Here is a 72,089-nt window from a genome sequence, read left to right as displayed (position 1 = left end):
AGTGTTTTATTGCAGTAGACAGTAAAGGAAAAGTGGACCAAATCACAGACCATATCAAACCAAATCATGTCTTACAATTAAAATGTTCTTACTGTAGATTTGGGGTAAACAGCTTGAGTACCACTGTTGTAATAGACCTTGAAACAAAGGCATCTCTTACAGTACCCTACATGGACATACCGAACTAACTAACTAACTAATATATACAATGATACAATGAAAGGATTATCCACACTCTCTTGAGTAGTTCTTTTTAATAGGTTTGGACAGCAGCAGCGGTCTACCTAGAAACGTATAATCGCATAACGTATAATCCGGATAATCCTTTCATTGTATATCATCAAGAATCTGCACCCAGTTAAATTGTATGAGACCACTACACCTCAAGACTCCCCTTGAGTTGAGCGTGCCTTCTCCTGACGGACTTGATCTTGCCTTAAGATGACTCATGATGACATTACATTTATAGTAATTGTAATGTCAGCTACAGTAGCCTAGGTACTTACTTACTTAGGCCCATCGCTCCCAGTGGAGCATAGGCCATCTACGACTCTTCTCCATCCAACACGGCTTTGGGCTGTCCTTTCTGCCTCCCCCAGCTGGTTCCTTGTCTCTTGAGCTCCGCCTCAGTGTCCCGCCTCCAGGTGTTCTTAGGCCGCCCTCTCTTCCGCTTCCCCTGGGGATTCCAAGTCAGGGCCTGGCGTGTAGTGCTGGTTGTCGGTTTCCTCAAGGTGTGGCCTATCCACCCCCACTTTCGTCTCAGGATCTGATTCTCTACTGGTTCCTGTCTTCCTCTCAGCCATAGTTCCTCATTCTTAATTTTGTTTGGCCTCCTGATCCCAAAGATGTGTTTCAGACAGCTGTTTATAAAAGTCTGTATCTTCTGCAATGTTCTTTTCGCCATTCTCCACGTCTCTGAACCGTAGAGAAGGACGGATTTTACATTTGAGTTGAAGAGCCGCACTTTGGTTGTCATTTGGAGGACCAGATGTTCTTCAGAATGATGAAGGCTGCTCTGGCTTTGCCTACTCTGGCTGTGACGTCGCTGTCTGTGCCGCCCTGCCTATCTAAGATGCTGCCTAGGTAAGTGAATGAGTGGACTTCCTGTATGGATTCCTCACCTACTGTGACTGTGTTGTTGGTAGAGGTGTTGATCATTCGTTATTCTCAACCCGGTCTCAAGGGATGTATTTGCCAGCTTAGTTGTCTTGTCCTGCATCTGGTTGTAGTTGTGTGACAGGAGAGCCAGGTCATCAGCAAAGTCGAGGTCATCCAGTTGTGTCCATAGGGTCCACTGTATGACGTTCTTCGTTCCTTTTGTGGTGGTCTTCATAATCCAGTCTATGACTAGGAGGAAGAGGAAGGGTGATAGAAGGCATCCCTGACGCACACCAGTAGTCTTGACCTCAAAACTCTCTGACAGTTGGCCTGCATGTAAAACTTTGCATGACGTTCCTCGATAGGTGTTTTGAATCAGGGTGATGATTTTCTCTGGGATACCGTAATGCCTCAACAGTTTCCACAGAGTCTCTCTATCCACGCTGTCAAAGGCTTTTTCATAGTCTATGAAGTTTATATATAATGGGGAGTTCCATTCGATGGATTGCTCGATGATGATGCGCAGGGTGGCGATCTGGTCCGTACAAGATCTGTTGCTCCGGAAGCCTGCCTGCTGGTCTCGAAGCATGGGATCAACTGCTGCACTCATTCTGTCCAGTATAATTCTGTTGAGAACTTTTCCCGGTACTGATAGAAGCATTATTCCTCTGTAGTTGTTGCAGTTGGTGAGATCTCCCTTTTTTGGTAGTTTGATAATGATTCCATCTTTCCATTCTTCTGGAATCTTTTCTTCCTCCCAGATCTTGGTGAAGAGGCTATGAAGCATGTCCACCGCAGTCTTCAAGTCGGCCTTGATGGCTTCTGCTGGTATTTCATCTGGCCCTGCAGATTTTCCGTCCTTTGTTGAGATGATAGCTTTTCTGATCTCCGCTTTGCTGGGTTTATCACAGTTTATTGGAAGTGTTCTCTCCGCTGGTGTAATGTCCGCTGGCTCTGTCGGGGCTGGTTGGTTCAGTAGTTCTTTGAAATGTTCGGCCCATCTTCTCCGCTGCTCCTCGGTTGTTGTAAGTGGGTTTCCCTGTTTGTCTTTTACCGGTTTGTCTGTCTGTTGGAACTTGCCTGCTAACTTCCTAGTGATCATATAGAGGTCTTTCAAGTTGCCTTGCCCTGCCGCTGTTTCTGCTTGTTTGGCTAGGTTGTCTATGTGATCTATTTTATCCTTCTTAATGCTATTCTTCACCTCTTTATTGGCTTGGGTGTATTCTTCCTGTGCCCTTGCTTTTGCTGATCTTGTTTTGCTTGTGTTCAGTTTCTCTTCCTCTCCTTTCTTTCTTTCAGTTTCTGGAGTGTTTCCATTGAGACCCATTCCTTGTGTTTTGTCTTCTTTTTTCCCAATATTTCTTTGCAGGTGTCCAGCCACAACGTTTTTGAGTGCTGCCATTGAGTCTCTATGTCCGCATCTGTGTCTTCATCCTGTTCCTGTAGTTGCTGTTATCTGTTGGAAAGGCTGATCTGGAATCTGCTCTGTATTTCTTTGTTCCTAAGAAGTCCGACGTCATATCTGGTCCTTGCGCTGGTGGTTGTGGCGTACTTCTTCAGACGTAGTTTTATGACAGTCAGCACGAGGTGATGGTCTGATGCCACGTCTGCCCCTCTCTTGACTCGCACATCTTGCCATGACCTCCTGAACTTTCTGTTGATGCAGATATGGTCTATTTGATTTTCCGTAACTTGATCTGGCGATCTCCATGTGGCCTTGTGGATACGTTTGTGGGGGAAGATGCTGCCTCCTATTACCAGTTGGTTGTGCAGTTGTTCATAGAAATCGTCTTTCTTCTCGTCTTCGGTGTCGTTTGTCGGCGCGTAGCACTGAATGATGGATAGTTTGATGTTGTCCTTCTTAGTGGTGAACTTGGCGGTGATGATTCTTGAGTTCACTGGTTCCCAACCAATGAGAGAGCGCTGTGCCTCCGGAGCCAGCATCAGGGCCACCCCTTCCGTGTGTGGGGCACCTTCTTCTGTATGACCGGAGTAGAGCACCATCTCTCCAGATGTCAGTCTCAGTTGCCCTGCTTGTAGCCACCTTGTCTCACACAAGCCCAGGAGAGAGATGTTGTAGTTCCTCATCTCCTGTGCTACCTGGACTGTCTTCCCCGCTTCGTACATCGTCCTGATGTTCCATGTGGCAATTCTGGTGGTTTTCCTGGGGGTTAGGAGGGGGGTCGGCCTTACAGCTTCCTTTCGGCTTTCACTGCACGACGTCATGAGCCTCCTGTGTGGGAGCCCTTCCTTTCCCAGGTCGAGTTGGTTTTGAATTTTCGTAGATGCTTTTGTAACTTATTTTTTTTCCAGGTAGGGTTGTTGGCCCTACGCAAACCCATTTAACCTCTGGGTGAGGTTGGTCCAATTTGTCTCACCTCTACCCTTTGACCTGTCCAGCATGGGTGACCCTGCCAGGTGCCCATGCACCCGCTGGCATAGCTCTCTGGGTCACTGAGGCACTCAAGCCACCACCCCACGACAAGGGATGGACCGTGTAGTGGACCGTGTAGTGGACCGTGTAGTGGATCATGATGATAAATCATCATGATAAAATCAATCATGTAATACTAGACTAAGGTGAGCTCAAACAACAGTTGAGCTCACAACTTGTTTTGTTAAGTATCAATTAGTTAGTAGAGTTATGTTTAGTTGACCTCTTTTAAGGGCCATATAACTTGTTTATTTAGATGCTGTTGGTTATTTGAACCTTTGGGAAGATAAATCAAATTTTTAGTTTTGAAAACCTGTGTTGCCTTGTGCTTGACTGCTTTGTCCGCAACAACAAACCCTGAGCCAATTAATAACAGTGTTACTCATCCCTTATTCCACAGCCCAGAAAATGTCACAATTGAGTGTACTTAAGATAGTCAGAAAATATCAATTCCTGAAGAAAATTCTTACCTGGCTTTCGGTGAGAACACTGTTGACAGTGGCATATAAATTCAGTTCAGCAATGATCAGATTTAGCCTACTTTCAAGTTTTCTTACCATGGGTTAACTATGGAGGAGTTGGACACGCCTTTTCAGAATGAAATCATACATCCAAAGATGGTAGCACTCACCAACTTACGTTTTGGCTTTTAAGTTTTATTGATCATATATGTCACAGGGAACTTGGCATTCGAGGGAAATTGAAAGGGGAGCGATTGTTTTTAGGTGCGGGGCTGCGAGGCGGGGCTTTGATGCGAGGACGACGACGACAACATGAATATACATACATACTGGCCTCAGTGGCACACTTCGATAATCATTGGACTCCCCATTCACTACCACTGGGAGTCTGGGTTTGACTCCCACCTGGGACATTACTTTTTCAAACAACCGCGGACTACTTTTTTTCGCCGATAAAGTATAGTTTTGGACCATGACGGAGGCGCGCCGACTCAGCAGACCTTGAGGCCGAGGCGTCGCGCCCGAGCGCCTCCAGGCGCGAGTGCCCGCGACGACGACGATGGTCTGCTAGTCGACCAAGCGCCGTCCGAGTTATGTACCGATAGGCACAGAATCGTAAATGATGTTGTGGGGACTGCGTTTGCCCCTCTATGGTTTGCCCCAACTGCCACTCACTGCACTAACATAGCCCGCCAGCCCCGCCTGCTCGCCCCCTTGTGCTTCAACTGCATGGAATAAGGCTGTTCGCGGGTGTGTGTGTGTGTGTGTGTGTGTGTGTGTGTGTGCGCATGCGTGTGTGCGCATGCGTGTGTGCGTGTGCATGCGTGCGTGTGTGGTGTGGGGCTCATGTCTGGCTTGCATTGCCCTCTAGCGTTGGGTCTACAGAATTGCCTGGGGGGCGGTGAAAACAAGCGCTCCCCTTTCAATTTTCCTGGAATGCCAATTTCCCTGTAATATATATACACATGTGTACATGGCAGTGAGCCATGCACGCGTGAATTCATCATTACAGTGAAAATGAGAATTGTACCCTTTTTATGGAACAATATGATGTGACCGTGACTGATTATGCAAGTCTAAAAGAAGGCAATGTGCATGTACAGAGAGGGAGACTGAAAAACTAACAAATCCAAATCCATATATTATTTGTTTGTAGAAATGTGGTTTCTGGTTCTGTTCTTTTTGCAGGTTATGTTGACGATAAGAGGGAAAACACTCACCACCACCGCAGACTCAGGTTCAACTGGCAGCAACAGTGACTCTGGCTTGACTGCGTGGTCCTCATGGGTGGGATGGGAAGCCTGCAGGGGATCGTGTCAGTGTTGCTGCACAACAACAACACCATACTTGGTTGACCAGGATCACTCAGGGGCCTCAATTAAAATAGCAGATCTGCGGGGTAACTGCCATTCACACTGAGCACTATAACTATAAAGATAACTATTTTATAGTTGGTGTGAACTCTGCCATCCACTTGACAATTTTTCAAACTATACTTTTATAGTTATAGTGCTCAGTGTGAACGGCCCTTTAACCGTATATTCTGTTGCTTTGCATACTTCCTGATCTTTGGGATAAATACCAGCATGATGAGGGTGACTGTGTGTGTGTCTGTATGTCTGTCTGTCTGTCTGTCTGTCTGTCTGTCTGTCTGTCTCTCAATCGGCTTTGCTGACACTTGCCCATACAGTATGGGCAATAGAGCACCGAAGTCTGACGTCACTGCCAGTAGAGGGTGCTTTTCCGCAGGATCGTGGCTTTACTTTTTGTGTTGATATTGGGGAATCTTAGATCGCCTCATATAAGAACTGTGTTCCAAAAATCAGACTTCAGTGCTCTATACGCTCGCATCTCTGTGACGACATTGTACGTGATGTCAGTGTGTCGTGGTCTGATACAATGTATGTGACTCGACTTTCACTTTTGTTCTCAAGTGATTGGAAATTGCTTCTGCAAACATTCTCTTGTCTGAAGTGCAGTTATCTGTCATGTGTTCACTGATCCAGTCACCACTCAATGTGGACACAACAACTGCAAAGCCTGTATCACACGTTACTGGCATACTAATGATGCGTCCACAATATGGACTCCTAGTAAAATCTTCCAGTGTCCACTATGTAAGAAAGGCTTCTATAGCAGACCAGAGGTCTTTGTCAATACTTTGATATCTAAGCTGGTTGATCAGTTCAGGATGTCACAGCAGCAACCTGCTGAACCGGATGAAGTCTCCTGTGACGTCTGTATTGAGACCAAGCACAAAGCCCTGAAGTCCTGCCTGGTGTGTCTGATCTCCTACTGTGAGACTCACCATTGGAGCCTCATCAGAGATTTGCAGTGTTAAAGCGACACAAACTAATTGATCCTGTAAAGAACCTGGAAGACATTTTTTGTCTCTCGTGTAAGAAACACGAGAGACCTCTGGAGCTGTTCAGTAAAACTGACCTGACCACATGTTTGTCAGTTCTGCACGAGTCAGAACACAAGTTACATCAAATTGTATCTCTGGAAGGAAAGAAGGCTGAGCTGTGAAAGACAGAGGCTGAAGTTCAGCAGATGATCCGGGAGAGACAACTGAAGATTCAGGAGGTCAAACACTCACTGGAGCTCAGCAAGTTAGACACAGACCAAAAGATAGCAGACACAGATAGCAGTATGCAGCTCCTTGCTGATTATTGAAAATCTGAAAACAGAGGAACAGGATAAATTCTTCATTAAAGAGCTGGAAAAGGAAATCACTGAGTTAAAGAAGAGAAGCTCTGGACCCTGATATAGCACATCCCTCTCATCCTGTCTGAGGATGGAAAACAAGTGAATTATGGAGGCATAAAGAATAATCTTACTATTTCACTATGAGGTTCAAGTTAAAGAGAAGACTGCATGGGATTTAGGAGTGGCCAGAGAGTCCATCAACAGGATATGTTACCGTAACGCACTTTATATTTGAACCAACTCTCACAGTGCAACAAAAACAAAGAACATTACATTACAGTCATTTAGCAGACGCTTTTATCCAAAGCGACTTACAATAAGTGCATTCAATATGAACAACAAAACTATATAGTAGAGGACCTGGCTAAGATATGTATGCACTTAATTTAGGAGAGAATATCTCAACTGTTCTTGGCTAATATGACCCCAGGGAACAACTTAGGAACTGTGACTAATTCTCTATCCGGGACGAAATACCCGAAAATGACCACGCCCTTTTTAAAATGACCATAACCGGTGCACTACGTCCAACATGGCTCTATCTGCTAAACCGTTGGAGCTACAGATTTACTGACGTGCTCAAAATGTTCAGAATACTTATGTTTAGGGAAACATAGTAAAGTGTAATATTTCTAATTTGATATTTTCTGACAGAACAGCTACGCAAAAGAAACTGCCAACATATTACAGTCCAGGGCTATAGGAATACTTTTGTGTGAATCAGTCTAGAAGAAGCACCTAAATTGATGTAACCCAGGACATGCTCTAATGATTTAGCAAGGGTACCTGAGCCAGCAATGCTCTGGGTCATCATTGTGGCCAAATCCAATATGGCCAGCACCTGAAAAAGGTTTTGGCTAAAGCTTTTGAACCAGATGAGCTATAATTGAGCAAACTTGATGTCTAAATCAAGTTTTTTGACAATTAGAAACATGTTGGAATGCTTATCTTTATGACTGGGTGTGACTGGACCTCTATTTTGCCTATTTCAAATAAATATTAGTTTTGCAATTTTGTTTCACTTACCTTAAAGGGATTGTAGGCGATTCAGAGATAAACAAAGAAAAAAAATCCAGCAGTTCGTTTCCCCGACCACCAGGGGGTGTCGCACGGAGGACTTCCATAGAGTTAAGGAGACTTCTAAACCGTCCATGCCGAATATAGGTTACTTTATTCGGATACAATTCGCGGAACTGCCCGCCCCTGCCGGTTCTCTGATTTTTTTTTTAAAAATAGGCTCTTTCATGACAAATTGACCACATATATGACTATCCAAACGCTGTCTGAAAAGTAAATTATGTGCATCAAAAACAAAGTTTGAGAGCATTTTAAAACCGAAAGTAAAAAGTCCACACGGACACGGACGCGCACGGATGCGCACATGCGTGCGTTAATTTACGGACCGGATACCCGGATGTGTAACCTAAATAGTAGGGAAAATACGGATTTCAGAAAGAGGAGTGTTTTTCAATGCAGGAAAACACCCCAGCATCATTATATAGTGGCTGATAGAGGGGAAAAAGTGCAAAATATATATATAGAGGTATTTTTCAAATATAGGCTTAATGTTGCCAAATATACCTTTAATCTTTGTCATTTTTGGCAAACTTGGTGTCTACTTTATGCTTTTTGAGCATTAGAAATACATTGGAATGCTCATATTTATGATTGAATCCATCTAGAGCACTCTGACTTGCTTATTACAAATATGGCCACTATACCATGTAGGAATGAGTTAAGATCAAACTGGAGAAAACAAATCGTTGCTAGGAATGTGTCTTGGTGTTACTACAACAACAGAACAGCTCTGCAATAACTGATACATACTGCACACACACACACACGCACGCACGCACATACGTACACGTACATTTTATGCTGAGCATTGTTGAACATACTGTATTAGCTGTAGCTGTAGGCCTAGTAGAACTAATTCCTCTGATGATAGGCTATCATCATAGGAATTAGTTCTACTGTTAAATCATTCTTGTTTCAATAAAATTACATTGTAAGATACATTGGTTGTTTCATAACATAGTGGCCATATTTGTGATAATCAAATTAGTGTCCTCTAGATAGATTATATCATAAATATAAGCATTAAAACATGTTTATAATTGTCAAAAAACATGATTTAGACACCAAGTTTGCATTCATAGCTCAAAATATGGTTCAAATGTTATAGCCAAAAACGTTGTCAGGTGGCGGCCATATTGGATTTGGCCACTATGATGACCCTGAAGGTCGCTGGCTCGGGCGCCCTTGCTAAATCATTAGAGCATGCCCTGGGTTACATCTGGGACAAATGTGGTGCTCTTAGAGGGACAATTGATTTGCGCAAAAATATCCCTATGGCCCTGAACTGTAATACGTTTCTTTTAGCTGTTCTGTCAAATATCAAATTACACATTTTACACTTTACTAATGTTACCCTAAACATAAGTATTCTGAACATTTGGAGCACCTCAGTAAATCTGTAGCTCCAACGGTTTAGCAGATAGAGCCATGTTGGAAGTATTGCACCGGTTATGGTCATTTAAAAAAAAGGTAATTTTCGGGTATTTCGTCCCGGATAAAGAATTTGTCACAGTTCCTAAGTTGTTCCCTGGGGTCATATTAGCCAAGAACAGTTGAGATATTCTCTCCTAAATTAAGTGCATACATATCTTAGCCAGGTCCTAGACTAATAATAATAAAACGGTGAAAGGAATAAAATTCAGATCAAAGGTCAGCTAAACCCAGTTAAAAAGAATTTTAAAAAGTTAAACAAGCACACTACAAAAACAAACTACATGTACACGTGACATAGTTACGGTAGGCACGGTAGGCAGGAGATGTAAACGCTCAGCCCCACGTCTCCACGTTCAACCTCACGCATCTCCCTTCATTCTCATTCGCTGCCAACCTAACAAATACACCCTCAATCTAATGGTTCATTTAGGCGGTATGTTTAAGCAGAAAACGGTTCACTCTTAATGCTCAGCATTAGTCACAGCTTTGTTCCTGCAGCTGTCTGTCATCAAACGCCCTCCTCCTCCCCAGCCTCCTCCTGTGGCGTGCCATCTAAGATTTCTGTGGGTTGTATGATGTGATATCTGTGTATCTTAATGTATGCCTTTAAAGGGATACATATTTAAATGTTTGTTTCTATGGATTCTATGTAATTGATTGTAGGTATTCCTTAGCGTAACCTCAGTAAAACTATGCCTAAACCTAACCTTATTCCTAAACGTAACCTCAATAATACTATGCCTAAAGCTTACCTTATTCCTAAACTTAACCTCAGTAAAACTATGCCTAAACCTAACCTTATAGAGGGTATGTGTGTGACATCATAATCAAACCCGGAAGTTATGCAGGAATGCCTACTGAGTGTCAAAACAATACTTTCTGGCCTTGACAGCCATGCATCCAAACAGAAAAGTCATATCTGTTTGCATTAAACAACATTAAACAATGTTAAACTCACTTTGCATGTTGCTTTGCCACTCGCTTTGCCACTCGATGTGCCATTCACTTTAAGCATGCGCATACCCTCTATTCCTAATGTTGCGAACGTTCAGGGCATACTTGCCAGCAGTAGCCATATTATGGAGATTCCCATAAATGGAGACGATTGACCTACGAAGTCTGACAGCATGGAATCTCTCCTAGACGGCTATAAACGGAGATTCCTAACATACCAAGCTCTGACATCAGAAAACCCCTCCTGGAAACTCCATATATGGAGATAACCGAAACATCCAGGACTGACATCATAGTCCCAGATTTGGGCATAACTGAGGGCGGATTCAGACTATGGTCCCGGGTGCGCACCCCGGACCACATGGCAGATGTTGTGGTAGTGTGAACGTAGCGAACCGTTCCCCGTAACGCATCACCGTACCGTACCCGAAACCACCTGGGGAGGTAGTCTCGGGTCCGATTGCTGCGGAGCAGTGCGGACTCGGGAACGGAACGCGGCAGTGTGAATCCATCCGTACCAAGAGAAGGAAGTGGACTGCTAATCATATCATTTATATATTTTTATAATGACGCATTATTTTAGCTGGGTTATACCTTCTCATAGTTCTACTTGAATGTTGACAAGAAATAACTAGAAAAAGTGCTCCTCGGAGCACAGGTCTCCGCCAGGTCAGGTAGGTTATTGTGGGGCAGCAATGTTCGGAATTAGCCAATCAGGATGGAATATGAAAAATTGGACGGAACCATCTTGATCACTTGACTATATGTTTACCGATTTGCATGATGTTTGAATTTGTAGGAGTAATATAAAAAAGAAAAGTGTTGCAAAATTGGCCTCCTGGTGGCGCTATAATAGGGCAATGTTAAAAGGGTGACATTTGTTCTTCAATGTAGTGCGAATGTGCATGCAAAGTGTCACCACAATCGGACACTGCATTCATGATTTGTGGCATTTTGTTCAAAACGGGCCACTCCTGCAAACTTTAGATGTCAATGTTAACCAATCAGGATGGAATATGAAAATTTTAAAAGATCCATCGTGATCACATGACTAAAGAGATCAAGTGTACCGATGTGCGTGAAATTTGGATACATTCTGAAGGCTTAATATCAAAAAATGTGTTTTACATAAGTCTGCCTCCTGGTGGTGCTATGAAAGGCAAATGTGAAAAATGCTGGTCAGTTGTTTTTCCTTGGTCTCTAGGGAGTGTGCGTGCAAAGTTTCATGCAGATCGGTGCAGTTATAGTTAAAAACACAAATCGTCCATTTATAGCGCGACCATGAGGTTGATTTGAACATTTTCAAGTGGCATTTCTTCCTCGGCCTAGTGGGAATGTGCGTGTGAAATCTCACGGAAATCGCAAGCTGCGTTCATGATTTGAGGCATTTTGTTGAAAACGGAGCAATCCTGCAAACTTTGGAAGCCAACCTTAGCCAATCAGGATGAAATATGGAAAATTGGACAGATCCGTGTTGATCACATGACTATAGAGATACTGTGTACTGATTTGCGTGATGTTTGGATAAAATCTGTAGGAGTACTGTCAAGAAATGTGTTTTGCAAAAAGCGGCCTCCTGGTGGCGCTATAAAAGGCTAATTTGAAAAATTTGGGGCAGAGGTTCTGCTCTGGCATAGAGGGACTGTGTGTGCACAGTTTCACTGCGATCAAGCCAACGGTGCCGGAGATTAGCTGTACACAGAATGACGGACACACGGACACACGGACGGACGGACGGACACACGGACGGACAGGGGGCAAAACATACTCTCTCGACATGCCTTTCGGCCTGGCGGAGACAATAATCCCGCTAGTGTTTGAGTTGCGCGAGCCGTGAAAAATATTAAACAAAAAACACATGTGTAGCGAACGTATATATAAGGATAAATATACCAAGGATTAGTCTGTGACGTCACTGATAAAATACCAAGGATGTATCAGTGACATGACTATCATATTGATAATAACAGACGCGAGAGACGACGTTACATTTTGAGGTTTCAAAGACCAATGCACACACTGCTTTGGTTGTGTATTGTTGTTCTGTTATGTATTGTTGTTCTGTTATTATAATAACTCAAGATAACGTCAGGAACACAGTCAAACTTTATTATTCACTTTAAACTCTGACAAGGGAAGAAGAATAGTCTTCTTCTGTGAATAACATTCTGTATCTCCCAAAGCCCCATAGTCAACAGCGCCCCCATGAGGCACATATTTACCATTACTGTTAAATTAAATGGTCTCGGGTGCGCAAGAATCTTGGCCAATGTGAATACTGGCCATCTGCGAGAGGCCAACCGTACTCGGGAACGCTTCGAATCAATCGGACCCAGTCTGAATCCGCCCTGACATAGCCCGCTCCATATATGGATATGCCTGACACTACCTGACATCACCGTAGTGACATCAGGGTACACAGCCAACAGTATAAAGGGCCCTGGATGCCCTGGTTAATGGAGTGTCCTAAGCGACGCTCGAAGATCATCTTAACTCTCTCCAGAGTGCCAGGACGATTAGCTGGCAATTACAAACCAGTTAATCACGGATCACCTATATCAGGGCGATCAGCTGGCCTTACAAACCAGTTGATCACGGAGGGATCACGTATAAAAGGACGACTAGCTGGCCTTACAACCCAGTTAGGCCTTGAGTCCGGTTTTAAACAACCAGTCGATTATGTGTTTTACAAACTTGACCTCAGTAAAAGTATGGCTAAACCTAACCTTATTCCTAAACGTAACCTCAGTAAAACTATGCTTAAACTTAACCTTATTCCTAAACTTCTTCTCCCCCCGACACGGTCGAGGCAGAAGGCCGTCCACCCTAGAGCCTAGGGTCTGCCTGACGTTTCTTACAGTTAAGGGGGAGTTTTTCGTTGCCACTGTCGCAAAATTGCTTGCTCAGACTGGGACTGTCGGGTCTCTGCTGAATTGAATTGAATTAAACGTAACCTCAGTTTTACTGAGGTTTTAGGCCTAGTTTTACTAGGCCTAAAACTATTATTCCTAAACTTAACCTTAACCTTAACGAATACAAGAATCACTGGGGGTGAGCAGTCTGCGAAAACAATTGGGGGCAAGGGTGTTTTGGGGCGAGCGTTAATTGCGTTAAAGTGCTCCTAGTTTCTAGACCAGGGTTTCTCAAAGCAGAAGCCAGTAAACCTCACTATCTCCACACACGGTAAATCATTGACCATGAGTGGAGATACTGAGGTACTGTAAATTAAAGCACAAGTTTAAATGTCATCATATATTTCGAAGGGGTGTAATCTGTCATGGAACACATTGGCAATGCAAAACAGCCGGTTTAATCAACTCCCTTACATCCTCCAATTTATCCAAATAGTGTGCCATGAAATCACTGTTTTACAGAGGACTTTACACCTACGATGGACTATGTGTAAAACACACCAAACATACACACACGCACACGCACACGCACACACACCTTATTCTAGCTCTCTGCGAGTTTGTGTATCGGGACAGGAAAAGCTTTGCCACAATGCCACTTTTCAGCCACACTGGACGTTTGAATGAGCGGAGCAAAGCATAATGTGGAAGCAGACATCATTGTGAGAGAGACGTGAATGTTGAAAGAACCTCCCCCCTTCTGAACTTCCTGTGAACTTGGGGAAACTCCTCTCTGCTTGCACACACACACCCCACCCACAGCAATACATGCTGGATTCACTGAGAGGAGGTATGCTTTCTTTTCTCTGTCAGAGTTAACGTTTTTATGTTGTTTTGTAAGTAGTTTTACACAACAATATGCAATCATAAATGCTACTAGTAAACGTGTGAATATGCAGAGGTATCTTATGGTCAATTACAAAGTTGTTAAATGCACTTTTGCAACTCCTATAGTAGTCAAGTTTCCCACTATACAGGAGGGTTCCTAGTGTAGCTGATCTGAGTTCTGTTGTATATTTTTGTATGACTGTATGCACCGGTATGTTCATTTTGTTTCTGTTACGTGTTTACATCTTGCATTGATTGCGTTTGGTATGTTGGAACTGCTGTGTGGTTAATTGTATTGTCTTTGTACTACATGTTACATCGGGTTTCATATAATACTGAAATGCACTTTTGCTGTTGATAATATGAGTTTTAGCTCTTGCTCATTCGATTTTCCTATTTGTCTAAGATCTAAGAAAGTATGCTGATATATTGCACTTCTACCTTAGCGCTAGGTATACTCTTAGTTGCTTGTTTTAGAAGAGAATGCACACTTAATACTTATGGTGATTAGTCATTTCCTTGCCTACCTATGTTTGATGCACTTAGGCCTATTGTAAGTCGTTTTGGATATAACCGTCTGCTAAATTACCGTAATGTAATGTGATGTAAGTTAATAAGAATGCAATGTGCTGCATTCACTGAGAGGAGGAGGGTTCCTTGTGTGTAGCTCACTCGCAGAGTTGTGTTTATATTTCCGTATGAGTCACATGACTGTACAGTGTCACCATTCCACTGCCAGTAAAAAGAAAATAAGAGCAACCAGCAACTACTTGTTTGTGGTCCGAGTCCCTTCTTCCCAGCAATAGGAGAACACTACGCAGCGGTTAACAGGTGTTAACGGATGTATGGCCAACCAGTTAGACTGACAGAGCCTGGCACATGTTACACTTTGCATGTGTACAGTATAGATAAGGTACGATTGGGTATAGAGAGCATTTGTCATAGACTAGGTTCCATGAGGATGAGGTGAGCGGGCAGCAGGCAAGGCCTGGTGCACTTTGAAGTAGCTTTTTGTCAAGGTCCTTTTGCAGGGAAATGGGCTGACTGACGCTGAGGCTGTCATGATGACTGACAGATGACTGGCTGCTGGCTAAGATGTGGGAGACGCTAGACGCTAGACGCTAGACGCTAGACGCTCTGAGGAAGATGGCGCCAGTGTGTTTGGCTGCTCGTCTACTGCTCTCGTTTTGGTTTGTGTTCCTGCTGTGTCTAAGCCTTGGCACTGTTCAGATTAAGTCTCTGCTGGTGTACGATCGCCAATCCCTCCTGGACATCCGAAAAAATGCCATGTTTAGTGGTTCATTTTGCCACAATGGACAAAAAACCGTGCCGCCGCTCCTAACAGGAATCCCGATTCATCTGTTCCGAGTCGCGCCCCCGCCGCCTAGGAGGAAACGGCTCCGCCGCCGTGGCAAACGGAGCGGCAAGTTGGTGAAACTGAAAGCCCTGGCATGCTTTTCGTCCTTTTCTTACGTGAAACCTGGATTATCGTCTCCATCCGCCCTGCCGCAACGACTCTGGGACCCCAGCGCGACCTGCCTCGCTCCGGTTGCCAGCCTGGAGGTGCTATTCCAGCCTGGCCGCCCCTGTGCTCCTCGGCCCGGGAGACGCGGGGTGAATCCCCGCAATCTGCGGTCGCTGACCCGCGCTCCTATTTCCTCCGGATCAAAGGCTCCAGCTCCTGTCAGGATTGGCCTGGTGAATGCCAGATCGCTGACAAACAAAACGTTTATCCTGAGGGATTTCTTCAGCTCCAGCGCCCTGGATCTCCTCTGTGTGACAGAGACGTGGATGGCGGCGGGTGAGTGCAGCGCTCTCGTTGAACTGTTGCCGGCCGGCTGTTCCTACTTCAACACCCCGCGCCCTTCGGGTCGGCAGGGGGGGGGAACAGCGGTCATCTATAAGGATGATATCAAATGCAAGCAATGCCCTGTTTCTTTCTCCAGTTTTGAAGTGACAGTGTTTGAGGTGGGTCGTATTGAGCCTGTTTTGTGCGCACTCATTTATCGACCCCCTAAATATAACAAGGATTTTGTGACTGATTTCTCCAATTTCCTGGCTGGAATATTGCCCAACTATGATCGAGTGTTGATTCTCGGGGATCTGAATATACATGTCTGCTGCCCTGACAAACCGATGGTGAAGGACTTCCTAAACCTTATTGAATCGTTTAACATGGTGCAGAATGTGTCTGGTCCCACCCATGAACGTGGACATACGTTAGATCTCGTTATCTCGTATGGGCTGCCTATACTTAACCTAGAGATCTGTGATACTGTTTTCTCTGATCATAGCTCTGTTCTGTTTGATGTTGTTCTCTCTTGTACTGAGATTAGTTCTAGGGCTCCTGCTAGACTCTGTCGGACTCTTAACCCCCGCACTGCTAGTCGCTTTTCAGCTGCCTTTGAACAGCTGTGTGTCCCGTCTGTCTCGGCTGTTCCCATAGAGGAACTATGCTCCTGGTTTAACTCCTCGTGTGGGACCATAATGGACTCTGTGGCCCCATTGAAATCCAAGTTGCCCAGGGCAAAGCCCGAGCCCTGGTTTAATGACAGAACCCGTGCAGCTAGACAGGAGTGCCGAAAAGCAGAACGTAAATGGAAGAAGGACAAGCTGCAGGTTTCTTCTCAGATTTTAAAGGAATCCTGGCTCTCCTATCAGAACACTGTCAAAGAGGCAAAAAGAGATCACCTAGCGAATATCATTGAGTCTAACCGTCTTAATCCACGTGTACTATATCAAACTATTGACTCTGTTCTTAATATCGCTCAGCCCGTCTGTTTTGAATCACCTGACATTTGTAATGACTTCCTGCACTTTTTCATTGACAAGGTGGTAAATACAAGGGCCCTCATCTCTGCTCCTGCCTCTGACCCCTCTGTTTGTGTCCCATGTCCCGCCGTGCTCAGCTCTTTCGAACCTGTAACATTGTCCTTTTTGGAGGATGTAGTCAGCCACATGAAGGCCTCAGGTTCACCTCACGACGTCATCCCGGCCCGCCTCTTTAAAGAGGTTTTCCCCAGCATAGCACACATGGTACTAGACATCATAAATGGCAGTCTCTCTTCTGGTCTTGTTCCCACATGTTTTAAACATGCTGTAGTGCAACCACTGCTTAAGAAGCCAGGCCTCGACCCCACTGTGTTGGCTCATTTCCGGCCCATATCTAAATTGCCGTTTATCTCTAAGATATTAGAGAAGGTTGTTTATGCCCAGCTCCAGTCTTTTCTAGAGGAGCATAATATCCCTGAGGTCTTCCAGTCTGGCTTTAAAACCCGGCATAGTACCGAGTCCGCCCTAGTAAGGGTATTTAATGACATCCTCCTAGCAAATGATGCGGGCGACTATGTCATTCTCGTCCTGTTGGACCTGACGGCTGCTTTCGACACAGTGGACCACAACGTCCTGCTGTGGCGTCTGCAGCACCTAGTGGGTATCTGTGGCACTGCGCTAGGGTGGTTCAGGTCCTACCTGACAGGCAGAACCATGTCTGTCAGCGCCGCTGGCTCAGAATCCTCCCCGGCTCCGTTGTCCTATGGTGTTCCACAGGGCTCAATTTTAGCTCCGGTGCTCTTCTCTTTATATCTCCTGCCGCTAGGGTCTATCCTCAGGAAACATGGCATTCTATTCCATTTTTATGCTGATGACAGCCAGATCTACGTCCCCCTGAAGAAGAAAGACGCTGCTCCTAAAGCTCTTCTCTCTTGCCTGGACGACATTAAAGCCTGGATGGCCCTAAGCTTTCTTAGCTTTAACGAAAAGAAAACTGAGGTGGTGGTGTTTGCCCCAAATGGTTCTTGTAACCCCCCTCCATTTGATCTAGGCCCCCTGGCTCAGTTTGTGAAGCCAACAGTCTCCAACCTGGGTTTTAAAATGGACAATGAGTTTAAGTTAGATCGCCAAATTAGTTCAGTGGTGAAGTCTAGCTTTTTTCACTTGAGACAGCTGGCCAAAGTAAAACCCTTTTTAACCACACAGCACTTTGAAACAGTAATCCATGCATTTATTACTTCTCGGCTGGATTACTGTAACGCCCTCTATATTGGAGCCAGTCAATCTTCCCTTGCACGCCTCCAGTTAATACAGAATGCTGCTGCCCGTCTTCTAACTGGCACGCGCAAGAGAGAGCATATAACTCCCATCCTCGCCTCTCTCCACTGGCTGCCCGTGCACTTTAGAATCCAGTTCAAGGTTCTGCTTCTGACCTTTAAATCATTAAGTGGTCTCGCCCCCCCATACCTCTCTGAGCTCCTCCACCCCTACTCTCCTGCCCGCTCCCTCAGGTCAGCTGACCAGATGCTGCTGGAGGTTCCGAGGGCGAAGCGGAAGCTTAGAGGGGACAGAGCTTTTTCGGTCGCGGCCCCCAAGCTCTGGAACGACCTTCCCCTGCAGATTAGGCAAGCCCCTTCTCTGGCCATTTTTAAATCCTCTCTTAAAACGCACTTTTATTCTTTGGCTTTTAACATAGCATGAGACCTCTGACCCTGTGCTGCCCCCCCCCCCTCAGTTTTTCTTGTTTTGTGTGTTGTCATTGTATACTGTGTTTTTAGCTACTGTTTTACTTATTACCTATGCACTGTACAGCACTTTGTGGCAGCTGTGGTTGTTTGAAATGTGCTTTATAAATAAAGTTGAGTGAGTGAGTGAGTGAGTCATGGATAAAAGTTCCAAGTCAGTCGCCATGACTGATTTAAGTCATTTGGATTCCATGGAAGACAGCATGTCTTCTATGGAAGCATGTTGTGCAGCGAAAATAGCCGATCTACAAGCTCTCAATGCGTCGCATCTATCTATCAATTTTCGGTTGTTATTTTATGATTAGAGCGTTTGAAGTGGTCAAACTAGCAATATGTTCAGATCCATCTTAATAGTCTCGGATATTTCATATAAACGCAAAGGTAAAATGTGATCAATCTGTGATTTCTTCACATGGTTGGCAGTATGTAGAACAGCAAGAACAATATTACTGAAAACATCATAATTTTACGTTATTGTGTTAATTGTTTAGGAAACAGCGCTAGTGTGTGTGTGTGTGTGTGTGTGTGTGTGTGTGTGTGTGTGTGTGTGTGTGTGTGTGTGTGTGTGTGTAGTGTAGTGTAAGTTTCATCCATGAGCTGTTCACACAGTGTAGTCAGGATGTGTACCTAACTTGTCTGAAATGGAGGCAGAGAGAACATAAATGGGTCATCTTTTTAACAAGGTGGGCAGCTTCATACTTTCACTTTCACTATGTGCGAGTTCATGGTTTCTGGGAAATGGCCTGATCTGCTGTAAAGCAGACGTGTTTGGGAGTTGACTTTATTGTTATGTTGGTAACACACCATCAAACAGCTTCAAATACGTGTGTGTGTGTGTGTGTGTGTGTGTGTGTGTGTGTGTGTGTGTGTGTGTGTGTACTCATAGGGTAATTTAGGGTCAATGCTGTTCTAATTTATTGAAGTGGGGATAGGGACACTAAGAATATCAGCCATTTCCTCCATACAGTTTATATTTGTAATGTGTTTTATGTTTGTGTGTCTTCCTTACCCCTCTCTCCTATGTTCTCTGTCTTTCTCTCAGGAGGTTAAGGTACGCCATCTAGTGGACACCTTGTGGAATCTCTCAACAGTAAAATACTGTGAAGGACACATCATTAAGGTTTGTTTATTGACAACAGAATAATCACCCAAACTAACTGAATTGTGCTCTGTAGATATTCACTGTACAGTATAGAAAGACTGCTACCTTTTGTATGAATTCAGAGAGTTCAGTTGTTAAAGGGATTTTCACTTGATTTCACAATGATTATTTTGGGCGGTCTCCAGTTCAAATATGATTATTTTGGGTGGTCTCCAGTACAAATAGGATTTTTTTGGGGAGTCGCGGCCTGAAAAGGTTGAGAACCACTGAACTAATGTAACATTCTACCTACAGTTACTGTGTTTATTCTACATGGCGTTGCTTTCACTTTCACTGAACCATGTTATATATATCATTGCTGTCGGGTGGAACCCTCATTATGTCCAAAACCGTTACGTTTCAGGATTCAAATTCAAAAATAGCAACCATAGCAGACCTACAAGCTCAAAACGCGTCGCATAGTGATGCGTTTTGAGCGTGTAGATCGGCTACTTTTGTGTGACACTGTAGTATTATGAATTAGGGCCTTCATTCGCAGAAAAACTAAAAAAAAAAAAATCATGGAAAGTTAATATACGGAGATAAGAGGTTTCTGCCCGACAGCAACGATACTGTATGTAAAGAAAGAAAGAATAAGTAATTAATCCAAATCGGGTTAACACTGGCATATAGAAATGTACATTAACGTGTTGTCCCTGATGTACATTACTTCAACTCAAGTTTGTGTTAAATCTCTTCCAGTGGTGTAAAGTAACTAAGTAGATTTACTCAAGTATTGTACTTAGCCTAAGTACAATTTTGAGGTATTTTACAATCTTCAGTATTTACAAATGTCAATACTTTTACTTCCACCCCACTACATCTCAGAGGAAAATATTGTAGGCCTACTTTTACTCCATGGGCGGCAGTGGCTCAGGGGTAGAGTGGCCGGGTAGAGTAAACTGGTAACCGCAAGGTTCCCAGTTCGATCCCGGGCTGGGGGGCTACCCCAGATGTAATGTCGAAGTGTCCTTGAGCAAGACACTGAACCCCTAATTGCTCCCGATGAGCAGGTTGGTCCCGTGAATGTCTGGGTGAATGTAATGCACAATCTATGTAAAGCGCTTTGGATAAAAGCGCTATATAAATGCACTGTTTACTTAAGTTACTAGAATACTTTGTAGATTATTATTACAAAACATTTTATACACATTTTGAACATTTGAAAATAGCCGATCTACAAGCTCACAATGCTTCGCAATGCAACGCATTGTGAGCTTGTTCTACTATTTTCAAAAGATCTTTATACATTTTGAACTTGTGAAATGGAACATTCTGCCTGCATAATGAGTAGCCTACTTTCTACTTTTGGTACATTATATATAGTATATTTTGATGCCAATTTGCCAAGTGCATTTTTTATTCTGGACTTTTACCTGTTATAGAGTATCTCTACATTGCAGTATTGATACTTTTACCTAAAAGTAAAAAATGTGAGTACTTAAAAAACACTGATCTCTTCACATCTGAAACATTAAAAGAACTGAAGATGAGACGTTAACATCCTAGTGTTTGTGTACTGTTCAGGAATCAACCATGGATGCGGATGGTCTTAAGTTCAGTCTCAGTGAAACACTGAAGGAGATGCTGGACTCCGACTTCCAGAAGTTCAAGAGGCATTTGCAACAGCCTATCCTCGCAGGTGAAGAGCCGCTAACAGCAGCCAAGTTGGAGAACGCAGACTTAATGGACACCACCGATCTGATTGTGAATACGTATCCCCCCGCCACAGTGGAGCAGATCGTGGTGAAAGTTCTGTGCAAGATGAAGAAGCATTCCCTTGCTCTTTTTTTCAAAAATGGAGGTAAATATACACATACACACACATACGTGTGCATGCATGCACACACATACTGTACGCATTCATACACGCACAGTTGCACACACACGCACACGCGCACACACACACACACACACACAGGCACGCACACGCACACACACGGAAGCCGTTTCCGTATCCGCTATAGTCCATATGGAGATCTCTGTATCTGTCAGTCCTTGTCCCTTTTATGCCCATATATGGAGATCAGGTTGATAAAGACCTATTCACCCTGTCAGGGTTTATTTCTCAGTACTGACCCCATTGATTATCCCTTAATCTGCAACTTCAACGGAGTGAGTCACCCAAGCTGAGGGTGAGCTGACACTATATGAACACATGTCTGTAAGCTGTCAATTAGCTGTTCACACTATGTTTAGCAGTATGTAGTCACACATTGAACTACATGTCAAAACGTATCATTGCTGTCAGGATTCAAATTAAAAAATAACAAAAGAAATCTGATCTACGAGATTGTCTATTTTTGCTAAAAAAAAAAAAAAGCGAAGATATGGAGATAAGATGTTTCTGCTCGACAGCAATGATATATTATATTATGACACGATAGTCCTCCAGTAAAACTTCATTGGCCTAATCTAGCAATGTTCTCTTACGTTTTCTCCTAACTGTCTGTTAAGAGAAAATATAAGCAAAGCCAACCTTGGATGCACCAAACTGCTCTTAACATCAAAATGTGTTCTTACCCAGGTGTGCTGAATTATGAATCCCACTTGATCTTAAATTAGATAACGCCATAGGCAACGCCTCCTAAACACTATATAAGGGCAGTTTCTGAAGGTCCGCCTCTGCGGATCCAGTCCAGGTTTTCTTCCTAATTCAAATAATAGAATCAACATGAAATGAATACTTATTTTTTTTAAATGCCATGCTGGATTTTGTGATGTTATATTGTAACGGACAGCCACATTTTATCCTGTATTTGTGTTGTCAGGGTTTATTTATATACATTGTATTGTATTATCTGTTATTTTGTATTACTGGCATTATTTTGGGTAAATTTTTTGTTTTTGTGCTTCTGGAAGGTGAAGAGTTAGTGCTGTGGTGACTGTGCTGATGGCCAAATTCACTGACAGCTGTGACAAATTGACAGAGACTGTGGAATTGATCCTATCCGTGATTCGCTGGTTCCACTAATGCTCCGGCCACTGATTGGTCAAATGACATCATCAACTTGCAACAGGCATTGTCCCTCTTGAGTAAAAGATGAACTGTTTCTAAAAGAAATAAAATATTTAAGGTGTTTTTAATTTAAAATGTTTGTTATAGAGGTCAATTAGAATGTATTAAGGCAGTGTTTATCAACCCTGGCAAACGTCCCAATTTTGGGCCGGGGCTTACTTCTGAGGTGTGCCGCGCCGTTTGAAGAAGGTGTGAACCCAGTCCCTCGAGAACAATAGCGGCGATCGTCCGTCAATCGATACGGCCATCATCCGTTTCACACACAGCCACGCCCGAGTCCATTCAGTGTAGCGATCACCCATAGGAATGCAAATATGTTGTCCTACCTGGTACTGTATAAAAAGGGCACAGGGTAGGCCTACATGCTTTGGCACTCAGTATTATTACTAAGTGGGTCGGAACGGCCCGGGTCGATACGGCGGACCTGAACGTCGTACCTGCTAAGAGGGGCTGTCCCAAAAGCCCATGTTATAACCTGCCATGATGAATGTCCAACAATAAAACACTATGTGTTAGTTTTCTTATAAATTGCTTCTAAATCACTCCAGTGTGTTTGTGTCAACGTAATCTGTGTAGTTTGTGGTGTTTAATTACTCCTCCACCACGGAGAGAATCTTTTGTAACTTCAAGCAATACGGTATATATATATATATATAATTATATATATATATATATATATATATATATATATATGTGTATATGTGTATATGTGTATATATGTATAGGTATAGGTATAGGTATAGGTATAGGTGTAGGTGTATGTATATATATATATATATATATATATATATATATATATATATATATATACATATACATATGTATGTATATATATATATACCGTATATCTAGGTGTGCCCTGGGATCTTTTGGCTATGCCAGGTGTGCCTTGGCACAAAAAAGGTTGATAAACACTGTATTAAGGCATATAAGGCTTATAAGCCCCAGGGATCCTTTTAACACGCTGAGGAAGGCTTGATGCCGAAATGTTAATTAAAAAGTACCAGAAGGTTTGTTTTTTTAACTGGCAGTCTTGACTGAGGGGGCGTCACCTCAACTCCTACAATCCAAGTGCGTATCAGGGAGAGGGGTCACCAGTTCAAATATGATTATTTCGGAGGGTTACCGCCTGAAAAGGTTGAGTACCACTATATCACATTTCGACCTACCGGCCTTCCTCAACGTGCTGGGGCTATAAGACTTTAATAAATAAGATCCTAAAAGGACTAAATGAGTGAGTGAGTGCTGGTATTCCTTTCTATGAAACTATGTCCGCCTGAACCGTGCACCCGGTATACATGTACTTCAAACGTCGTCTGATGAGTGCTTGCTTCTTTCTCTTTCAAACCACTATATTAGCCTACTAATTAATGGGCCGGCGGAAGAAGAAGAACACTAAGAAAAACAATAGGATGCCTACGCACTACGGGCCCTATTCCAGGTTGAAGTTGCTAAAGCCTCTAATATCGGATTTTGGACTAGGCAAGGGGTGTTCCCCCTAAAAGTTGCTATTCTGGGACACCTGCTTTACACGCAAAACACCTGCACTACCCGACCCGTTACATTATGCATAGGTGTGGTTTGGCATTAAAATGATAAAAACAATCACTGTGGCCTGTTCCTCGAAAGGTGAATTAAATAAGCCTGGCCTTAAGCCAAATCCAGGCTTGACAAAGTCGGGTCCGAAAAGCCTCGTTTATTCCGTTCCTCGAACGCCAAGCCAGGCTGAAAAGGAGCGACTTTGTCGAGCTAGGCTATGTCAAGCCAGGCTGTGTCCAGCCAGGATAATGAAGCCAGGCTCAATGGGCGGCGATTCGCCGGCGACGTATTTCTATAAAAGACCATGAACTTGAGCGCAGATTCCTTGAACTTGACCAATCATGGCAGCAGGGAACAAAACTCGAGCAGCGTTTTTCTCTGTGGCCGAACAGCAGCAGCTCATGCAAGCATATGAGGAAGTGAAACATGTTATCAACAGAAAAGGAAACGCGACCGCAATAAATAGATCCAGGGAGAAAGCGTGGCAAAGTATTGCAAGCACACACAGAGTGTGTGTGTGTGTGTGTGTGTGTGTGTGTGTGTGTGTGTGTGTGTGTGTGTGTGTGTGTGTGTGTGTGTGTGTGTGTGTGTTTGCGACGGACGGGACGGGACGGGATGGGACGGGACGGGACGGGACGGGACGGGACGGGACGGGACAGGAGGGGGGGGGGGGGGGTGGTTGACCGCGACGGGATGAGCGGGGGACGGGACGAGACACGCAATAACCCCACATTTGCCCACATTTGCAAGACCACTTTGGTAGAAATTTGGGTTGTGTAGTTACCTTGGTGGACAAGAAATAAAATAAAAATTCTCCATTGACTAGAAATTGATAATTTAAAATATGCTCCTTATTGACTTACAAAGAGGCTCCTTTAAACCCGTAACTAATAATGTATATATATATTTAAATATAAATATAAATATATATATATATATATGTATGTGTTAGACATTTTTTATAATATTAAAACAATAGAGCACCGAAGTCCTGACGTGACTCGTTCATCCCCAGGTTTGCGGAAGTAATTTCTCTATGGAGAATAACATTGGGTCATCTTAGAATCGTCTCATATAAGAATTGTGGTCCAAAAATAAACACCGCGTGTCGGCGTTATTGTCAGGGAGGGGGTTCTGTATCGTTTATGATAGTCAGTCACTTATATTTGATACAGTCTGTTTCTGGCGAAAATGTAACTAATTCGGCGGAAGTAACATTAGCGTTTTCTCACCGTCAGTTGATGCTTCATATCCATAAGAGTCAACACGCCGGGGTCATTTGTTTATTTTTGGAACACAGTTCTTATTTGACGCGATATTAAATACGTCTATGGGATTCAGAACGGGGGTGGAAAACTGCGAACCAGGTAGACAAACAAAGGATGTGTAAATGACGTCAGACTTCGGCGGTCTATAATGGTAATATAATAACAAACATCTAACAACAATATGAACTATAGTGTTAACAGAGTGACAATGACATATCACATGAGTTATTGTGAAACAATTATGATTCATGGTCACACACTATTTCAGTAATATAATTACTTTGATTATATCTTATTGTATTGATTTCATTTTATTTTAATTTAGGGTCATTCAAATGAGTCCATATACAAACACATGTGTTGAATTAACTGTGGAAAAACTTGAAGAACAAAGACACTGGATTAAGTAAGCTTGGCTGTTAGCCTGCTCCTGACCAGGCTAACTTCACAGCTAAATTGCCATGGTAACTAAGGTGGGCTTGCTTCAATTCTCTTTTGTGGAATCGGATAAGGCTAAACTTAGCCAGGGTGAACTGGCTAAACTAATCTTCAAGATAATTCAGCTTTTGTGGAACCGATTCAGCTCTAATCCTGGCTAAATTAAGCCAGGATAGGTGGTAAAGCCAGGCTTTAGCTCTAATTCACCTTTTGAGGAACAGGCCCCTGGTTGCTTATTTCTCGCAAATTCGGCATCAACTCTGCAGCCGCACTGTGGGAATTTATCATGGAAACATACACCCGACGTTGGGTTTCTAAGCTCTGGACTTTGATTGCCTTTCAATAAAACCACATTTGATAGACATAAGTATCACCTACATGTTACTGATTAGAGAGAATTTTATATATCAGTTAATTATTTCCTGCGTAATCGATGAATAAAACTGACGTGTGTAAATTGGAGCATTGCATTGCGCGATGCACAAATTGTCTTCTTTAAAAAATCTTATTTAAATACAATTGACACAAGGAATTGACACCCTCCCTTCTGCTGATTATAGGAAAATTAGAATCACAGAGATTTGTTGACAATAATAGCCTAGTAGAGAGAGGTGTGCACTGTGCGCCCTGACCGTCTCCAGGAATCCATTGCCGACTGTGCGCTCTACAAACCAAGTTGGCATTGCGGGTGGTTTCAGAGTCCGCTGTGCGCTTGGTGCACGAGGTGTGTGGGCAGAATAGGAATGTTGGGGATATAGCAACAACACGCCCACGACCATACCTCCAGCCGCAAATAATGGAATCGGCATAATGGAGAACGGGTATAGCAAGCGCAGAATAACGTTTAGGGACAGTGCCAGCTCCGTTATCTGTATTTCGCGGGTAATGGGTAGAAAAACGGTTACGGCTTTAGATTGGTCTGGAATAGGGCAGCAGGTGCTTGGCCCCAAGACTAACAAAAACAATAGGGTCCTACACACTAAGTGCTTGGCCCCCATAAAAATACCTGTGACTCGTGTAGGGATGTATTAGGTATCCTCTCACAAAGAAAGAAACGTTTTGTGCACAGAGTTTACTGACTTCTGGCAGAACTCAGTAAACCTCAGTATCTCCACACATGGTAAATCATTTACCATGAGTGGAGATACTGAGGTACGGTTTAATCCGCCCCTCCAAATCCTCCAATTTATCCAAATAGTGTGCCAGGAAATCATTGTTTTACAGAGGACTTTACACCTACGATGGACTAGGTGTAAAACACCCCCCCCCCCCACACACACACACACACACACACACACACATTTTTCCATCAGACCCTACTCTAGCGAGTGTGTGTATAATGCACGGGACAGGAAAAGCTTTGCCAGCGATGCCACTTTTCAGGCACAATAGACGTTTGAATGAGCGGAGCAAAGCATAATGTGGAAGCAGCCATCATTGTGAGAGAGATGTGAATGTTGACAGAACCTCCCCCCTTCTGAACTTCCTGTGAACTTGGTAAACTCCTCTCTGCTTGCACACACACACACACACACACACACACACACACACACACACACACACACCCCCCACCCACAGCAATACATGCTGGATTCACTGAGAGGAGGTACGCTTTATTTTCTCTGTCAGAGTTAATGTTTTTATGTTGTTTTGTAAGCAGTGTTACACAACAGTATGCAATCATAAATGCTACTAGTAAACGTGTGAATATGCAGAGGTATCTTATGGTCAATTATAAAGTTGTTAAATGCACTTTTGCAACTCTTACAGTGGACACGTTTCCCAATATACAGGAGGGTTCCTAGTGTGTAGCTGATCTGAGTCCTATTGTATATTTTTGTATGACTGTATGCACCGGAATGTTCATTTTGTTTCTGTTACGTGTTTACATCTTGCATTGATTGCGTTTGGTATGTCGGAACTGCTGTGTGGTTAATTGTATTGTCTTTGTACTGCATGTTGCATCGGGTTTCTAAAATACTGAAATGCACTTTTGCTGTTGATAATATGAGTTAATAAGAGTGCATCAACGCAGTTGGCCTGCAACGTGCTGCATTCACTGAGAGGAGGAGGGTTCCTTGTGTGTAGCTCACTGGCAGAGTTGTGTTTATATTCCCGTATGAGTCATATGACTCTACTGTGCCAGTAAAAAAAAAAAAAAGAGCAACCAGCAACTACATTGTTTGTGGTCCGAGTCCCTTCTTCCCAGCAATAGGAGAACAATACGCTGGGGTTATCAGGCGTTAACGGATGTACTGTACGGCGAGCCAGTTAGACTGACAGAGCCTGGCACATGTTACACTTTGCATGTGTACAGTATAGATAAGGTACGATTGGGTATAGAGAACATTTATCATAATTTGCACAACTGGCACACCCAAAAGCCAAGACAAGACTCAAGCTCCAAGGGGTTTTATTTACACGACAAGGGGGAGAAGGGGGGATAGACTAGGTTCCGTGAGGATGAGGTGAGCGGGCAGCAGGCAAGGCCTGGTGCACTTTGAAGTAGCTTTTTGTCGGAGTCCTTTTGCGGGGAAATGGGCTGACTGGCGCTGAGGTTGTAGATAGCCTATTTTCGGTTATTTTAAGATTAGAGCGTTTGAAGTGGTCAAACTAGCAATATGTTCAGAAGCATCATCCATACAATCTTAAAGGTAGGGTAAGTGATTTACTTTGGTTAAAATAAGTGTTAAATAGCTCTATATTCTGATAGTACTCATTGCTATAGAGTGATTGTTCAGTAAAAGGAGTCTCCATGTCTCTCCAGCTTCTTATTAAACAGATTATCATTATTTTACATTATTGTGTTAATTGTTTAGAAAACAGCACTAGTGTGTCTGTCATTTCTGCAAACATGTTAACAGTTCTAGGCTAGCGTTTTACCAAGAAACGTTAGGGTGACAAAGGGGACAGGAAATAAGGTTAAGAAACACTGCACCTCAGCACTTCCATCCAGGACAGGTTGCACCCCTAACATAAAGAAAGCCAATTACTTTTTCATTATGTCAGTGATGTGAAACTGCATACGAGGAGTTAGGTAAAGAAAAGTTAGGTAGAGGAAAGAGCATTGTATAATATTCACAACAGTTCAGTCCGTGAGCCAGGACCCCAAATATGGGGTCATCACTACCATCTGGGGGGAATAATTCTCATAGTGATTTTTGGGTAGGTATACACCCCTAGAGCTAGGAAAAATGTGATAGCCTTGCATCGGTGGTAGCTATCTGTGTGTTATCACTCCTTTTATAACCACAAGCCAAAACACAGTTTTCAAAATCCGAATGAAGCATTCTACTTCAAACTGATGGTTCTCTCTTATTATTGACCCTCTCTCTCTGAAAAATGGTTGGGATAAAGCTCAGACTATATATTGTTCAGAAAGGTTGTTAAAATTAGCATATCTAGAATATTTTTCTATTACAGGCAGTGACAACATAGTGACTATATGTGACATAAGATGTACTTCGGTTTTAATGAAAGATGGAACACAAAGGGTTCCTTTGTAAATTACCTAAAGATTTAAAACCATGTTTACATACATAGATTCTAAGGAAATGTATTATGAAATTCAATAAACAGAATATAGTGCAAGTGTGTAAGAAAATATCCAAAATGGCCACTAAACACACGCCTGGCAATTTTTTACTTGTAATCCGCTTGTCTTAGAATACCTCTGTGTAATACCTCTTTTTTTTAGGGTTTTCATGTGTAGAATCCATTCCTGTTTTTTTTTTATATCAGGTCAATCATGTCAAAGGTCAGGTCAAGGTTAAATTTGACCTCTGGGAGAACAACAAATGGAAACAACTTGATGGACTTTCATTCAATTTGTTTTGTGAAAAGTGTCATTAACATGTCACAAGAACTGGTATTCATAATAACCTGAATGTAAAATGATATAATCTAACGGCAAATATGTATCTTTTGCAACTACATCTGTATTCTCCAACCCACATCCTGTTCTACCTCATCCTTACAAGTATCCTCCTTATTGACATCACTCCTCATCTGTAGCATGAACATATCATCAGTAACCATCTTCACCAGAGCAGTTACAGTACATCAGTGATGTACTTCTCACTCTCTGTGCCCTACATTGATATTGCACCATGTCACATAGCTCTGACGGTGCTGGGTCACCCTTAGCAATGACAGGAACAGGAATATCCTGGATCTCCCATCCAAATGTTGTGACATCAAACGACTTGTCAGGTGGAGCTTGGTGGTCTGCCACTTTCCACAACATCACTTGTAAATGAGCCCACATGTGGTGCAACAGGTTGGTCGGTGCTGGAGGAAGGGCCATTGACTTGTGGCACCCACCTCACCCAGCACATCAGGGTAGCCTGGGAAGTTCCCTGCCAGCAAAGTGGTGTGTGCTCTGATCTTGCCTTTGCCATACATATAAGACTGTCCCATCACAATGCTCCATCTGTACTTTACACTGTAGGTCCACCTGATACACCCCAATACACCAACAGGACAAGAACATCAGTTAAATCACTGAGCATGTGTATCACACCCTTTCCAGAGATGGCTGCATCAGGGATATAGGAAATCATGGTGATGTCTGCCTCATCATGACTAAATGCAGTATCTATCGTCAGCATTGAAGGTGTACAACATGCTCAACGGCTTCTGCTTCATGTTCTTACTCTTCATGATGACATCTCATATGGGTGATCTTTCTGTGTGTGAGGATACACCCCAATATTTTATGACCAAGACACACCAGTGCTTCAACTCTCCCTCTACTGTTTCTGCACATTTTGGGGAAGGCTTCAGTCCACTCCACTCACATACATCATGACAGCATCTTTCCTGATCGTTATGGCAGTCTGCTCCCCTGACTGGTGAGCAGAGACAGTGATCCAGAATCCATCATGGTGCTGACAGACAAGGTCTAGCTTAGCCTCTATGGCATGGAGCACATGCATCTTCGGCAGGCACTGGGTTAGATATCAAGCACACTGCACATGGCCAGCACAGAAGAAGTGCTTCAGTCATGTGCTTCATGAGAGAAAAGGTGAAGTTAATGTCAATGTGTCTCCCTGCACATTCAAACTGGTGGATGTGTAGTGTAGGAAGAAGTTGTCTACCCACTGTCAGCCAGTAGGATGGAAATGCGCAGTGTCCAGGTAGGCTACTGCTGTATCTGTTCAAATGTCTTTGGCCAAGTTGAGAGAAACCACTTCAAGAGTGCTGCTGACTCAGGACTGACCACTGAACTTGCCTGTCATGTTCTGCAACCACATGCATTTCCACTTCCAGTGCTGAACCTTGCATCAGTTTTGCAATGCAGCTGAAGAATGACTGTATAACATGCATCCCACCGGGATGCACAATTACATTATAGAGCTTTTCTGGCTGATTCCATACCTGTAAGGTGTCAACAAACGGCTCCATGTCAATTGTGAGGTGAATAGGGCCTACTGTAACCAGTGACCATATCTGCTGCCTGCTTGGACACCTGGTTGGACGATAAGGTGCGAGAGAGACCTTGACCTGACCTTTAGCACATAGGCCAAAGACTGACCAGCAAGTGAAAATATAACAGTATAAATAGATTCTACACCTATGAACCCCCCCCCCCCCCCCCCTCCCCATATGAATCACCATAAGTTCACAGATTCCCTCACACAACTGCAATATTTTGTTGTTTTTAACATAATTTAGTACAATGGAACATCACCATGGGATGGACACCATCTTTGATTTGGCAATAAATAATTAACTGATGGTAATTTCACTGATTCAGCCATATTTCTTGAACCCTAAAACCTAGTTTTAGACACCAATACCACCTTTCTAGGTTGAACAGTATCATAAAGCCATTTAAGCTCATGGCAGTCATATTGGACGCCATCTTGAAAATGATGGCTTTACGAGAAATCTAATTTCTTAGATGTTTTTGTATGTTCTTAAGCATGCCTAGACGTACCAGAACCAATTGAAAAACCTTTTGTATATTTTTTTGGGGGGGTTAATAGTATGTTTTCATAGACTGACCCATGTCATTTTCGCCTAGTGTTATAAAATAAAATGCATGATAGCACCCATAAAGCTACCATTGGTGCAAGGCTATCACATATTTTCTAACTCTAGACATGCATACCTTGACAAAAATCACTATGAGCATTATTCCCCTCAGATGGTAGTGACCAACCCCCCTGGCTCACGGACTTAAGTGTAGTCAGGACGTGTATCTAACATAAATGGGTCATCTTTTTAACAAGGTGGGCAGCTTCATACTTTCACTTTCACTGTACGAGTTCATGGTTTCTGGGAAATGGCCTGATCTGCTGTAAAGCAGACATGTTTGGGAGTTGACTTTCTCTCTATTGTTACGTTGGTAACATACCATCAAACAGCTTCAAATACATATCCCACTCTGTGTGTGTGTGTGTGTGTGTGTGTGTGTGTGTGTGTGTGTGTGTGTGTGTGCGTGTGTGCGTGCGTGCGTGCGTGCGTGCGTGCGTGCGTGCGTGCGTGCGTGCGTGCGTGTACTCATAGGGTAATTTAGGTTCAATGCTGTTCTAATTTATGGAGGTGTAGATTTTCTAGTTGTCTCCACAGAAATGTGCAAACTGTATTATTGTATAGTTGGTAATAGCTGCAAGCTGTTTATTTGAATATTTTTCTTTATTTAAAACAAAATGTTTTGTGGTGTAGAAAAACCTTTCGCACACCTAGATTAAAAAGAGTAAAAGCAGGTGCGCACGCAAAAACTAGTCGACGATATCAACAATGAAAGATGTACCCACACACTGCCACAGGCACGGTCAAGAGTACATTTTTATTTGAAGCAACATTACGGTCGTGTAGACCTTCCTCAGCCTGATATCTTTTATTGTTGATATCACCTTTATTCTGTTTTAAACATGTGAATAGGGACTAAATAAGAATATCAACCATTTCCTCCATATAGTTTATATTAGTAATGTGTTTTATGTTTGTGTTTCTCTGAGTGTCTTCCTCCTTCTCTCTCCTATGTTCCCATGTGTCTTTCTCTCAGGAGGTTAAGGTACGCCATCCAGTGGACACTTTTTGGAAGGGACACATCACTTGGTATGTTTGTTGACAACAGAATAATCAGCCAAAATAACTGAAGGCTCTGTAGATGTCCACTGTAACTAGAAAGTGCATCACCTGCTACCCCTCCCCTACGCCACTGATCTGATACGGCACTGTTTCCCAAACAGTGGGTCGGGACCCATATGTGGGTCGCGGATCATTTTGTATTTTGTAGTGAACACCCCTTTTTTTTTTTCCTACATTTTGTTTTTAATTATTATTGTTTCACAAGTTAAAAACAAATTCAAGTGTTTTTCAGAATAATTTAAATGTTTTTTTCTTTTTAATCCACTAATTAGAGGGACAAAATATATTTAACCCATTAAGACCTGGAACGCATCTGTGTCACTTTTAGATTTGAGCTAAAAAAGCATTATTTTACACTTTGGCAATTCAAAAATAGCAGATATACAAGCTCATAGCGCGGCACCGAGTGCCGCGCTATGAACTTGTAGATCTGCTATTTTTGAAAAATAGTTAATGGTTTAAGAAGTACTGAAAATAGCAGATCTACAAGCTCACAACATGTCACATTGTGACGTGTTGTGAGCTTGTAGATCGAATATTTTCATTAGTTTGGGTCCCGGGGAGACTTTTGGGTCTCGGGCTAAAACGTTTGGGAACCACTGTGATACGGCATTGTATCCGTGTTTGCACCAGGCAGGAATCCACCATGGATGATCTTTGGCACAGTATCATTAAAACACTGGATGAGATGGTGGACTCTGACTTCAAGAAGTTCAAGAGGAATTTGCAGCAGCCGCTCCTCGAAGGTGAAGAGCCGCTAGCAGCGGCCCTGTTGGAGAACGCTGATGTGGCGGACACGGCTGACCTTATCGTCAATGAGTACTACCTCGCTGCAGCTGAGCAGATAGTGTTGCTAGCTCTGAAGAAGATGAAAGCGTATGACCTTGTGGCGAGGTTAAAAAATAAAGGTAAATATACACACACACACACACACACACACACACACACACACACATTAATGCCCTACTTCATCATACTATTGTGTCACACAAAAGTGGCAAAAACAGACGATCTACAAGCTCACAATATCAAGTCAAAGTGTTTCACTCATATGGATATGAAGCATCAACTGACGGTGATAAATGTATCGCTAATGTTACCGCCGCCAAATTCATGACATTTTCTCCAGAAACAGACTGTATCAAATATGAGTGACTGACTATCATGAACGATACAGAGCCACCTCCCTGACAATAGAGCCGGGACAGTTTGTTTATTTTTTTTACCACAATAGTCATATGAGACAATTGAGCGAGTGACTTCGGTACTCTATGAAAAGTATCAACAAGAGCTTGTGACTAAATAATAACTACATCCAGTCTGCAGTATATATATATATATATATACATGTACACTACATTTAATTGCCTTGCTAAACACAAATGTAATTAATTTAACGTTAGACCACTATGCATCTGCAGGGGAGGACCCATCAACTTCAACGGAGTGATTCACCCAAGCTGAAGGTGAGCTGACACTAAATGAACACTGTCTGCCGTAACCTTGTTCAATTATCTACACTGTTCACACTATGTTTAGCAGTCTGTAGTTACACATTTAACTACTTTAATGTCAACATATACATTATATTATGACGCGATGGCCCTCCACTCAAACTTCATTGGCCCTCATGCAGCAATATTTTGTCTTAACTGTCTGGGGCCGCACTCACACATAATGCGTGAAGCAACGCGCCGGAGCCGTGGGGAATTTCCATAGGAAATTAATTTCCTATGGAAGTCCCGTGGTTTTGAAGCGGCCGACGTGCCGCAGGGGAGGGGGAGGGGGAGAGGGGGGAAATGAATGGTTGACAGTGGTGTAAAGTAACTAAGTACATTTACTCAAGTACTGTACTATATAAGTACAATTTTGAGGTACTTTTACTATATTACTTCTACTCCACTACATTTCAGAGGCAAATATTGTACTTTTACTCCACTACAATTATTTGAAAACTTTAGTTTCTAGTTACTTTGCAGATATAAATTATTATATCATAAAACATACATTAACCACTTCAGCCCTATTTCATACCTAGGCTATTTGAAAATAGCTGATCTACAAGCTCACAACGCGTCGCATCGCGAGCTTGTAGATCTGCTATTTTCAAACATTTTAGTACTTTTACTTTTGGTACTTTAAGTACATTTTGATACCAATACTTTTGTACTTTTACTCAAGTCAATTTTTTATTCCGGACTTTTACTTGTAACAGAGTACTTCTACAGTATTGATACTTTTACTTAAAAAGGGGCCACACCATGAATTTCATTTTTTTTTTTTGGGGGGGGGGTATTTTTTGGGCTCCCCAGTGTCTCTTGTACCCCAAAAAATATATTTTTTTAACATTCAGTCATTCATTCTCATTTCAGAGATTTTCAGAATGGGCGTGTCTGAACAGGCCATTTCAGAATGGCAAGGCAAGTGACATCACTTGCCTTGCCATTGCATTGATGATGGCCAGACAGAATTGCTCAGTAGCCCCCCCCTGCCCAAAAGGACGTTTTGGTATTGCAGCTGAAAAAGCTTGGAATGACAGACAGTCAGATTGTGAGAAAAAATATCTGGATGTTTTTTAGGCTTACAACCTGTTTAAAACGTATTAGGGGGCAATATTTATATATAATATATATTTTTTTAATTCATGGTGTGGCCCCTTTAAGGAAAACATTTGAGTACTTTTTCCACCACTGATGGTTGAGTATGGGGGCGGACGCATGCTGCACGCAACTGTGTGAGTCCAGCCTAAGAGAAAACATAAGAGAAGCCAACCCTGGATGCACCAAACTGTTCTGAGCATCTGTTCTGTTCTTACCAAGGTGTGCTGAATGATGAATCCCACTTGATCTTAAATTAGATATAACCAAGATATAACACTATATAAGGGAAGTTTTTGAAGGTCTGGCTCTGCGGATCCAGTCCGGGTTTTCTTCCTAATTCAAATAGTAAAATCAACATGAAATTAAAACTTTTTTTTAATTTCATGTTCATTTCAAGTTTTTTTTTAATGCTATACTGGGTTTTATGATGCTATATTGTAACGGCCAGACACATTTTACCCTGTATTTGTGTTGTTATTTCTGTATTTATATACATTATATTATGTCATTTTGTCTCACTGGTATTATTTTGTATTAGACCTACTTTGGGTTGCTTTTATGTTTTTGTGCTTCTGGAGTTGGTGCTGTGGTGACTGTGTTGATTGTCAAATTCACTGACAGTTGTGGCAAATTGACAGAGACTGTCCCTGCCCAGGAGGGAAATTGATCCTGTCCGTGATTCGCTGGTTCCACTAACGCTCCGGCCACTGCTTGGCCGTGACCACTAGCCCTTCTCTACATGATTCTCAGTCTGGACTGATAGCTAGGGGGAACGGCAGCTGACAAGCAGCAGAGAATCACTTGTTCCCACCAAACAGTTACATGTTTTTGTTAGATTTGCCTTTGTCTTATGTAACAGTTGTCTGATTTAGTTGTTAGTTGTATGTTTGCTTTGAGTCCGTTTGCAGTTAGCCCTCTTCTGTTAGCCCCACATCTGATTATGTTGATCCTCAGCAACTTATTTTTCTTTAAAGGACGACTTCACCCATTTTTTTTTTTTTTTTTTTTTTTTTAACCTAGCTTCATATAATTGGTGCTCACTAATGCTCAAAATAATATGGAACCATTTGTATTGACATCATCGATTGGGAATCCAAGCTGATAGAAACTGCAGGATTTCTATTCCTGGAAAGTTAGCATGCTATAATAAACCATTGCTCTCACAAATCTAAATCAAAATCTGGTTTGAATAAAAATAAAACCTGCCTAATGATGATGTCACTGGAGGCGGCTTTCTGAACTGTCCACATCCCTCCTATGAGTAGAAGAAAATGTAAAAAAAAAATCATTTTATCATGAGCATTAGAGGATCAATTATATGAAGATAGGTTGAAAATGGGTGAAGACGTCCTTTAAGCTTCAGTTACCATTTGTTTGCTTAATTTGTACTTTGCCTAATTTGTTTCACTTGTAAATAATAATAATATCACAGAGATGCAGGGGTGATGGTTATTTTCTTTGGTTAATTCACATTATGCTTTTCCCTCCTGTTTCTTCCTGGTATATTTAGTTTAGGTGAGTATATTTAGCCATGGTTGTTGTGTTCTTTCTTTTTGGTCAATAGGTAAGGGTTTGTGTTTGTAAACCCTGAAGTCAAGAGTAATTTGTCACTTGTTTCTTCTCTGCTGAAGAAAATAAAAACATTTTAACTTTTACATTCAGTTGTCGTCATCCCTTTTCTGTTACCTCTTTACCCTGGTTCTGCTCTTTAAAGAGGACGTCATCACTCAAGAAGGCTACGATACTGTGAGGTCTAATGGAGAAGATGAGGACACTATAAATACATTTTTGAAATATTCTACTGGGTTATATATTGTCAAAATCTTATTTGTTTGCGTGTGTTTATGTGCTAAAGAGTCATTGAAAGCTGTTTCACCATGCAATGTAATTCAATGAGGAGACTCCTATAACATAATATTGCATCCTATTTTAAAATTGCCTAGAGGTGGACCGACGGTGACGTCACAAACGTAGCTCTGGTCCAGAGTGTTAAAGAGTCTCTCTACACTATTCCCATAGTCCAATAGACTCTGTGGGACTCTATGACTAAGCACATTAGTATTAGTATTGTCCCATAGATTCTGTGACTAAGTAGGCCTCCATTATGATTTATTTTTCCCATAGGCACAAACTTACACTATTAAAATAGACTGTAGTAAAACAAATACAAAAAATAAGACTATTTGAGTAGTTTAAAGACAAAGACTTGCTGATGTATAGAAGATCTTTATTTATTTTTTACACTACTTGACCCAAACTATTAGCATAAATTGCTGATTAGCCTGAGTGAAAACTTCCTTCTTCTTTCCAAGACTTTGAAATCATTCAACACAGCATGGATGGAATGGTTGCAGTTTTATTGACCGTTTACAGAAAGAGCACACAAAGTGCACATGATGTGTCAAACTGATTTAAACACTACAGTACATTCTAGCATTTATTAAGTCAATCTGGTGGTGTGTGCACATGATGTGTCAAACTGATTCAAACGCTACATTCCAGCACTGATAAAGTCAGGGTGCCTTAATGTGTTCATGCACGCTATGAACATGAACACATTGAGGCACCCTGACTTTATAAATGCTAGAATGTAGCGTTTAAATCAGTACACATCATGTACTCATACCACCAGATTGGTTTCTAAAGAAACCATAAACATGTTAGAATGCTGCATTTGGTCCTTAACCCATTAAAACCTGAGGCTGATTCTACAAATGCCTTCTAAATCATTACTTCTCAAACATTTTCGTGCCAAGGACCCCCAAAATGATATATATTTGGCCGTGGACCCCTCGCATCTGAAATGTGTTTGTGAAAGACTCCCCAGAAGAGAAGATTTGAGTTTTTAAAAAAGTTCCAAATTATTCAGATTTTTAAAAACATGTTCAAAAATAGCAGATGTACGCAAGTGATGCGCTGTGAGCTTGTAGATCTGCTATTTTTGAATAGCCAACGCTAAAACTTGAAATGACACAGATTCTTTCCCGGTTTTAATGATGTGAAATAAAGCACAGATTACAGATTACAGCTGGTTTTCAGGTCACTAGATCAGGCTTGGTTCTCAAACTAAATTAACTATTAATAATAAAAATCTTTATAAAAACAAAACAACTACACTAATTCAACTGTATCAAATGTTTAACAACACAGCCCGTGAAAAAGTATTTCCATAAAAATATACTGTAAGTACCAAAAAAAAAGTTGGCCCCCCTGTAGTAACTGTGAGGACCCCCTAGGGATCCCAGACCCTCTGTTGAACATCCATGAATGAACCCAATCTGTGGTCTGTAACTCTGAGTGTACATATGAAACCAAATGGACCCTTACAGGTCTGTATCTCTGAGTGTACACATGAAACCAAATGGACCCTTACAGGTCTGTAACTCTGAGTGTACATATGAAACCAAATGGACCCTTACAGGTCTGTAACTGAGAGTGTACACATGGAACCAAATTGACCCTTACAGGTCTTTAACTCTGAGTGTACATATGAAACCAAATGGACCAATGTGTACAAATGGACATTTGTTCACTCTCAGAGTTCAATTAAAGGATCACTTCACACATTTTCATATAATTGGTCCTCACTAATACTCATTATAATACTATATCTTCATATAATTGGTCCTCACTAATGCTCATTATACGATGGAACCATTTAAAAATATATATTTATATGAATAAAATGCCTACCAATGATGTCACTGGTAGGCAGGTTTCTGTACTGTCCACAGCCCTCCTCTGAGACACTGAGTGAATAGACAGAAATGGTTCCATCTTCTAATGATCATAAGAGAGGACCAATTATAATGAAGATGGGTCACTGAGGATTTTTGTCCTAAATATTTCAAACAATTAGCCTCATACTGGAGGTCCTGGAAGCAGCGTTCTGGATGTCACATGTTCTGGATGTCACATGTTCTAGATGTCACATGCTCTATCTATGTCACATGCTCTATATCAGTGGTTCTCAAAGTTTTCAGGCTGTGACCCCCCAAAATAATCATATTTGAACTGGGGACCCCCCACCCTGATAAGCACTTGGAATGTAGGAGTTAAGGCATTACATTTTTGGTTCCAGATACATATTGTGAAAATAGCAGATCTACAAGCTCACAACACCTCGCTTTGCAACTAGTCGCAACTTCTTGTAACAAAACAATTTGGCCAATGTTTGACCAGTTTTTTTTAGTATAGTTTGTTTGATTACTTTGGATCCAGTATGCTCTTTTTCTTTTTGAGATATTAAAAAGGTCTTAAAAGTCCCTAAATTGTCACTTGACTGTCATCTGGGGACCCCCCCCCAAAACCATGTGGGGACCACCCTGGGGGTCCCAACCCACAGGTTGAGAACCACTGCTCTAGATGTTGCAGTCCGGATGTAAACTCGTCTCAGCAGAACCTGCAGCAGCTCGGAGCTGGAGGTCTCACACGTTAGGATTATCAGGCCTCTGGATCATAGGCTCTATGCACAGCAGCCATATTATCACTTCCTTCACAGGTGTTACCAATGATACTAATGAAGGCTCTGTTCCATTTAGTGTAGCACAGTGATTTCCACGACCCCCATAACTCTGAGAGTGTACAAATGGAACCAAATGTTGGTTCCATTTGTACACTCTCAGAGTTACACACCTGTAAGGGGCCATGTGGAAGCCCATGAGGGTCCCTGGACCCCAACTGTAGACCCACTGGTGTAACAGAGTGTTTCCAGTGGGCCAACATGCACAATATCAGCACCCTGACTCTGTTTGACCAGAATGGAACATAGCCTTCATTAGTATCATTGGTAACACCTGTGAATGTCTTCATAATATGGCTGCTGTGAATAGAGCCTATTAGATTAGTTTCGGAAGCGGTGTCCTAGATGTCATAGAAGTCCAGGTGCTGTCCGGACGTGAACTCGTCTCTCAGCAGAACCTGCAGCAGCTTGGCGCAGGACGTCTCACACGTGAGGACCTGACCCTGGGAGAACATCTCCAAGAAGGACTGCTTCACACTGGGATCCGCTGTGTTGGACCTGGCTTCTACCAGCATGGAGGTATCTAGAGGACCTGAGGACATTATTATTATTAGTATTATTATTATCATTCAAGTTCAGAATGAGGTGGTGTCACCCAGGTAAGAGTTATAGGTTAGTATTGACTCACCCGGGTAAGGGTTATACAAGGTTAGTATTGACCTCACCCAGGCTAAAGGCCAGACCACACCAATGCAACTAGCCACAACTCCTTGCAACAAAACAGTTTGAACCCATTAAGACTGGGAAAGCATCTGTCATTTTAGATTTTAACCACTGTAACCATTATCTCATACTTTGGTTATTAAAAAAATAGCAGATCTACAAGTTCATAGCGCGGCGCGCTATGAGCTTGTAGATCTGCTATTTTTTTTTAAATCATGAAAATTTTAGCAAATCTTTGAATATATGTTTCTTAAAGCAAACATTTGTAACTCAAATCTTTACTTCTGGGGGATGTCTTCTAAATCCTAACAGTTTTTTGAAAAAGAATATATTGCTATAATCATGTCAAGGGCCCCCAAAATGATTTGTATTTGGCCACGGACCCCCCATCTCAAAATATTTTGTTCCAGGGAGGGAGCCCCAGCAGCAAAGATTTGAGTTAAAAAAGTTTGTTTAAAAACAAATATATATATATAAATATATATATATATATATATTATTTATTTTTTTGTTTTGTTTTGTTTTTTTAATTGCAGATCTACAAGCTTATTGTGCGGCACTCGGTGCCGTGCTATGAGCTTGTATATCTGCTATTTTTGAAAAGCTGAAGTGTAAAATAATAGTTAAAGTGTTCAGTTTTTCACAATTGTTAACACACAAAAAGCAAAAATTCGGCACAATTTTCACAACCTTAACTTCATGTACTAATCGCTCGACCCAATTTGGCACTACTTCACACTCCCTTATCTGCATTAGACTCTGACTTTCCTTCTTTACACTCATCACTATCATTACATTATCACCTTGTTGTCCAAACACTACACACAATGTTCAGTACATTATCACCTTGTTGTCCAAACACTACACACAATGTTCAGTTGTTGCACACTCTTCTCACGCAAAATCTCAAAGCAACAATTTACAACACACCTTGTTGTCCAAACACTACACACAATGTTCAGTTGCTGCACACACTTCTCACGCAAAATCTCAAAGCATCAATCTATAACACCTAAATAGTCAAATCTCTAAACATTCAGGTCTGGTGAGCAATTTGCACCACCGGGCTGCTCCAGTGCGTGAGTGGTTCCAGGACCACCCACATTTTTCCGTTCTGTACCTTATTCTCCTTTCCTGAATCCCATTGAGGAGTTATTTTGAGCTTGGAGGTGGAAGGTAAATGAACGGAACCCACAGAGCCGGGTCCCACTGCTCCAGGCCATGGAGGAGGCTTGTGGCGACGTCACTGTTAGGGTGTGAATCTTCTGCTATCTCACGATTCGATTCCGATTCTTGGGGTCACGATTCTGATTCTTTTCCGATTTTTTCAAAACAAACGATTCTCGATTAGTAAAATATGTTTTTTTCCAATTCAAAATCGAAAAATGTCAATTTACAAAAATCGTAAAAATCGATTGCAGCCCTAGTCACTGTTGAGGTCTGTCAGGGCTTCATGCGCCACTCGAGGCGTTTCTTCCAACGCTGCTTGGACAGGGAGAACATCGCCTATGATGTGGATGAGGCCCTCTGGCCAGACATGAACCGGAGGCATGATGCCTAAATCATGTAGAGAAATAAAACATTTTTGGCTGCATATTTGTTTTGTTTTATGTTTGAAAAAAGTAGGCCTACACTGAGTCATTTTACAAAAGGAGAAATGGCTCATTCTCCAGAGTCATTGTCATGGTGTGTTCCATTTCTATGATTGTGTTTTCAATTTTGCCCTGCAGTGTGCTGTAAATGTTTGTTAGTGTGCAGCACATGCTTATTGTGTGTACTGTAATGAATGGTATGTGTGTGTCATTTGAAAATATGGCTGTGTGTACCAAATGAAAACACGAGTTCCATTTTGTGAACAGTTAAAAGATTTGATGGCAAAGAGTCATCTTGCAAAGGCAGCGTGGGGTTTAGCATTTTGTGTGTACTGTAATGAATGGTATGTGTGTGTCATTTGAAAATATGGCTGTGTGTACCAAATGAAAACACGAGTTCCATTTTATGAACAGTTAAAAGATTTGATGGCAAAGAGTCATCTTGCAAAGGCAGCGTGGGGTTTAGCATTTTGTGTGTACTGTAATGAATGGTATGTGTGTGTCATTAGAAAATATGGCTGTGTGTACCAAATGAAAACACGAGTTCCATTTTGTGAACAGTTAAAAGATTTGATGGCAAAGAGTCATCTTGCAAAGGCAGTGTGGGGTTTAGCATTTTGTGTGTGAGGTTTTCAGTTTTGTGTGTGCAGTTTTGAGAAAGCCGTTATTGTTTGGAGAAACGTGTGTTAACAATTGTGAAAAACTGTAACACAGATACGTTCTGTCCACACCAATGCAACTCCTTGCTACTGCCATTGGGGATAACGGTTGCAAGTAGTTGCATGCTGCAAGGAGTTACATTGGAGTGGACTGGCCTTAAGGGTTGTAGGGTTAACATTGACTCACCCGGGGCGTAGTTGAGCACCCTGACATCAGGCTCCTCCTCAGCCAGCACCCTGAACATCATGTCCCTGGCAGCCTTCCCGGTGCAGTACAGGACCCAGGACGGGAACGGCTTCACCGCAGCCAGAGAAGAAACATTGACCACCGTACGCTTCAGCCCCGCACGCTTTGGAAAGGCCTGTTAATATAGTTAATAATATATAATTATCAACATCATCATCATTATTAACATTGCCCACGGTACGCTTCAGCCCTGCACGCTTTGGAAAGGCCTGTTAAAAGAGTTGATAATACATAATTATTATTGTATTACTACTACTACTACTGTAGTACTACTACTACTACTACTACTACTACTACTACTACTACTACTACTACTACTACTACTACTACTACTACTACTACTACTACTACTACTACTACTACTACTACTACTACTAAAATCCATCAGACGACTGCAGTTGATTCAAAACGCTGCTGCTGGAGTCCTTACTAATACCAAGAAAGTGGAGCATATCACTCCAGTTCTTAAATCCTTACACTGGCTCCCTGTGTGTCAAAGAATTGATTTCAAAATACTACTGTTGGTCTATAAAGCTTTGAATGGTTTAGGGGCCAAAATACATTTCTGATATTGGACGATATCATGAACCATCCATATCTCTCAGGTCATCTGGGAAAGGTCTGCTTTCTGTCCCTAAACCCACAAATAAACGTCTGCTGCCACTCTTGTTTATTTTTATTTTTTTTCTCTTTTCTTTTCTGCACTGTAACTGTATCTATTCATTTTAACTTTTTTCTTGTTTTATGCATCCTAATGTCATTTTATAATATTGTAACTGTGTTTCCTTTTCTTGATCTGTGTAAAGCACATTGAATTGCCTTGTTGTTGAAATGTGCTATACAAATAAAAATTGCCTTGCCTTGCCATAGTACTATTATTATTATTATTATAATTATTACATTGACCACTGTACAATTCAGCCCTGCACGCTTTGTAAAGCGTGCAGGGCTTAGGTTAATATAGTTAACAATACATTAAAGGTAGGGTAAGTGATTTGCTTTGGTTAAAATAAGTGTTAAATAGCTCTATATTCTGATAGTACTCATTGCTATAGAGTGTTTGTTCAGTAAAAGGAGTCTCCTTGTCTCTCCACCTCTTTATTAACACATTCCATGCCAGAGTTTAATCTCATAATGTACTGACCAGTGCCAGCGTTTTATTGTTGTTTTTTTCATGTCGCCACAGACCTCGCTAAATAAGTTAAAAGTGCGCGTTCATTTGGTTCTAAACACACAGCGGATCTGTGAGAAACGGCCAGCGAAAATAGTTTCCAAATGCGAGCCGCCATCTTGAAGATACAGTGGATCAACGCTAAACAGTGATCAGCGAGGAGAAAAACAACAACCGAGAAAATCGAGTTTTAAACAGGATCCCAGACAGGAAGCGGATACGATCGAAAAAAACGGAATCCGAATAATTCTGTTTCCGACCGGAAACCGGAAACGGAAATGGATCAAAAAAATTCGGAAAGTGCACCTGGGGCAATTTCAATGGGAATCGGCGGTTCGCGTAGATCTACGCGACTGGCACGCTGCGGCTTTAAATAGGTTCGCGTAGATCTACGCGACTGGCATTCAATGTGTTAAACAGAAAATGCATTTTCGTTTCAGTTTCAGTTTCATTTCCAATTTTATCCAACCAGGACAGAGAACTCAATCAGGATACAGATTAAACAAGTGAAATTGGAAGTGATGACACTAAGAAATGAGCAGACAAAATTTGAACTGGAACACTATACAAATTAAGCTTAAAAATGGGTACTTTCTCCTGATTGGCTGAGATTTTGACACCTACCGAAAAATGTATTTTCTGTTTATTAAAGAGCTGGAGAGACAGGAAGACATCTGTTACTGAAAAAACTGTTACTGTTACTAGCAATGATTACTATCAGAATATAGTATTTTTTCCTTTTAAAAAAATACTTTTTGTTTTAACCAAAAAATATCACTTACCCTACCTTTAATATTATTATTATTATTAAAAACTAAAAACATAAAAAACATCATTTAAAGAAGTGTAAAAATCTTACCCCCAGCACAGCAGTTATTACAGTTAAATAAAACAAAAACACATAAAAACTACACCTTTATATAATTTGAATACATCTTACCTGCAGCACAGCGGCGGTCAGACACAGAGCAGAGCTGATGTTCAGTGACAGATATGAGTCCATGTCCTTCATGTCCGTAAAGCTTCTGGCATAGCGGGACACGTCCCCTAGAGAGGCTGTAATAACATATTAATTCATATTCAATAACATATTAACATTATGTTAACATCTCCATGAAGCTCCTGGCATAGCGAGACATGTCCCCTAGAGTGGCTGTAATAACATATTAATGTATATTTAATAACATTATGTTAACATCTCCATGAAGCTCCTGGCATAGCGAGACATGTCCCCTAGAGTGGCTTTCATAACATATTAATGTATATTTAATAACTTTAACATTATGTTAACATGTCCTCTAGAGAGGCTATAGGACACAAACACACATTTATGTTTAATGTCCATAAACCCTAACCCCTAGAGAGACATTATGTTAACATGTCCCCTAGAGAGACTGTGACAGAAACACAAGGACCAAAACTATTCAATATGTGCTGCAGGTTTCACTCATATTTCAGCCTGTACTGGTTGACAGAGAAAATGAACGGGTTACTTCTGCAAATTGCAACCAAAAAAATGTACTCTCTTTAAAAGCTTCATAATTTGATATATGGTATGATTAGGTCTACATGTCAAATATTATGACCTCAGAAAAGATTAATTCATCATAAGTATAACTTTAAAAACGATGTTGGAAATGTTCTCAACAAGGTTATGTGCTTGCATTGGTGTCCATCATAATGCCTGTCAAATTAGAGTTGAAATGTCCATTGGTGTAACGGTACTAGTTTCACCATTTGACTCCTATCAAATTAAACAGCCTACTGTTGTGCATGAGCAGCACTTTTAAAAGACATTAAAACAACAATTCAGTGATAGTAAAATGAAGTCTGTACAACAGAATGTATAACCTGTCTGTCATTTCATAATAACAATATAATAGCCTCTTTTCCTACAATAGATCAGCCATTTTCAAATGGCTTCAAAAGGAAAAACAGAGAACATCGACTGATCCTGATGCAAGGGCCAGTTAGAACCTACAACAGTGGTTCTTTAACGGTTTGGTCTCAGGTATCCCTGTGACAGTGAAGTGACAATTTAAGGACATAAAGACCTTTTTATAGTTTCTAATACCTAAAAAAGAAAGAAAAGAAAAAGACCCTAACTCCATCCAAAGTAATCAACAAACTATACTATAAAAACTGGTCAAACATTGGCCAAATTGTCAAATAATATAAGAAAGACGCAAAACATTTGAAAATAGCAGATCTACAAGCTCACAAGTTGTGAGCTTGTAGATCTGCATCGTCTATTGAGAAATAGACGATGCAATAACCGAAAAGTGATTCTATTTGATCCACTTCACTTCCTTGTTTATCGTGGCTCAAGCCGCTCAACAACGGGGGAAATACCAAAACGTTCGCCCCAAAACACAGTCGCCCCGGGGCAAATCCGGCGGTATTACAGGCAAATCGGCAGTATATAGAATGGGGGGCGAGTGTGTTTTGGGGCGAGTCTTTTTTTTATTCTGTCATTTGTTTTCCGAGGCGAACTTGTCCGCCCAGCCCAATACTTATGGAATACTTTCATTGCCGTAAGCAAGGAAATACTTCGTTTTGTTGTTACTTTTGGGTAAATGTATTTATGTATTTATTAAGTAGCCGTGTAATAAGCGGGATAATGCATTATCCCTTGCATAAAACATACATTAACCACTTCAGCCCTATTTTATACATAGGCTATTTGAAAATAGCCGATCTACCAGCTCACAAAGTGTCAAGCGTTGTGAGCTTGTATATATGCTATTTTCAAAAGAGTTTTATACATTTTGAAAAGTTGTAAAACGGGACATTCTGCATAATGAGTAGGCTACTTTCTACTTTTGGTACTTTAAGTACATTTTGATACCAATACTTTTATACTTTTACTCAAGTACATTTTTAATTCTAGACCTTTACTTGTAACGTAAGTATTTCTACATTACAGTATTGATACTTTTACTGGAGTAAAAAAAAAATACTTATTTTCCCACCATTGTAAACAGTGTATCTTTCCTCACCTGCATTGTTGATCAAAAGCAGCTGATCAAACTTCTGTCCAGCAGCGTGCTGTCTCACTGCGCTGACCACGCTGTCCACGCCGTCCTGACGCCCGAGGTCCGCCGCCACGCACTCCACGCACAGACCCCCAGCCCCCGCCACCGACCCTCCGGTCAGCTCCTCCCGCAGAGAGCGGAGCTCTGCGCCGCTGCGGGCCGCCAGCAGCAGCACGGAGCCCGGCCCGAACAGCGGCGACACGTCCCTGGCCACCGTGCGGCCGAAGCCACGGGACGCGCCCGTCACCACGCACACAGTCCGGCCGAAGCCCGAGGAGGAGGAGGAGGAGGAGGAGGAAGAAGAAGACGCGTCGTCGTCGGCGGCCTGCATCGCGCTGCACACATCTGCCGGTTAGAAGTCTCTGGTAGAACAAGATGACGACTCTGTGGCTCACACTGGAAACACACAGTCACGACCAGTAAGCTACACGGGACTGGACTGGTCGGTTGTCTTTGCAATGGCTCGTAGTGATGGCTCGTTCATGATCGATTCGTTCCAGTGAACGAACCCCGTTCACTTCCTTGAAGCTGCCTGTTACGTTCACGCGTTCGTTCATGCCCTCTCCCCCACTAGCCTGGTTCCAAACCATAGACCCCGCCCACTCTCTGAGCTCCACGCAGCTTCAGGCTGATAATCAGGCTACTCTCCCCCCGTAAACAGGACGGGAGGGCGGGCTGTTCCCGCGACAGACAGACAGCGGTGCGGTTGAGTTGTTTTTTCACTAGACATGAACGAATCATTTGAACGAATCATTTGAACAAATCATTTGAACAAATCATTTGAACAGATCATTTCAACAAATCATTTGAACAGATCATTTCAACAAATCATTTGCACAAATCGTTTGAACGGATCATTGCCGTGAACGTGAACGAAATAGTTCGTTCACTGAAATTAAACGTTTTTGTTCCCTTTAAGGCCATGATGCTTTCAGTGTTATGCATTGATAGATGTATAAATGTATTTATCTATCTGATAAATATATATTTCATGTATGTGCTTGTTCATATATTGCTAGCCAGCCTGCCTCTTGGGTGTCAGTTTGGTTGAACTTCCTAAGGTCCCTCGGCAGTGCCTGCAACTTTGTTTTTGTTTGATGGCCCCTAGTATGACAACATTAAGATAGTAGGTTAATCTCGGAATTGTGCACAGTATCGAGCTCGCCGTGAACCTAGTTGCCAAGGAAACGAAGCATGGGCCACAGACAACTGCTGACGTGATGACGGAAGGCATAAACCCACACTGTGTATCTCTGTTTAAACTTCAGAAGAATATATCTGGAACCATGCTTTTCCGACGCTTGTAAGATCTCTTCTCTGGAATAAACTCAAATACTATTATAACTAGAAGTTTCCTCCCTTTATTGGTATAATTAATTAATATACTGTCGGATAGATATGGACCGGTATTCACTATAAGGAAAAATAAAGCTATCATGCATCATTGTCATTTATCCTCTTCCTCTTTCCTCCACATTTTAAATCCAAATGTATTCCTAATTCTTACATTTATCACTTAGTTATTTTTACCCAGCGTTTTATCTGGCATTATCCTGATGGGGTTGTACATGTTTTTATGCTTTAATATGGTGATAACTTTACATGATGTGCATTATGAGCAGTGTTGGAAAGTAACTAAAGTAATATGTAACTTAAAGTAATATTATTACTTTTTCCCAGTAACTAGTAACGTAACTAATTACTTTCACGTTTTGAGTAATATTATTACCTTTACTTTTTTTCAAAAAGTAATTTATTACTTTTTTTCACGAGCCTTAAGGTGGATGATACGTGTTGCTATGGGAGCCTTTTTATTCTATTAGAATTACTTTTGTTAACAAAGAAATTAAGCACTTTATTTTCAGCAGTCATACAGAATGATTGATTTTTTTTTACTTGCATTTGCTCCTACATTCTGCCACGATGATATGTGTTGCTATGGGAGCCTTTTTATTTTTGTATTTTATTAGAATACATTTTGTTTAATAAACAACAGAAGTTGTTCAAAGATTGTGTCTCATGATGAGTCATTATCTGTTTGAGCCCAGGTGTTTGAATTTGAATATTTTTTTAGGCAAAAAATACATGAAATACATTTAAAATACTTCCAAAAAAGTCCTTGCGGTCTTGTTTCCATTGAGGTCCTTAGTATTCAATTCATAGTCAAATGGTTTTCATTTAGTCTGTAAGTTATGAATTCATACACAGTAAAAGTCTTAGTGTTAATATAATTGAAATGAGTGTACAAATAGAACCAAATGGACCCGTCATGTGTACAGAACACTTTTCAGAGTTAAATCAACAATGAGGATTTTACAATGTAGGCTGCAGAAAAGAGAAAAAAAACAACTGCTAATGTTGAAAATGCAAAGTCAGACTTTTGGGGAGAAAGGATGCAATTACTGGGGGCGAGAAAAAAAAAGTAACTAAGTAATAAGTAACTAGTTACTTTTGGCAGGGAGTAATAAGTAAAGTAACTACATTACTTTTTAAACAAGTAATATGTAATAAGTAACATATTACTATGTTGTAGTAACTATTCCAACACTGATTATGAGGAGATCCTCAAGAGTCAACTATACTTTCTTGTCAGCACTTGTGCAGAAGAGGAAAGTTATATATAGTGCAGCTTTAACTTGTCTTGCTCTTCAGGTCCACATCAAAACTAACAAAAATTGAAAAACTATTTAAAAACAAGCCAATAGAGCCTGTCTGCTTGCTCTGGGGAGAAATTAAATTTAGTGTGCAACCAGAAAGAGGATTGTGTCAAAGGTCGTGTCCAACCTAGACACAGGATCTAAATGTCTCAATAGAGGAGCCGGGTGACCAAATACAACCACACCAATTGTATAAGTTATATTCTATTAACATATTCTACCATACAGATTGGACAAATACAATTGTAATAGAACTTTGGTTGGAATAAAAATAAAAACAAGGCTTTAAAAAAGGTAACTAACTGAAACTGTATTATTGTGTACTTACCAAATTAACAAAAATAATAGAAAAACTGTCCTTGGTTTAGTCTTTGTCAATGTAGTCCATACATAAGCCTAGTAATTTGGTTGTATATGAAACATATCTTACATTTGTTTAACAGTGGCAGTTTTATTAAATGGTATGTTTTTAATACATTTTCTAACCTTTTTGAATCACGCCCTGACCAATATTGCATACTACAATACAACTAAATAAAACTAAAACTAACCAAAACTAATATGAGGCCTTATCACAAAATAAAAACTAAACTAAACTAGTAAACCCTCTTTAAAAACTATTTGAAATTAAGAATTGAGTAAAAACGATACAAAAAAAATAAATATATACACTATGAAAATGCAAATCTAATAGCCTTGGTCATCGCTCATTTATTTGTCTTGTTATTCAGGTCTGCACTAGAAACCTTCAAAAATAGCAACATCAGATCTACAAGCAGATCTACAAGCTCACAACACTTCACGTACTGACGCATTGTGACATTCATTTATGGAAAAAAAAAAAGTTTAAATATGGAGATACAAGGTTTCTAGCCGACAATAACGATATATAGGACCACCATGTTGACCACTCTTCCTGAACACAATGTCTGCATTAATATTAAACCATGTAATATTAAAACAATTTGATAGGAACATAAGGTGATTCACATGTAAAAAAAAAAAGTGTAAAAAAAAAGTTTAAAACTGTCTTTTTTGTTCTTGTTTTTCCAGAACTTATTTTTATTTGTATTTTACTTTATATCGGAAGTGTAGAGAGAAACCAAGACTCTTAATATTGCATTCAGTCGTAAGTCTGTAAGTCTTCATGAGTTCATGAGTACATCAATAAGAGTAAATAAATGAATTTATAAATACTAAATCCGTCGCACAATTCTTGTCTTCTTTTGTCATCAATTATGCCACTCAGTCGCACAACTCTTTCGTCTTCTTTTATCTTCATCAATTCTGTGATTCCGTCGCAGAACTCGCTCGTCTTGTATTTTGCCTTCATCAAGTCCGCCATTCAGTCGCACAACTCGTTTGTCGTCTTTGTCTTAAAAATCAATAGTCTGTAATACTGTATATTCTTTCAACAATCAAACCTTATCATTCTATCTTCTCCTACCATATCTTATCTTTTCTTATCTAACCAACAAACATCAAAGAGACGATTATCTCATATCGACCAAAGTAAGTTGTAGAACTGATATCCATTGAATCTTTGTCAAACTATTATTGACCCATCTTACTCTCCGTATTTTGTTGAAACCAGAAATCTTGTCTACAGCTTAAGTGACATGCTTCAACATTGGAAACTCGAACTAGTGCAGTCTCCCATACAATCTTTGTCCGTCTTCATCAAGTGTGCCATTAAGTCATTAATTTCATTTGTCGTCATCTTTGTCTTCATCAAGTCTGCCATTAAGTCACACAATTCATGTTGTCTTCTTTTGTCTTCATCAATTCTGCCATTAAGTTACACAATTCGTCTTGTCTTCTTTCGTCTTCATCAATTCTGCCATTAAGTCGCACACAATTCTGTCTTCATCGATTCTGCCATCAGTCACACAAGTTTGTCTTCCTTCAGGTAGGTCTGCAGCATTAATAACCACTTGAAACTAAGCCCACATCTTTTTGTTTTTTTTAGGTCACACCTTACCACCCCCACCCGGATATATAAGGAAGGACCCCCCTGGGGTGCGGGGGGTAGCTTCCGAATTATACCAAACACCTCTAGCCCACACGGTATCAAAACATCACCAGACAGACACTGAAAGTCTGGCTATGCGAGACTAGGGTCCAATAACAGCAGAATATGGCTTCTCTTCTGTGCCAGTCAGTATTCCTCTCGGCCAGTCTCTGTAGCTGTGTGGAGGTCTATATCTTCTCTTCTGTGCCAGTCTGTAGTTTCTGGAGCTGTGTGGGAAGTCCACATCTTCTCTTCTGTGCCAGTCAGTACCTGGAGGCCAGTCTCTGGGAAGTCCTTATCTTCTGGACAGGCTGACACCCTTCTTCGCCCACGGCATGAACAACGGGGGGGGGGGGGGTACTCCTCTGCGGCACTACTGCAGAGAATCTCTGAGGTTAATTTAAACAGCTACGTATTGGCCTGTTCACAGGCATCTATCCACTCACTGAAAACATCCACTGGCTCTGACAGATAATTTATAGGTGTTTGGTACTCCTCCAAGCAAACGGTGCATGTTATAATTCCCATATTTTGAGTCCTTTCCATTCTGACTTCACAGGAATTGTAGTAGTTACAGAATGGGCAGGTGAACTTGGTGTCCAGACCCATCTGTTTTTTCTTGGGCGCTGGCTTCCTCTTGGACTTTCTGCGTCCCATTGTTGACAGCCCTGGATCAAATAGACGACCTGCTGCAGACGATACTCTGGTAAAGGGTGTAGCATTGGATGTGACTTCATGTAACTCAGTCAGAGCTTTGTCTCAGTGTGAGCGATGGACGGTGGTGAGCGTGCTTTTAAACAGCTCTGCTTGTATCTCGCGTCATCAGATACGACATCAGTCTTAGCCAAATACAGAGTTCCACTGTCTGCCTGTCGGGGCAATTCGTTCAATTTCGCCCCCTCTGTCACATGGTACTAATGTTTGTGTCCAGAATCACTACGCCGCGGCAGCCTACTCACGCACAAAATATATGACACAAAAAATAGTACCATGTGACAGTGGGGTCGAAATTGAACGAAACCTGCACTATAAGGTAGAAATAGGTCAACAATACAAATGACGCTAGTTTTTTAAATGAATTTATTTTTAATGAGCGGCCCCCACCAAATCTACTAATCTACCGGAACTACTTCATATTCATCAGAACCGGACCATAACTCTGACCTTGGGACTCGGGCAATCAATTAATACCTTTGCAACCACTGCATTAATGGTAAGTATTTCCTACAGAAAATACTCAAAAAATCTGAACTAACCCTTTTTAACCCCTTAAAGCAATATGCAGGGCCGGATTAACCCTTCGTGGTGCCCTGTGCTACGACCTGTTTCGGTTCCACATGGCTCTGGGTGGAAATACTCGGGGAACCATGGCGACCTGATATCAACATACTCTAGGCCGAAGCCTGTTGGGAACGCATGCTCCTGTGACTATGCAGTACCCGTAGTACCCATAGAACGCGGTGTACCCGTCTGTCTGCCTGTTTCCCTTTTACGCCCATACATGGAGTTCTTTATCTATTATGTCTGTCTGTCTGTCTGCCTGTCTGTTTGTCTGCCTGTTTCCCTTTTATGCCCATACATGGAGTTGTTTATCTATATGTCTGTCTGCCTGTCTGTTTGTCTGCCTGTGTCCCTTTTATGCCCATATATGGTGTTATTTCTGTCTGTCTGTCTGTCTGTCTGTCTGTCTGTCTGTCTGTCTGTAATATGTGATATCTCTGCTGTCCGGCAGAAACCAGCTAACTCCAAAATGTAAAATTTTCAGGAAAACAAAAACTAAACAAAAAGTGGAGTTAGGAAGTTTTGTTCATCATTGATACGAACAGCTGAATGGACCTCCAAGCTCACAATGAGGTTGTTGGAGGTCAAAAGAGGGTGGAGCCTGAAGTCAGCAAAACCAGCTAACTCCACCTCCCTTGGTGGAGTTAGCTGGTTTAGCAGAAAGTTTGAGGATCCAATGGAGTTTTGTCAGAAGTGCGTTTTGATACTTTTCATTGGTTCAATATGTTTTGAATCAACACACAGACGTAAAGGGTGTTCAATAGCACTGATTTATGGGGAAAAATGCAAAAGCGGAACCTTTTTGTTTCTGCCGGACAGCAACGATATGTAATATGTAATATGTTATTGAATTAATAGTTTTTTGTTTCGTTTTTTATTTGAAATAAAAAACAGAACAAAATCAAGACTGCTACAAGTAGCAAAGCAAAAACGATGTGTTCTGCAGTCTGCTCAAGGTCCCCTCACTCGCATGCTGCAATTTGAAGCAGCCGATCCTCGTACATAGGTGGAACCATCATAGCCTGGTAAACCCTCCTTCCGGAAATCTCATTTCTATTTGATTCCAGGAGTGAGTCTGGCCTGATAGCCCATTGTGGGGGTTTCTAGTGGAATTACCAGCTAACCGAGCCTATCAGCGTCGTCGCACATCGTTCTGTGATTGACAGCGACAGTTGGCCAATCAGGTGGCGAGTTCGAGTGAGCCCAAAACACGAACGGCAGCCATCTTTTTCTTGTCCGCTATATTCTCCGCTATTTTTTTACTTCAAAAAGCTCTCTAACTTCTATTTTGAGGCACGGAATTTACTTATAAGATATCGTTTGGATAGAATTTAGTTGTTTAACTTCATATATGTGGTCAATTAATCATGACAAAGCCTATTTAAAAATAAGAATTTAGAGAACCGGTAGGGGTGGGCAGTGACACCCATGTATCCGAATAAGGCAACCCATTTTGGGCATGGCACCGTCTCAAAAGTCCCGTTGCGTCACATTAGACTGGTGAACTGCTGATTGGCTGAAGGGGGAAAATTATCATTGGCTGAAGGGGTTGTCAGTCAACGGTATTACTCCCGCCCAACGTTAGCCCGCAGCCAATATTGCAGAATGGGCGATCAGGCCAGACTCACTCCTGGAATCAAATAGAAATGAGATTTCCGGAGGGAGGGTTTACCAGGCTAGAACCATCAGGGTCCGTTGCCGGCATGGTAGATCTCCTTCAACTCCATCTCCTGGTTTCCGAATGTAATGGTGGAGACTCGTGGGCCCAGTGCTTATGTGCGTATGTGTTTATACAACAGGCCAAAGCTGTCCCTGAGTGTTTAGTGTGTCAAACCCCAACATCCATATTCTGGGGAGAACATTCGCCAAAAATAGCCGATCTACAAGCTCCAAACGCAAGGCATTTGGTGTAGACACAAAAAAAGCGCTCCAAGTGCAGAGCCAAATCATGTCCAGTTTACTAAGTCTAGAGCAGTGGTTCTCAAACTTTTTCATGTGAAGGACCCCCACAATGATATGTATTTGGCCGCAGACCCCCATCTCAAAATATTTTGTTCCAGGGACCCCCAGAAGCAAAGATTTGAGTTGAACAAAAATATACATATTCAAAGATTTGCACACATGTTTCACAATTTTTCAAAAATAGCAGATCTACAAGCTCGTAGCGTGGCACTCGGTGCCGCACTACGAGCTTGTAGATCTGCTATGTTTTAATAGCCAAAGTATAAAATATGGTTAAAGTGGTTGAAATGATTGTGACTCTGTATTAACCCATTTTGCTGGGGACCCCCTGGAACCCCCCCAAGGACCCCTGGAACCAATGGTCTAGAGGGGTTAAGTGGTTAAAGCAATATGACACTTTGGTTTGGGTTGTGTAGTTGCCTTGCTCAAATTGACAAGATATATCGCTCTGTTGCAAAACAGTTGAATTGAAGTTTATAATCCAAAAATGGGTCCTCATTGACTTCCATTAAAACAGGTCTCAAAGTCACTCTAAAAGTTCATTCTGACAATATAATTAGTATCACAAAATCCAAAACCTAAATGTTGTGAGCTTGTAGATCTACTACTTGTGCTATTTTGTTATTTTTTTAATGTTTTTATTATAGTATTAAATAAGGCTTGAGTGATTAAAACCAGCTGAGACAACACTAAGCCATACCACAATATTGCAAAATGCTAAATCCCAGTCTATATCCCGTCCCATATCATAACAATATAATATCCCTAGGTACAGGTGAATGGAGTTATTGTGCTGTTGGCTACAAGTCAGTGTACTGTGGGGATAGTGGGGTTTATCCTTTTGATAATGGACAATCATTCAGTACTTTTAGTCTTTCAGCCAATTTTCAGTACTTTTACCTCTACTCCACTACATCTCAGAGGCAAATATTGTACTTTTACTCCACTACAGTTATTTGAAAATGTTAATTACTAGTTACTAGTTACTTTGTAGATTTTGATTATTATTACAAAACATACACTAACCACTTCAGCCCTAAAGCGACGCGTTGTGAGCTTGTAGATCTGCTATTTATATTTCAAAGTATTATATACATCTGGAAACTTGCGAAATGGGACATTCTGCAAAATGAGTTTACTTTTGGTAGTATATGTTGATGCCAATGCTTTTGTACTTTTACTGAAGTTTTACTGAAACAGTATTTCTATGTGGTGGTATTGATACTTTTACTCAAGTAAAACATGTGAGTACTTCTTCCACCACTGGTCCTTAGGCCTTTGTTTTCATCCTACATCTTGATCTGAAGAAACGTTCAGTTATTGTGAGAGTTCAGATTGCACTGTCTCCTCCGGTGTCTCCTATAGAAGTCCTCTAACCTTTTTTTCCTTTTTTTTGGGGCTTTATTTATAGATGCACAGTAGCAGTGGTGTAAAGTAATTGATTGATTGATGTAGTTTATTTAGAAAGACATGAGAATAGTACATGACAGTACATAGTACATGGAAGTACAAATTCACAATACAAGGTCTACTAAACTGGAACTCTCATTAAGCACTAAGCTTGTTTAAGATGAGAACCCCATGCACACAAATCATGATGAAATATAAGAGGCAGATAGATATACACACTACTATACAGAATGTCATACAATCAGCTTTCAGATGAAGGAGGGGGGGGGGGGTAGGGGGGTAGGTTAAGACTTAGACAGGGGCCATTTTCGAATTGCAGCCTCCTGAAGGTGTATCTTTAGGGCAGTTTTGAAAGTGAGTAGGGTTTTACACTCCTTTACTCCTTTTGGTAGGGCATTCCACATTTTTGATGAATAGCATGAGAACGAGTTCATTCCCTTAGTTGAGCCAAACCTGGGTTGAACATGATTTATGGAGCTGCCTCTGGTGTTATGATCATGGACTGCATTAACATTTTGGAAGTATTTTGACAAATACAGGGGGATCCCAATGTTGTGGTGTATCTTGAAGACCAGGCCCATAGCAAGTTGCTGTACTCTGTCCTCAACCCTAAGCCATCCAATCCTAGCAAAATGAGCAGGGGTTAGATGGGTTTTGTGATTGAGGCCAAGAAGTAGCCTTACAAGTTTGTTTTGGGATGTTTGGAGCCTTGTTTTTAAGGCCTTGGAGGTGTTGTGATACCACGTGCATTATCATAATGACCTTGAATGAGGGCCCCTGCAAGAATTTTCAGAGTATTCTTACTGACTAGACGATCAATCCTCCACAAAAAGCGTGTTGTTTGGTTGACATTTTGGATCACTTTTTCGGCGTTTTTGTTACCAGAGAGGTTTGCCTCCAAGATGGAGCCCAGGTAGGTAATTTCATCCTTTCTTTTGATGACATCATCACCCACTTTCAGGCACGCCGATTTATGTGCACGGCCGTGGGGGCTCAACTCGAGCCGCAATAGCCCCGCCCCCCCCCGCCGCGAGCCGTTTCTCTGTCTGGGCTATTGTTCTAGGTGTCAACGGCGCGTTAACACCTATCTGCGCCCCGCTATAGTAATGGTAATGGTAATGGTACTGTAAGTTTGAGCCTGACATCTGAGATTCATGAGGGGGCTGACCAATTGAGTGTGGGGGCGCTGGACCCGACGCCCCCACGTCATCGGCGCCCCTGCCCACTTTGATCGTGAAACTCTCTGCCTGTAACTAAGTACATTGTACTCAAGTACGGCACTTAAGTGCACTCTTGAGGGATTTTTACATTACTGGATTATTTCCAATTTTCAGTACTTTTACTTCTACTCCACTACATCACAGAGGCAAATATTGTACTGTTACTCCACTATAATTATTTGAAAACTTTAGTTACTAGTTACTTTGTAGATTTTGATTATTATACATTAACCACTTCAGCCCTATACATTTCGGCCATTTGAAAATAGCCGATCTACAAGCTCACAATGCGTCGCATCGTCGCATCAAAGGATTTTTATGAATTTTATACATTTGACAACTTGTGAAATGGGACATTCTGTGTAACGAGTAGTTTTACTTTTGATACTTTAAGTACATTTTATACAGATACTTTTGCACTTTTACTCAAGTAAATTTTGAATTCTGGACATTTACTTGTAACACAGTATTTCTACATTGCAGTATAGATACTTTTACTTAAGTAAAAAAATGTAGTACTTTTTCCACCACTGATTGTATGATGTGTTGTTGATGCCTTGTATTTGTTCAGTTGTGGCTGTTTTTGCTGAGTTTACTGATACTGTAGACATTGTGCCAGAAGAAAAGCAGAACGTCATCAGTGATGATATCATTTTATTGATCTCGACCAGGGTCATGGAATAATCAATAAGGTCAAAATGCATGCAGAATCCTGATGAGCTTATCTGTAAACTGACCCCCCCCACCTCTCTTTCTCTCGCTGTGTGTGTGTGTGTGTGTGTGTGTGTGTGTGTGTGTGTGTGTGTGTGTGTGTGTGTGTGTGTGTGTGTGTGTGTGTCCTGGGCATGACGTTAAACTGCCCCGTTGTAACTACCACCGTTAATGTAGTAGGTGCACATTTAAGATGCATTCGCAACTTCTGGGGTCTGTCTGCTTCATTACGATCGCAAGCTTGCATACAAGAAGGCGCTGCTCACCGATGGAGTATACCGACAGCCGACGCTGCCTTGCTTGTAGATCGGCTATGTACAAAATAGGGCTAAAGTGGTTAATGTATGTTTTATACTATAATTATTTATATCTACAAAGTAACTAACTACAGTTTTCAAATAATTGTAGTGGAGTTAAAGTACAATATTTGCCTCTGAGATGTAGTGGAATACAAGTAAAAGTATTGAAAATTGGAAATTGTACTTAAGTACGGTATTTGAGTACATGTACTTAGTTACTTTACTCCACTGCATCTCATACACGCTTTAAACCGCCCACATTCCAAAGGTTGCGCATTTACAAAAAAAAAGGTACAAATGCTCATACCTAGCATCTGTGGAGCTTTAGCAGCAGACGCAGGCAGCAGGCAGCAGGCAGCAGGCAGCAGGCAGCAGGCAGCAGGCAGCAGGATGAAGATGGTACTGTGGCTGAGTGTGGCCTCTCTGGTTCTTTCCTCCCCAACGATTGCGATAGATGGTAAATATATCTAAACCACCACCTCCTGAATGATACCACGTGAGACCAGTGGTGGAAAGTAACTAAGTACATTTACTAAGTTCTGTACTTAAGTACAATTTTGAGGCATTTCTAATGGAGTACTTCCAATTTCCAATACTTTAATTCTACTCCACTACTCTCAAATCTCAAAGGCAAATATTCTACTTTTACGCCACTATAATTATTTGAAAACTTTAGCACTAGTTACTTTCATTATTATTAAAACCACTTCAGGCAATTTGAAAATAGACGATCTACAAGCTCACGCAAGCGGCACTAAGCGACGCGTTGTGAGCTTGTAGATCTGCTATTTTCACATTTGAAAACGTGTGAAATGGGACTTTCTGTATAAAGAGTACTTTTACTTTTGGTACTTAAAGTACATTTTGATGCCAATACTTTTGTACCTTTACTCAAGTACATTTTGAATACCGAACTTGTACTAGTAACAGATTATTTCTACAATAGGGTATTGATACTTTAAGTAAAAAGATTACGACGTGTCACTCACAATGACAACATGTTTTGGACCAGGGGTCTTCAGGCCAAAGTCCCCTTAGCTGAGATAGAGATGAAGCAGGGACCCCCACTACATATTGTAGAAGATTGTGTTGCAAACTTTTTCATAGATTTCATAGATAGCTTCATAGACTTGTGTGACAGGACATGTCATCAGTGTTGTTAAAGTGTATTTTCAGACATTTAACCCTTCAGACAGTTTTAACCCTCAATACTTAGTAAACTTGACCTTTGGCTCTGTACTTAGTCTGCTCTTTTTCCTTCTTCACCAAAACCACTTTTCCCGAAAATAGCCAATCTACAAGCTTGTAGATCGCGCGCACACACACACACACACACCCACCCACCCACCCACCCAAACACACACACACACACACACACACACACACACACACACACACACACACACACACACACACACACACACACACACACACACATATATATATATATATATATATATATATATATATATATATATATATATATATATATATATATATATATATATGTATATATATATATATGTATATATATATATATGTATATATGTATATATATATATATGTATATATATATATATATTATTATTTTTTTACAGTTCTTTTGAAAAAAAAACGTATGTTGCTATAATATCAGTGGTTCCCAAACTTTTTCATGTCAAGGACCACCCAAAATGATATGTATTTGGCTGTGGACCTCCACTCAAAATATTTTGATCCAGAGACCCCCAGAAGTTGTAACAGAGTTAAAAAAAATGTGCTTTAAAAAAAATACATATTCAAAGATTTGCACAAATGTTCAAGATTTTTACAAAAATCGCAATTTACAAGCTCATAGCGCGGCACTCGGTGCCACACTACGAGCTTGTATATCTGCTATTTTTGAATAGCCAAAGAAATCAAAAAATGACAGAGATAAGTTCTCAGATTGAATGGCTTAATAGAAAAGATAATGTGTAAAAAAACGAAAAAGGAAAACATTAATTTATGCAACAATGATATGATAGTGCTGTCAAACAAGTCTATGACGCTATACCCGTGAAATCTATGAAAACGTTTGGTCCCCCAAACCCCACCTCCAGTGGCTGTCATAAGAACGGACGCTCTATGATCATGGCACCAGAACCTGCTCTTGCTCGCACAGCTGCAGCCCGTCAAGCCTATTTATGCTCTGTCCCGCGAAGGTGTCGAGCGCAGAGAACGGCCGAGAAAAGCAGACCTCCAAGCTCACAGCGGTCTCATCCACGACACGATTGTCAGCTGTTCTCGGCGCGCAATACCGTTGGGGGTGAAGTACATACAGTATGTCATGCTAGAGCGGAGCTCACTAGCCAACACACAAGAGCGGGTTGAATGAACTGAAACCAGCACACCCCAAAACAACCCTTATTGAACAGATAAGGGACACACTTTGTTCCTTACTTTTTGGGGAATCAATCAATGACACACATCCAACAACATTCAAACAGCTCACATACATTATGAAGAGATTGATGAGTTTTGGTTTATTTTCTGTTATTCTTTATGCTAGTATACAGCAGATACACATTGTTATACTGCTAAACACTTTATTATATACTGGCTGCTTTAACTTTTTCATTTGACTGAAATAATGTTCTCCACAGGCCAGCAAGAAGTCCTACAACTGGGAGGAAAGCTTGAATTGGTTGAAGTGATCGGTAAGTATCAATTTGGTCCTGTGAACAGGATACATGTTATGGTTTATGTGTCGTACTTCTGTCATAATATCCACATTTTTCAATATGTCTGTCCCGTCTTCAGAAGAGAAAATGTCAATTTGAAGGGTTAGGGTTAATGGAAGGATGTTTTTCTTTTTAACATTCTTTATTGACAATGAAATGTAATTTCCCCTGCGGGATTAACAAAGGTCTCCCTCCTTACTGTGGTTAACTACAAATTGTGGAGAACAAAATGTAATACCTGTGGTGACACTCTCAGGTGTGAGTTTGTCTACCAACGTGTGACAGAATGTACGCTCACCAAACTCTTTGCAGTGTGAATAAAAGTGAAAAGAAACAAATGATGCTGACCAGGTGTAAACATTAGTCTTTTGCTTCAAACTTGACCCTTTACTATATCTCTGCTGTCAGACAGAAACCAGCTAGAGTTAGTTTTTTGTGTTCATCAGTGATAAGAACAGCTAAATGGACCTCCAAGCTCACAATGAGGTTGGAGGTCAAAAGGGGGTGGAGCCTGGAGTCAGCAAAACCATCCAACTCCACCCCCCTTTCCTTTGGTGGACTTAGCTGATTTAGCAGAAGGTTTGAGGAACCAATGGAGTTAGCTGGTTTTGTCAGAAGCGCTTTTTAATACTTTTCATTGGTTCAATATTTTTTTTTATCAACACACAGATGTAAAGGGTGTTCAATAGCACTGATTTATGGAGAAAAAAAAATCTAATGGAGTTTCTGCCGACAGCAACGATATCATAATTTTCTCACCTGTGATGGCTTCTCTGTGCATTTGCAGGAGATGACTTGGGCTGTACGGTCGACGGCCAGACGTACACCAACAGGGACATCTGGAGGCCGGAGCCATGCTGGATCTGTGCATGTGACAGTGGCCGGGTCGACTGCGACAAAATCCTGTGCGATGAGCTCAGCAACTGTGAGAAGGTGCACACACCCGAGGGCGAGTGCTGTCCTGTCTGTCAGGTTGATACATCCGGTGGCACTGGAGGAGGAGGGCAAAGACCTGGTGAGTGAACCCAAAGGCCAAACTAGTTTTGGTTTTAGCTGTTCTACCGCAGTCCCCCCTTCACTGCCAACAGCTCCACTGTTGTCTGAAGTCTGAACAGACCATGGTTCTCAAACAGTGTGCCAATTCGGTTCTTAAGTCTGACGTCATTTTTTAGTCCGACGTCACGTCCGGGTCCAAAAGGCACCAGCGCCGTCCACTCTTCATTGTAAACAAACATGTTGGAACCCGTAAATCTTTTTACAATAACCTCCTTTTTCAGAAATGAACCATTGAGGATTAATAAGGGTCTTAATGTGAATATCATAGAAAGTAAAAAGTAGGCTAATATGTATATTTATATTTGTATTTATTTATTATTATTATTAACATTATAATATATATTTTTTATATTTATTTATTTATATATATATATATATATATATATATATAGATGTAAATAAAAAAAACGATTTCCTCTTCTTCTTGTCGTTGCCAGGAAAGCGGTAGAATGACACTTTAGTCGTTATTTTAGTCTCAGATCTGTTAAAACAGCGAGGGACACAGCACTGCGCATATTGGGAAAATACACACTGGGACCCGGAAGTTATTCTAGCGGGGCGCAACGTCACGTCTGAACAACCGAATAGGCTCTATGCACAGCAGCCATATTGTGAAGACATTCACAGGTGTTACCAATGATACTAATGAAGGCTCTGTTCCATTCTGGTCAAACAGAGTCATAGGCGGGTGCATATATGAAAAAATAGCACATTACCCCAAAAAAATTGGAACAAAAGGTTTCTCAACAGTTTTTTGTAGTATGTGGTGTCCTGAATAACATACTAAAAGTCTACCAAAGTTTGACCACTTTCAAGGTGTTATTTTCAAGATTTTGAGTCCAAGATGGCCAAAAAAACGTTAAAATAGCTTAATTCCTTCATTATTTATCCTAGACAAGTACTTTTTGTGTCTAACCCCATGTTTTGGGGGCCTGGGAATCCATTGGACTTGTCCAAATAGCAGAGATACAATTAGGTAATTGTGAAATCCTATATTTTGTTTGAGGCTCTATTAAAGGAGAATTTTGGCATTTTCTATGACGTTATGATATCTTAGGATGAATGGTACAGTAGAAAAATTCATAACTCCTTACAGGGTCCGCCACAGCTTAAAACGTGCGCGGATAGGCCTTGCGCTAGATCGCATATTTTAATAGCTTTTGGTTGTGAGATCTGACGTTCATAGTGACAGAACACTATGAAACCCCCCCCCCCAAAAAAAAACAAACAAACAGAAGTCTCGCTAGACGAGATTGAAATCTCGAGATTTCAATCTCGTCTAGCGAGACTTCTGTTTTTTTTTGTTTTCTTTTTTTTTGACAGTGTTCTGTCACTATGAACGTCAGATCTCACTAAAAAAAAAAAAAAAAAAAAAATCTATTAAAATATGCCATACCTTTAACACCCTCTGAAATGGTCACCCGTTTCAAGTTAACTTAACTAATTATATAATAAATGTCCAACAACTTATATTAATTTTTTACTGGAACAAGGCTTTAAGATATCCTCAAAACACAACACAACTAATAGTCACAATTTGCAGAAGGTGGTGGCAGAGAATATTGTCAGTTGCAATATAGTATTGTTTTCAATATTGCCCAAACTAAATTCATCTTTGACTATACACCCCACCCAAAAACAATTTCTTGCATTTTGAACCAATCTCTCTACACCCCTCCCCTTACCCACCCCACAGGAACTCCTCCCCTACATACACGATAATATTTATTTTTCTCGTGGACAAGCGCAGTGTCATACATGATACATGAAAGATAAACTTCTTTGCCAGATCTCACTCCAAGTGGCTTAGGGAGCCTGTGCTCTCCTCGTTCTCAGCTCCTCCAAAAGCAAATTAGCATTTGGGATGCAAACGATTTCTAAGCCACGGCACGCTGGAGGACGGAGTGAGGAGGAGGCAGAAATTAAGGTATTGGAATTTAGCTAATGCTCGAGGCTGAGAGGAGTGTCCCTTTGTTGCCTGGCTCACTGGATAGTCCCACTGGTCCCAAGTGGACCTCCACGCTGGCTCCCGAGATAGGCAATCCCAAGATAGGCACTCTTGAGTTAGCATAGGTAGCCAGTGGTGGTGGTTGTAAGACCTCCACATGTTGCAAGACTGTGTCAGGCAGACAGTCGTGTCCCTATGTATGCTGGTCCCAAATGGACCTCCTGGCGGGTCTGGCTCCTATGCCCGAGACAGGCGCTCGTGAGTGGGCATAGGTAGTGAGGAGGGTCACCCCCCCATAGTGGTGGTTGTAAGACCTCCATGTGGTGGTGCATGACTGTGTGTCAGGCAGACAAGGGTGTCCTGGCTCACAGGAGAGTTGGTGGTGGCTGACCATTAATATGGTCGTGGAGGTCGGTTAGATTGGGATTCTATGGGGAGACTGGAGCCCAGGGCGTCATGGGCTGTCCCCTATACGTACCTTCTTGCTGTTACAATTATCCAGAAAAAAAGATCAAGGTTCAAGCTTATTGCCAGCAGTACCAATCACAAAACAAAGACATGTGAAATTAATTTTGCACTAAAACCTCACACAACTACTCACAGGAATAAGGAGATGTCTGTGACAAGCAAATCTGAACCTTATCCACTTCACACTCCTCCTCCACCACCCCTGCCTAGACACCCAGTAGAAGACACTAGATACATGTTGTGATAGCTCTGTACTGACTTGCACACCCTCTCTAGGCCCACAAGTGGCCATTTTTTTCCTACTGAGTGTAGCGTTGTGAGCTTGTACATCGGCTATTTTCACAATGTTTGCCTCTTTCTTACCTAATATTTGAGATAATATATATATAGATAATATAGTCTTAAGAGTAATTAAATTGTAGCTTTAGAAATGTGCAGATACCCTGTATACACTTATACTGTATGTTGGTTTGTTTACTGTTGAGTGAGAAAACAATGTTGCACATTGAGCTAACCATCTGGGGACCCCCCAAAATCATTTGGGGGACCCCCAGTTTGGGAACCAGACACCTTTACAAACAAATTGGTGAAGACATTTCTCGGTAAGGAATTTCTTCCAAGATTTGTGTAATATTCCCAGTCTATCACTTGGCAGCCATGTTTTTACAAATGTCACAGTACCACCCAGTAATAATGAATTTATTCCTTATTGGTAACCAAAGAAAATTTGAAAGCTTCAACAGAATGTGAATTACATGTATAGGTGAGGAATTCACCAATCCTGGTCATTATGTTGTGTAGAAAAGGGAGAAATGTCCAATTACATTGTTAAATATGCTTATAACCAATTGTTCAACATTTAATTGTACTTATAATCACTTGTCTATAATGTAAATATGCTAATTGATTCCTAGATCACCAAAACATGGGGTTAGGCACCATAATTACTTGTGTAGGGCAAATAATGAAGGAGTAATGGTCTTTTAAGGAACTGGTGGTGGCCATCTTGGAAATTTGACATTTCTAATTATCAGATTTTGGTAGACTTTTGATATGTTATTAAGTACACCTGATACTACAATAAACCATTGAGAAACCTTTTGTTCCATATTTTTTTGGGTCAAACCATATTTGCACCCGCCTATCAGGGTGCTGATATTGTGCATGTTAAGATTTGGGTCCAGGTTCCTTATGGGGTTTCCAAATGGCCCCTTACGGGTGTGTAACTCTGAGAGTGTACAAATGGAACCAAATGGACCCGTAAGGGTCCATTTGGTCACTCTCAGAGTTATGGGGTCGTGGAAATCTGAGAACCACTGTGCTACACAAAATGGAATAGAGCCTTCATTAGTGTCATTGGTAACACCTGTGAAGGAAGTGAAAATATGGCTGCTGTGCATAGAGCCTATAAGGTACACTAGTGCACTGTGAGACAAGTCCAGGTGACCATGCACGCACGCACGCACGCACACACACACAGAGAGCTCGGTTCCAATTGCTTTGGCCTACACCTCACGTATCAATCTCAGTAATTTTGTGAGAACTGTTGCACTTTGCACATGAAAATATACAATAGTGTACATATAGGCCTAATGTATTTCTATTACAAGGTATTACATTTAACACTCAGAGGCAAATATTGTACTTTTACTCCACTACAATTATTTGACTGCTGATTACTTTGTAGATTTTTATTGTTATTACAAAACATACATTAACCTCTTCTAGCCCTATATACATTTTGGCCATTTGAAATAAACACAACATCACCACATGTTAATGTAACTTCACCACCAGTCATTGCAACTTCGCCACCAGTCAACACAACTTCATCCCCACTAACTAATGCAACTTCACCACCAGTCAATGCAACTTCTCCACCAGGTAATACATTATCACATGTTAATGTACTGTCACTACCATTCAATTTAACTTCACCATCTGTTAACATAACTTCCCCACCTTTCAGTATAACATCACCACCAGTCAACCCAACATCACCACATGTTAATGTAACGTCACCAACATTCAATACAACTTCACCAGTTAACACAACTTCATCACCAATAAACGCAACTTCACCACCAGTCAATACAACATCAAAGCATTTTACAACTAGAGGTTTGGGCCTCTATATTGATATCGATCAGGTCCTGGATTAATCAATAAGGTCAAAGTGCATGCAGGATCCTGATGAGCTTATCTTTATACTGTCTCCTGGTCAGGCCTGGAATTTTGTCATTTTAGGGGCAAGGCTACTTGGCCTTTGGTGTTGTCCATTTTTTGAGGGCACAAAGGCCAAATGCCAGGGCAGGAAGGCCATCAAATAAAACAAGATTTTAGTCCATTGAAAGAATTAATTGCATTTAAGGGTTAAGGATGATTTTACATTTAATATGTAGACTATCTGCAGTGAAATAAATACATTATGTTATTTACAATCTGATCCATGATCAGCCCTGCACCAGTCAAAGTTACTGGATTGGTTTAAAGATGGGGACTCAGGGGAGTTTTAGAATTCAGAATCTCAACAAAAGACACTGGAAAGAAAGAGATACTGGTGTCTACATATTGACAAGAAAGAGACACTGGTGTCAAGAAAGAGACTGAGGGCACAGTCACCTGGGGCATTAAGGCCACCGTGGTCTCAGGGCACGCCATTTTTTTGGAGAGACAGCGGGATCCCAAAACGGCGTTGGCGGCCGCCGTGACTCCGCGCCGCACCCGCCGCGCTTCTGGCACGAGCCGCCACGAGCGCCAAGCCTCCCGCCACGAGCGCCGCCTCCCGCCACGAGCGCCGTGCCTCCCGCCACGAACGCCAAGCCTCCCGCCACGACCCGTCACTGACCGCCACTGACAGCCACGAACCGCCACTGACCGCCGCCCGAATGCCAAGCCTCCCGCCACGAGCGCCGCCTCCCGCCACGAACGCCACTGACAGCCACTGACTGCCACTGACAGCCACTGACCAGCCACGGACCGCCACTGACAGCCACAGACCGCCATGGACCCGCCACTGACCTGTGGCATATTTTGCCACAGGTCCCCCCCCCCCCCCCCCCCCCCCCCCAAGGTGAATAAATAATCCCTAAATCTATCTATCTATCTATCTATCTATCTATCTATCTATCTATCTATCTATCTATCTATCTATCTTTTGTTTACGTGGTCTGCTCTTTTTGCCAGACCCAAGGGGTCGGGCTTACATGAGGCTTTGTACCTGTTTCGTCCATACATGGGCATGGTCACTTTGTCCTCCGGCCCCAGCCCAAAAGAATTCTGTCCCCCAAAAAAGTCTGTCCATACATGGGCATAGAAGGGACACACGTCGTGCGAAACCCGGCCATTCATGGGCATAGACACAGGCTGACACGTCATGTGAAGTCTGGGTCTGGCAGAACCAGGTCTCCTGGTCTTTTTCCCCTCTACACCGATAGCTCTTTCCCAAAAATAGCCGATCTACAACCTCACAACGCCTCACGCTGCGAGGCGTTGTGAGTAAATCCTCTAATAGTGACCTCTATTCAATAAAAAAACGTCCCTCTATTAATGACCGGGAGGCCTTGAAATAAGCAATTAAAAGCCTCCCTTCTAATAGAAGCCGACCCTTCTATTACAATCCTCTTTTTTTCCCTCTTTTTTTTAAAGTCTGAAGACTCTCGCCTCGGCTACTATATACGCCTGCCGTCGGTTCAAATCACAGTGACACAGAGTAATGTATAAGACAACATTTCAGTAAAGTACTTGAGTAAATGTACTTAGTTACTTTACACCACTGCAGACGAGCTGCTCAGCGTCCGTTCTGGGCGAGCAGCGTTGCAAGATTCTGCGAGAGATTAAGCAACACTGCTAGTGGCAACGAGGTCTATGAAAACAAGCCGCGACCACCTGTAAATGCACGTTACTTGTCTGCAGAACACAGTATTCCATGCGCTTTCTCTCTCCCTCCCTCTCTCTCTCCCTCTCTCCTCTCTGGGGTCCACGGCCAAATAAGCTACATATAATTTGTGGGGTTCCTGACAGCATGAAGGTGTCCCCCCCCCCCCTCCTCTGAATGGAGCAACTACCGTAACAGCGGAATTTTACACGTGTGTAATTACGCACGTATACGTGCATGTTGTAACATAATAATACACAACGTGTACTGTACCTATATAGCTCACTGTAGGCTAACATTCTTGGGGGTCTTCTTAGGGACCCCCAAGCTCCTCCTTAGCGCCACCTATGGAGCGGTTTCAGAAAAGAAAAAAGTAAACTTAAAACAAAGACAGCGGTTTCAGAAAATAAAAAAGGAAAAAAGTAAACTTTAAAAAAAGACAGCTGCTGTTGGCATAGGCTATCAGGTCGATTTCGGATACCGCTGTCTCTCTATAGGCTATACCTGCCAACCTCAGACCGTCAGATAAAATGACACTTCTGTTCTGGGGGGGTGGGGGGGATGTTCATCAGTGTGGACGATTATTGTTATGCAGTTATATTTATCGTACTTTGGTGTGAACAGACTTTATAGGTTCGACTCATCTGCCTAAACGTTCAAATTCCAAATATGAATTGCTTACCCCATGGCCAGGGATGTTAAAATTATGTTCGGGGCCCTCCAAAGTACTTGTCTCGTCCGTATTGTTCAATAAAAATACTTTAATCCGATCGATGGCCATTGTCTCATAATGTATATGAGTGCAATACACCTCTCAACCAATGGGGTCACGTATTTGAAAGCACATAGAGAAAATACGGAAGAAATGTCCACCAATCCGATTCAAATGTTTTTTATTGAACAATACAGAAGATACTGGTATTAATGAGTAAACGTCCATAAATGTAACATCCGTGGCCATGAGGTCAGCACTTTATTTATTTGAAATATGAACGTTTATGTGATTTACGGTCTAAAAAGGGAGACATTGCAAACGACAGGTTGAAGTTCATCCATGACTGTCATGATATGACATTGATGTTTCAGGGCTAAACTCGTTCATGATTAGGCTACGCCGTTCTCAAATAGATTAGCCAAAATAAATAAAATACTGCGGCACACGTTTTATTACTTGATGCTTTGATAAGGGCAGTCAATCCACATAATCAAAGCTGTAACGTTATGCGTTATGATCATATCAATCAATGAAATTAGATATTAAAGAAAGGAGCCCCACAGTCCGTGTATTATGGCCGGTCCAGTAAAAAAGCTGTACAATGTAATCAAAATGTTTTAAAATGTCCAAATTTCATACAAATCTTTTGAAATAACCAGATCTACAAGCTCACACAAGCGACGCATTGTGACATTGTAGATTGGATTGATGCCAATGAAAGTTATTAGCAGAACCTTTTTTTTTTCTTCGAATTTTTATTATTTTATTTTGTTGACTTCAGAGCCATGTTTTTCGAATGCAAAAATTAAGCTGTAATAAAGTTAATTTTGAAGTTATTAAATGATATTTATTTCCATTTAAAAAAAAAAGACAAATGTCTGAGATGTGTTTTTGCTCCAAAAAAATTACCGAAAATTGTATCAAAGTCCGGCTTTAATGGACATTTTAACATAAATGGAGATCTTCATTCTTCCGTGCCCTCTTCATCAGTGTCATGATTTGTTGGGATTTCAGGTCGAATAACTGTCTCCCATGTTATTTCCGCTGATCCACCTTGCTGCATCTTGTCAGTGTTTAGATGAATAAGATGATTATTAATCAACATGTATATTAAATTAACCACAATATAGTCAGACTTTCTTTGCTCCTACATTAACGCTGCGGATTTCAACGCAACAACTTACTGTTATTGTTATTAGCACTTTAACAAATGGAAGGACGCTGTCAATACTGCTTTTGGTCAGTAATCACAGAGGCCTACTAGATCTAGGTGATTACTGACCCGTCAATCAACGTGCGCGCAACAGTGAGCTGTGACGGAACATCAACATAAATGTAATAATAATAATAAATATAGCTGCGATACAGCGATAAGCGGGGCCAGGGGGGGGGGGAGGGAGAGAGAGAGAGAGAGAGAGAGAGAGAGAGAGAGAGAGAGAGAGAGAGAGAGAGAGAGAGAGAGAGAGAGAGAGAGAGAGAGAGACGGAATAGATTGAAGAGAGAGAGAGAGAGACGGAATAGATTGAAGAGAAAGAGAGAGAGAGAGAAACGGAATAGATTGAAGAGAAAGAGAGAGAGAGAAACGGAATAGATTGAAGAGAAAGAGAGAGAGAGAGAGAGAGAGAGAGAGAGAGAGAGAGAGAGAGAGAGAGAGAGAGAGAGAGAGAGAGAGAGAGAAAAAAAAAAAACTGTTTTTCAGGGCAACAGTTTGTCTCCAACACTATTTAACATCTACATTAATGATTTAGCATTATTATTGGAGCAGTCTGGAACCCCTGGCCTAACCCTTAACAATTAAGCTTTATGCTGATGACCTGGTGTTGCTGTCTCCCACACAACAAGGACTGCAGCAGCACCTAGACCTGTTGCAGCAGTACTGTCAGGACTGGGCCCTGACAGTCAACTTGAACAAATCTAAAGTCATGATTTTCCAAAAGAAACCCAGATCTCAGGAAACCAAATATCAATTCAAATTAGGAAACACACTTCTAGATCACACCCTGTATTATGATTACCTGGGACTAAAAATCAGTGCCTCAGGTAATTTTGGTCTGGCAGTGAATGCACTGAAAGAGAAAGCATGTAGAGCATTTTATGCTATTAAAAGAAAAATTTACAAAATTGATATACCAGTTAGAATTTGGATAAAAATATTTGACAGTATAATTCAACCAATCGCCCTCTATGGCAGTGAAGTTTGGGGTCCACTCAGTCATCAGGACTACACTAGATGGGACAAACATCCCACAGAGACCCTGCATGCAGAATTCTGTAGATCCATATTAAACATCCAAAGGAAAACCCCAACCAATGCATGCAGGGCAGAATTAGGCCGTTACCCATTAATTGTTAA

At 41.5% G+C, this 72,089-nt stretch overlaps 3 protein-coding genes across 9 annotated transcripts; 1 reads left to right on the top strand and 2 right to left on the bottom strand.

Moving 5' to 3' along the window:
- The first annotated feature begins 19,256 nt into the window (after nt 1-19,256).
- LOC308087871 (caspase b-like) lies at nt 19,257-37,185 on the top strand. Of its 7 annotated transcripts, XM_080432079.1 has the most exons (5): nt 19,257-19,346; nt 32,379-32,897; nt 33,564-33,838; nt 34,352-34,396; nt 36,169-37,185. In XM_080432079.1, exons 3-4 carry the CDS (start codon nt 33,577-33,579, stop codon nt 34,378-34,380), a joined length of 291 nt encoding a protein of 96 aa, XP_080288205.1. In that variant the 5' UTR covers nt 19,257-19,346; nt 32,379-32,897; nt 33,564-33,576; the 3' UTR covers nt 34,381-34,396; nt 36,169-37,185. The 7 variants fall into 7 exon arrangements, with proteins under 7 accessions (XP_080288205.1, XP_080288207.1, XP_080288210.1 ...); XM_080432081.1 differs by lacking the exon at nt 19,257-19,346 and having other exon boundaries at nt 32,061-32,897; nt 33,568-33,838; XM_080432084.1 differs by lacking the exon at nt 19,257-19,346 and having other exon boundaries at nt 32,061-32,897; nt 33,564-33,824.
- Nucleotides 37,186-38,058: 873 nt separating this feature from the next.
- spra (sepiapterin reductase a) lies at nt 38,059-48,729 on the bottom strand. Its single transcript, XM_080432608.1, has 4 exons — nt 47,384-48,729; nt 45,325-45,440; nt 43,154-43,328; nt 38,059-40,584 (listed from the first exon to the last, which is right to left on the bottom strand). Exons 1-4 carry the CDS (start codon nt 47,748-47,750, stop codon nt 40,394-40,396), a joined length of 849 nt encoding a protein of 282 aa, XP_080288734.1. The 5' UTR covers nt 47,751-48,729; the 3' UTR covers nt 38,059-40,393.
- A 3,505-nt stretch (nt 48,730-52,234) lies between these two features.
- LOC308088204 (transcription elongation factor 1 homolog) lies at nt 52,235-52,744 on the bottom strand (the record flags this gene model as incomplete). Its single annotated transcript, XM_080432612.1, has 2 exons — nt 52,235-52,409; nt 52,500-52,744. 2 exons carry the CDS (start codon nt 52,742-52,744, stop codon nt 52,235-52,237), a joined length of 420 nt encoding a protein of 139 aa, XP_080288738.1.
- Between the last annotated feature and the right edge of the window lie 19,345 nt (nt 52,745-72,089).

The sequence above is a fragment of the Gymnoscopelus braueri genome, assembly GCF_963280865.1.
Source record: "Gymnoscopelus braueri genome assembly, chromosome: 7".
NCBI lineage: Eukaryota > Metazoa > Chordata > Actinopteri > Myctophiformes > Myctophidae > Gymnoscopelus > Gymnoscopelus braueri.
This window is presented reverse-complemented; position numbering and strand designations above follow the sequence as displayed.

What these genes read in the sequence shown, in the direction of transcription:
- LOC308087871 (XM_080432079.1), top strand. Translation starts at nt 33,577, where the DNA reads ATGGATGATCTTTGGCACAGTATCATTAAAACACTGGATGAGATGGTG. An exon ending in GGCGAGGTTAAAAAATAAAG is followed by an intron (nt 33,839 to 34,351) that starts GTAAATATACAC and finishes ATGCATCTGCAG; the next exon opens with GGGAGGACCCATCAACTTCA.
- spra (XM_080432608.1), bottom strand. Translation starts at nt 47,750, where the DNA reads ATGCAGGCCGCCGACGACGACGCGTCTTCTTCTTCCTCCTCCTCCTCC. An exon ending in TGACCGCCGCTGTGCTGCAG is followed by an intron (nt 43,329 to 45,324) that starts GTAAGATGTATT and finishes CTATATTAACAG; the next exon opens with GCCTTTCCAAAGCGTGCGGG. An exon ending in GGTGCTCAACTACGCCCCGG is followed by an intron (nt 40,585 to 43,153) that starts GTGAGTCAATGT and finishes TAATGTCCTCAG; the next exon opens with GTCCTCTAGATACCTCCATG.